At 35.4% G+C, this 72,089-nt stretch overlaps 6 protein-coding genes across 7 annotated transcripts; all 6 read left to right on the forward strand.

Annotated features, from left to right (window-relative positions):
- Positions 1-6,697: 6,697 nt before the first annotated feature.
- si:dkey-236e20.1 lies at positions 6,698-10,166 on the forward strand. The gene is given in 8 exon segments (XM_021469582.3): positions 6,698-6,935; positions 7,781-7,925; positions 7,927-8,001; positions 8,075-8,117; positions 8,120-8,167; positions 8,312-8,406; positions 8,503-8,683; positions 9,474-10,166. Coding segments are annotated over 8 exon segments (882 nt in total). The 5' UTR covers positions 6,698-6,765; the 3' UTR covers positions 9,599-10,166.
- Positions 10,167-13,479: 3,313 nt separating this feature from the next.
- sult3st3 (sulfotransferase family 3, cytosolic sulfotransferase 3) lies at positions 13,480-16,105 on the forward strand. The gene is made up of 6 exons (NM_001082876.1): positions 13,480-13,739; positions 14,270-14,472; positions 14,552-14,678; positions 14,807-14,901; positions 14,997-15,177; positions 15,907-16,105. Exons 1-6 carry the CDS (start codon positions 13,574-13,576, stop codon positions 16,032-16,034), a joined length of 900 nt encoding a protein of 299 aa, NP_001076345.1. The 5' UTR covers positions 13,480-13,573; the 3' UTR covers positions 16,035-16,105.
- A 5,649-nt stretch (positions 16,106-21,754) lies between these two features.
- Positions 21,755-25,640, forward strand: sult3st5 (sulfotransferase family 3, cytosolic sulfotransferase 5). The gene is made up of 6 exons (NM_001082875.1): positions 21,755-22,022; positions 22,569-22,771; positions 22,855-22,981; positions 23,814-23,908; positions 23,988-24,168; positions 25,197-25,640. Exons 1-6 carry the CDS (start codon positions 21,857-21,859, stop codon positions 25,322-25,324), a joined length of 900 nt encoding a protein of 299 aa, NP_001076344.1. The 5' UTR covers positions 21,755-21,856; the 3' UTR covers positions 25,325-25,640.
- Positions 25,641-29,141: 3,501 nt separating this feature from the next.
- On the forward strand, positions 29,142-34,223 carry sult3st4 (sulfotransferase family 3, cytosolic sulfotransferase 4). The gene is made up of 6 exons (NM_001308830.1): positions 29,142-29,307; positions 29,855-30,057; positions 30,141-30,267; positions 31,612-31,706; positions 31,786-31,966; positions 32,921-34,223. The coding sequence occupies exons 1-6, from the start codon at positions 29,142-29,144 to the stop codon at positions 33,046-33,048; spliced, it is 900 nt and encodes a 299-aa protein (NP_001295759.1). The 3' UTR covers positions 33,049-34,223.
- Positions 34,224-34,582: 359 nt separating this feature from the next.
- On the forward strand, positions 34,583-39,996 carry sult3st2 (sulfotransferase family 3, cytosolic sulfotransferase 2). Its single transcript, NM_001079947.1, has 6 exons — positions 34,583-34,853; positions 35,691-35,893; positions 35,968-36,094; positions 38,484-38,578; positions 38,672-38,852; positions 39,596-39,996. Exons 1-6 carry the CDS (start codon positions 34,688-34,690, stop codon positions 39,721-39,723), a joined length of 900 nt encoding a protein of 299 aa, NP_001073416.1. The 5' UTR covers positions 34,583-34,687; the 3' UTR covers positions 39,724-39,996.
- Positions 39,997-41,803: 1,807 nt separating this feature from the next.
- Positions 41,804-50,403, forward strand: rrp36 (ribosomal RNA processing 36). 2 transcript variants are annotated; one of them, NM_001079944.1, is made up of 8 exons: positions 41,804-42,024; positions 42,891-43,239; positions 43,337-43,472; positions 45,576-45,642; positions 47,836-47,940; positions 48,024-48,098; positions 49,324-49,441; positions 50,071-50,397. In NM_001079944.1, exons 2-8 carry the CDS (start codon positions 42,921-42,923, stop codon positions 50,211-50,213), a joined length of 963 nt encoding a protein of 320 aa, NP_001073413.1. In that variant the 5' UTR covers positions 41,804-42,024; positions 42,891-42,920; the 3' UTR covers positions 50,214-50,397. The 2 variants fall into 2 exon arrangements, 1 of the variants encoding a protein (NP_001073413.1); XR_012397322.1 differs by having other exon boundaries at positions 41,806-42,024; positions 45,576-45,842; positions 46,384-47,940; positions 50,071-50,403.
- The last annotated feature ends 21,686 nt before the right edge of the window (positions 50,404-72,089 follow it).

Consider the following 72,089-nt stretch of genomic DNA (forward strand, 5'->3'; position numbering starts at 1 on the left):
GTACAAATGTTTACTTTTTGAAAAGGTACGACCCCAGTGATAGCTTATACCTTTATTTTTGAGAGTGTACATACACAGTTTTCAAACAGCTTACAAAAGTTGATTTTCATTATAGGTGCCCTTTAACTTAATATTTCCAGTCCGTTTGATTGATTGAAGTTGAAATGGCTAGAATAATTCATTTGATTCAGCTAAAATATTTAAGGCAGCAAGAATTTTTTTACAATGTAGATTTTTCTCTCTTTTGCATTATACGTAGGTTAAAGGGGTGTTTATATTGCGGCCTACGTAAGGCCTATGTTCCAAAGCAGAATCAATGGTTAGATTTTGATTAAAGTTTACCAAAGCAAACAGTTTTTTTTTCAATAGATTAACATATATTGGTTTGTTTTTTCAACTTGAGACAAACAATAACGTGCACTTACTGCCAAAATATACAAAGACAATTCTGATTTCACAAGAACTTAAAAATAAATAAATAATAATAACAACAGCCTAGTTATTCTTAGTATGTATTCAGAATTTGACATTACTTAGTGATGCTACTGTAGTACTTATTAGATACATCTACTTTTTTTATTATATAGGCCTAACAGCTATCAATTCAACACTAAGCCAAATTTATTAGATACATTTTTTATTATTAGAACTAATACCAGTAATTAACTTGGCCTAACAAATCCTTTAAGTTATTATACCCTTAAGAGCTTTTGGTTACAATCATTTAAGGCTCTGATGATTTTTACATTTTAATGTATTTGTTTAAGAGGCAAAATAAAACAAAAATATATAATAAAGCCTCATAGAATAGTTATGATAGGATAACCAATGTTTTTAAGCAAAAATTACTGGTTCCTGACATATTGTAATGACTGGGGGGAGTGACACTCACAACAGAAGGTAAGATCCAACATGCAGGTTTATTCAATGTCAGGCAAGCAGTGGTCATCAGGTGCAAACGGGTATGTATAGACAGTCCAGAATCGTAGTCGATATTAACAGGCAACAGGTCAAAAGGCAGGCGGCTAAACTAGAGAACAAGGGTGACAAGGCTAAGGTCTAACACGGAGAAACCAAGACAGGGAACCGCATTGTAATGTCACAAAGATGCAAACAAGACTCGGCAAACTGGAAGGGTGAAAGAGTGGCTTATGAATGGAGTGATATCAGTCTGTGACAAGGTTCAGCTGGTGATTGCAATCAGGATAGATGAATGAAGAGGCGTGCGTGTTTGGGAGCAGTGCATGTGTGAAAATGTAGTCCTGGGAAATGCAGAAATGTAGTTTTGAGTTCGTGTGAGAACCAGCGATCTCTGGAAAGCGATCGCTGGTTGTGTGACACATATTCTGATATTTCTGTCATTCTTCAGTTCTCCAGAGTAACCAGTCATCTACTGGTTACTCTGGAGAACTAAAGGCACATACAACACATACAAGTTCAGGTCATTAACATAAATATTATGATTTCAATGTGAAGGTCAAATCCAAAATTTAACTAAACTTGTCCACGAGTTGTTTAGGACACCATTCTATTTTATTTAATTAATTAAGGTGATGTACTAGTTTGTGGATGGATCTTTTGTACTACTATGTTTGCTTCACTACTTTCTTATTCATGTTCAAAACATGACTTGTTATGATAGGGTTATCCTGGGACAAAGGCCTATAGGAAGTAAACTCTTCTGAATTGCCAAAATCTCTAGTTTTATGTTACATTGAACCGTGACGTTTTCAATATTTGGATTAAAGGGTTTGTTTACCTAAAAATGAAAATTCTGTAATAATTTACTCACCCTTCACTTGTATGTTTTTTTTTCTGTTGAACACTAAAGAAAATATTTTAAAGAAAACTGAAGATCTTTAATTATTGACTTACGGCAGTATTTGTTTTTCCTATACTGTGGAAGTCAATGGTTACAGGTTTCCAGTTTTCTTCAATATATTGTGTTTAGTGATCAACAAAAGAAAGAAACTCATAAAGGTTTGGCACTTGAGGGTGAGTAAAGGGTGAGTACATTTTATTTTTAATTGAATATCCCTTTAAATTAGGTGGAAAATCCAATTTAAAGACACACAACGTCATAAGATATATATATAAAGTTTTCCCCCACAGTCCAAAGACATGTGGTACAGGTGAATTGGGTAGGCTAAATTGTCCGTAGTGTATACGCATGTGGATGATTCCCAGAGATGGGTTGCAGCTGGAAGGGCATCCGCTGCGTAAAAATGTGTTGGATAAGTTGGTGGTTCATTCCGCTTTGGCGACCCTGGAATAATAAAGGGACTAAGCCGTCAAGAAAATGAATGAATGAATGAATGGCAACCAAAATCCAACATCTGACAGACGTCATAGTGGTAATTTCCACACAACGTCAAGCTGTAACATTGTTAGATATTTTGTTGTTTTTAGGTTGCATTAGAAAGCAACCAAATGTTGGATGTTGGATATTAATGTTGGCCTGATGTTGGGTTTTGCTGTCAACCGGATTTTCGTTACATAACAAAATGCAACATCTCCACAACGTTGGGGAACAACATTAATCTGACATCATGTTAACATACTATGCCTGCTGGGAGGACAAAGATAAATCACATGAAACATTTTCTGCTGTGTCTATATCTGCAGTTTATGACTGTCATGTTGATATTTAATTTGTCAGGGAGCCATTTCACAAGAGCCAAAGGCTTTAAATTATTTGATAAATTATTATTAGTAAAATACTAAAACGCAAATATCTTTACATATGAAAGAGAATTTAAATATTAAGGATATACATAGGATATAATAAATATAGGAAATAATAAGCATATATAAAGTATATAAATATAAAGGTCGATAAGAAGGTCGATATAAAGAAGGTCGCTGGGTTGCTGGTTCGAACCCCGGCTCAGTTGACGTTTCTGTGTGGAGTTTGCATGTTTTCCCTGCCTTCACGTGGGTTTCCTCCGGTTGCTCCGGTTTCCCCCACTGTCCAAAGACATGTGGTACAGGTGAATTAGATAGGCTAAATTGTCCCTAGTGTGTGAATGTGTGTGTGGATGTTTCCCAGAGATGGGTTGCGGCTGGAAGGGCATCCGCTGCGTAAAAACTTGCTGGATAAGTTGGTGGTTCATTCCGCTGTGGTGACCCCGGATTAATAAAGGGACTAAGCCGATAAGAAAATGAATGAATTAATAAAATATTACAAAAAAAAAATTATTTTCTAGCCTACATAAATATAAAAACTATACTTTCATGCCTTCTTCATTTCGGGAGGCTTTTTCAGTTTATTCATAACAATTTGCTTTTGTATAATATTATTATTAGCAGTATAATTTATTATATGCATATTTACATTTATTTTTGTTAAAAAACAAGCAAGATTTCCCCACCTGTCAGGTTAAGACCATGTGGGGCACAGCATGTGTATTAGGATATAATTTGATCACATTTTGTTATCATTGTATATTTATTCGTTTGCTGGAAATTAGAGCTGAATTTAGAAATAGTTTTGAAACAAATATTTGCGCTTAACAAACGAAAATAATTATTTATAGAGTAATGGATGTCTGTGGCTACAACAAGTTTTCCCAAGCACGAGAGTAAAAGCGAAACTAATGAGGTGGCTCATCTCTCATTCTCGCGCTGTAGATGTTCTGTTTAATTGTTTTCTTTGTAGTGAAACGCTCAGTTTTTCCACTTACAAAGTCATCATGTAAATAGCAAATGCGCTACTGGCACGACACAACTGACTCTTAAAGGGAATGGGAGATGAGATTCTGATTGGTTTATTCTCAAAACACACCTATAACTGTTAGACCATGCGCCACGGTGCATCTTAAATTAGCAAAAGTGGATTCTGACATGCCCTCAATGCGTTTGCACCCTGAGCTCTACAAAATAGAGCCCGAAATGTTACAAAATAAACCTTAAAGGAACGCTTAAACCAGGGGTTTTCAAACTGGGGTCCGCGGCCCCCTGGGGGGCCGCCAGATGGCGCTAGGGGGGCCGCAAAGAAATTTTAGATCAATGAGCCCACATGGATGAATTTTGTGTCCTGCATCATTCTGAAGGTTAATATATTTTTATTATAATTTGAGCTCAAAAGTACTGCAAAAATGAAGCTTTATACTTATGTAATTTAAATGCAGTTGACACTTTCGTGACACAGGAAAAGAAGCGCAGCGGCCCGCCTCCGTGGACGGGGACTTTTATTGAATAAGCGCTTCTGGCCAGGCGCTTCCTGACTGTGATTTTTGGCGCTTGTCTGCTGCACCTGACGGAGTTTACCTTTCACTTACGCTTACCTCTTTTACGCTAAACAACTAAATGAATGCTCAGGTTTGACTGACTATATTTCAGTTAAAATACATGATCAATAAGAACATTATCGGTGGCTGAAAGCACTACCCTGTTTATGGCTTGCGTTCCTAAGTAACTGATCAGCTGGGTGCTGCGGAGTACGCGCCTCTCTGCGCAAGCTTCACTCATAGGAAACAAATAGCATTTTAAAGACAGGGCACAACATTGCACCTCGTCCACAGCGCGACAGGCTTTTACACTTTGCATTGTACAAATATCAGACTTTGCAGCATGGCAAACAAACATATTAAAATTGTAAAGCAAAAAGTGCTGCAATAACAATGAATGGAGCTGTCATCACATCAGCGAGTTTCACTCCTGTTACACTAATGACAGCTGGATGAGCTCTGCAGTGGACGTCTTACACACATTGGTTCATAACTGGATGATTAAAAAAAACTAAATTGTATACACACTGAGTAAAACCACTATAGCCTTTAAAAATTATAATGTATCTGTTTGTGTTATGTTATAGGGCTAATTAATTATTAAATATTAAAATGTATTAGTGCTCTGTATTTAATGGAGCTCAACATACCTGATCAAATTTTAATACTCTGAATATAAATGCATTTTTGTTCCACTTTTTCCCATATTTGTTTGTGTAACTAATTTAAATGTACTGTTCAGTATTATTATTAATAGAACAAACTGGTATGAACATTTTAAAGTCAGCAAAGCTTCTAAAATTAAGCAAAGTAAAACTTGTGGCTCTTTGAACTTGAATACCCAATTCTAGATTGCATTTAGGAAATTATTTTTTTATCAGTGCAAGTCAGGATTGTCGACCTGAGTAAATTATGATGTGCACAAAAAAAAGGAATAAAAATAAACAAAACACACTGAACCACTACAGCCTCCATTGTAGTATTGCTAGTTACAACAGTACAGTTAACTGTTAACAGGCTGATGAATGACAAAACTCTTTAAAACTTTAAAGCTTTAAAGCTTTAGATACATTTAGACTCTCAGCTGTAAGGGTAAATACAGAAGAGTCTAGCTGTGCATAGGCTGAAAAAAAAGCATAAAAATGGCATAAAAACTGTGTAAAGTGACGACTTGTACACAAAATATGGCTTGATGGAATAATCCAGTGAGAGCAGACCACAATGAGTACTGCGCATCAAGATTTGATCAATAGATTGAAGCACTAAAACCATGTCAACTCAACTAACATCTTACAAAAATTAATCCAGATAATGAATAATATAAATTTATTGAATAATATATAATAATATAAATGTATTGAATAATAGCCTACAATTTTAAAAAAATTAAGTACAGTTGTTAATTTGAGGGGGTGGCGTCATTTTTATTTTGTTGGGGGTCCCCGAAAGAATTCGCCCTACACAAAGGGGCCCTCAGCTGAAAAAGTTTGAAAACCCCTGGCTTAAACAATGCACAGCACAAAAAAAATGTGTTTATTTGCATGGCAAATGTTTTTGGGAGAGCCTAAAAATAAAAATATTTTAAACAGTTTTCAAAATGCTTATTTTGATTACGATGCAGTTACTTTCTCTCTGTAGGCTGTAAATTGTGTCGTTAAGTGCACTCAAACAAACAAACAAAATCAATGCCAGATTACATGTACATTCATGTGCATGTTTGTTTCTTCAACTGATGGCCTGGGCCTAAGCATCATGTACGTAATTAGTAAATAAAACAAATCAAAAGGCATATCTTATTATTACAACGTGTTTTCCAATAACTAAGTAGATCATAAAAACTATCATATGACAAATCCTGATATTACTTTCTTTTTGCCAAAAGCATCTGAGTAGATCGTAAAAATGATCGTACAACTGATCTTAGTCTTGCAACGTGGTCACCAAAAACAAGTCTAAGTATATTGTAAAAACATATTGTATGACTGAGCTTAATGTTACAATGTGTTCCCCAAAAGGTTTTGATTGTTGCCATCTGTACTCAACTCTTAAAAAAGAAAATATTTCTGACACAGTGTAAGCATACCCTGAAGTTCTATTTAAATTGTGTTGCTGTGGTTTAATTTATTTAAAACTTCTAAAATTACAATACGAATTTCATGGTTAACCAACGGTGAACCATTTTTTCTCAAAGTCAAAAACATTTTCATAATCGAAAGAACCCGTTCCATGGTAAAGATCCTTTTGTTAAATGAAAAGGTTCTATAAAGGTTCTTGGAACCATTAATGCCAATGACAACCTTTATAGTATATTTAAAAGCATGTAATATTACAGAACATGTCTTCGGAACTTTACTACTCAATTTTCTTTTTAAATGTATAACTATGAATAAAGACTTAACTTGATTTTCCAAGTTCAAAGGTTGTTTATAAATAAATAACACTTTGTGACAGTGAGCTCATTTCTCAGTGAAATCTGGCCCTATATATACTCAGTGGTTTACAGTCTTGCTGATTCTGGCTCAGAAAGAAATCAAACATGGCTCAGGAGGAATGCAAAATGCTAAGTGACAAACTGTTAAATTACAAAGGAACTGTCCTGACTGTGGATATCCGCCACGACATTACTCCAGAATATATTGACAGTTTACAGGATTTTGATGCAAGAGATGATGATGTCTTTGTTGTGGCCTTCCCAAAATCTGGTAAGTGTGTAGTAACCTATACTTAAATTGTGAATCTCTGCATCTCCCATAAAGTAAAAATCTATGTTTTCAAATATATTTTATAATATATAGGCCTGTGAAGCAAATTAAAAAAATGACATTTAAAAAATCCACAAATACATTTTGGGCACTTTTAGAATATATTTTTTTAATTAAACTTCTTGCCACTCTAATCACATCTATATTAGTTTATTTTTATATGGCAAAGGATATGTTCTTCATATCTCCATCCTTTTTGGAGAGTAAATTGAATTTCAAAATAAAAAAATTCAGATTTCAAAGTCAAGAAAATCATTTTAATTTTAATTTTGTTTCATGGAGGTTGAAATGAAGTGTATTCTCAATGTCAAAATGAGCTACTGTAGCTAAATGTTGCCTTGGGACTTTAATGTTTGTTGCATGACAGCAATTCCAGTGTATACTGATGTGACGTTTGCAGTAAAATCTCAACACATCAATTCACATAGAAATTATATGTTAACATTATATTAAAACGTCTGTTTATATTAAATTATATTATGTTTATATTATGTTTTAAAAAAAAGTTATGGGATCAGAAAAAATCAAACTGTAAACATTTTTTATATTTTAAATTAGGAAAACATTTTCAACATTTTGACATTTTAGGAAAAGTTTGAGGGTTTACATTATACAACAAGGGTTTGTGACATTTTTGAGCATCTGTAAAAAAACAGCCTACAAAAAAAATTTGAAAGGGTTTTGCTATTTTGGTGAAAATTGTTTTGTTTTTTTCATGGCAAGGTTGACATTTGCATGGAATTGCTCTTAAAACTCACGTTTAGCATTTTTTCCATTTTAAAAGCTCAGTGTATTTCTACAGTATATGCCTCATCATATGCATCGGATCATGACTTTAATATAGGATTTCCCGGAGAAAGCCAAACAAATCACATATAAGCAAATGCCCTGGATTGAGTATCAGGAAAAGGGAAAAGATTACAGCACACGTCCATCTCCATTCTCCAAGACTCTTCTGTTCACATTTACTGGAGCCGCTGATGCCCAGAGCTCTCCAGAAGAAAGGAAAAGTGTGTACAAACTTTTCAGTATAGATAGTTTTGAGGGCGCAATTTGCGGGTTTTAATTTGTCTTTGCTTTCAGGTCATTTATGTCATGAGGAACCCCAAAGACGTCATGGTGTCGTATTTAGTAGGAGCTACGATGAGATGTTAAAGAAATTCATTACAGGATGCAGTAAGAGCAATATTTTGCACAACAAATAGCTAACTATATATAATAATAATAATAATAATAATAATAATAATGAATAATAAAAAAATTATATAGAAATCTAAAATGTAGTGATCTTGAAAACACTAATGCTGTATCTCTTATTAGTGATTGGTGGCTCCTGGTTTGACCATGTTAAAGGATGGGTGACTAGTAAAGACAAATACAACATTCTGATCCTGACTTATGAAGAGATGATCAAGGTAAAACCAGATTGGTTTGTGACAGATTTTTCTTTCCATCAATAGTTATTAAAATCTTCTAAGATATAATAACATGAAAAAAATATCTTCCACCAGGACCTCAGATCCGTCATTGTGAAAATCTGTAAGTTTGTTGGCAAGAATCTGTCAGACGCAGCCATCGATAAAGTGGTGGAAAGAGCAACATTCAACCAAATGAAAGTAGACCCTGTGGCCAACTATGAGTCTGTTCCTTGGAAGATCACAGATCAGCCAAAAGGAGTTTTTTTGCGCAAAGGTAAGACAAAGATGAGAAATAAAGAGCTGGTATTTAAAGCCGTGTCAGACATTACTAAATATAAATGTAACTCATCTTAATTTCCTTTGGATGATAATGCAGGTGAAGAGTGTAAACACTAACTGATAAATACTGCTATCACCATAACTAATTTAAGTTTAGTAAGATACAGTTTACATTCTTTGAGTTTCTTTCATGTGATTGGAACAAAGAAAACTAAACAGAACATTGTTGGTGTGTGTGTGGGGGTGGGGGGGTATTCCTCTATGGACATTTGTTTTTTCCCAACATTTTTTAAAATATCTATTTGTTTTTGTTAGGAAGAAAGAGAAAAGCATTAAAAATAAATAAATACATAAATATTAAATAAAGTGACTGAAAAAAAACTATTTTAACTTTTTTTTTGCTTTTGCCATTTATTTTCCTATTGATTTTTCATTTATAGCAATGTTATGTTTGCAAAAGCAAATGGAGCATGTTTGTTTAACTATTTAATAATTCAGTTAAATTATTTAATTAAATATACAGTAATCTGCATACATCACTTACATACAGTTTTAATTTAGTTTAATTTAGTTTATTTTAATTTACATGTTCATTTATTTTGATAAATTAGAGTCTCAGATTTTTACAGAGGAGACTTTTCAGAAATCTGTTGTTATGACTCAATAATTCACAACTGTGAATTGTGTTTGTAAAATAAATAGGCATGTTAAGTGTTATACAGATTTTTTTTTTTTTACTTAATTTTTATGTTTTTTTTTATTTTCATTTTAAATTTGTGTTTCAGGAACGGTTGGAGACTGGAGGAACTCTTTAACTGTGGCTCAGAGTGAATGTCTTGATCGTGCCTTTGAAGAAAGAATGAAAGAGGTGCCTAACCTAGTCTGGGACATCGCACATTTTTGTGGCTGAAAACTCAAGTTGTAATTTTTATTTTGGAACAAATGAAGATCTAAAACTATCATACTGGTACTATCATACAAAAATATATAAATGCATATCACAAACATATCATTGAGAGAAAACTGATAATTGCTCTAAATGAAATTCTCCCAATATATTATCAGTTTTCTCTCAATGATATGTTTGTGATATGCATTTATATATTTTTGTATGATAGTAATTTTGTATAAATACAGAAATGGGAAATGAGTATACGATTCTATTTTTTTTTTTTTTTTGAGCAATAAATAACTGACTACAAGGGACTTTTAGTTTGATAGGCGACTCACGCGCATGCGTAGTTCGTCCACATCCAAGTTTTTCATGCAAATATTCATACTCACTTGATGTTACACACTACGTTTTGAGGGTTTTTTCTTCTGCTTGTTGATGCAACTACATCTCTTCTATAATGAATATGGCACATTAAGATGTTTTATTTTGCAAAAAAAATTATACATTTTTAAAAATTGTAAAAATCTTAGAACTGTTTGCTGGAGCCTCACTCTGAGTCTGAATAAATAGTCGTCTACTGGAGAGTCAAATGAATCAATTATTATCACCATTATTATTATGGATCAACAATAAATTGTTTACATGACATCAGGGCTGCACAATATATCGTTTCATCATCGATATCGCAATGTGCGTGTCCGCAATAGTCACATCATAAGATATGCAATGTTGAGCTGTATAATAGATGACCAGAAACCACAGGTCAAAACACATGAGATCTGTGCTGAATTTAAGCTCAATATAGTGAAAGTTAATTATCTGCATGTGTTTTAAGATGTGACCATGTAAGCATTTAAAGAGAGTTCAAAACATTTTAATAGAGCATAAAGAAGTTTATTAAAGATTAATTTAATTAAGTTTATGCATTGTTAATTAACATTTGATTATTCAATTTCTACAGAATACTGTTAGACTCTCCCCAGAAAACTATGAATCACTGTTTATTTTACTTAAATATTTGCTCTGTTTTGTTTATGACTGTGTTTTGTTTATTATATGTACAGTTGTAGTTGTAGAGTTATTTGCCCCCTTAGAGTTTTCTTTATTTTCTCAAATACTTCCCAAATTATGTTTAACAGATCAAGGACATTTTCACAGTATGTCTGATCATTTTTTCTTCTGGAGAAAGTCTTATTTGCTTTATTTTGGCTAGAATAAGAGCAGTTTTTAATTTTTTAAAAACCATTTTAATGTCAAAATTATTAGCCCTTTTAAACTATATTTTTTCCAATAGTCTACAGAACAAACCATCGTTATACAATAACTTGCCTAATTACCCTAACCTGCCTAGTTAACCTAATTAACCTAGTTAAGTCTTTAAATGTCACTTTAAGCTGTGCAGAAGTGTCCTGAAAAATATCAGGTAAAATATTATTTACAGTCATCATGACAAAGATAAAATAAATCAGTTATTGGAAATGAGTTATTAAACCTATTATGTTTAGAAATTTGTTGAAAATAATCTTCTCCAAAAAAGATTCTATTAAATTACTAATATGTGCTTAAGTCCAGTAGTGAAGTAAAAAAAAAAAAAAAAAAAAAAAAAAAAAACCTAACTGTTCTTATTAAAATACTATTCAGCATGGGATTATAGTATGTATTCATAATTAGATGTTACTTAATGATGGTAATACTTACTCATTAGATACAGTTACTTATTTATCATATACCAATAGGGCACTTTAAGTACTTCTTTTTCCGGCAATGGGTATATTAACTCTTGTTTTGTTATAGTTAGCTATAATGGATTTTGATAATAATCCATTAAGGCCCTGATGATTGTTTTGCAATTGAATGTATTTGTAATAGCTGCAACAACAAAAAAAGAACAAAGAAAGAAATAGAATAGTAACGAATTTAATGTTTGTAATGGGTAAACCAATGTAAGTGTTTTTTTTTTGTTTATTTATTTTTAGCAAAAATTCTGGTTTCTGACCTTTCTGATATTTTTGATAGTCTTCAGTTCCCCATAATAACCAGTAGATGTCAGCAAACACATTCAAGTCCAGATCATAAATCGAAATATTAGGATTTCAAGCGTGATTGTCAATTCCAAAATTTAGTTGAACTTGTCAAGCTGTTTAAGAGACCATCCTGTTTTATTTGTTTACTTGAGGTGTATGTACTAGTTTGTGGATCAATCTCTTGTTCTACTATGATTGCTTTACTACATTCTTATCCACTTTCAAAACAGCAAACATGACTTTTATGTAGAGGTTATCCTGGCACAAAGCCTTAATCAACACTCCTGAACTGCCATTATCTCGTATTTAAGAAGAACTACGTGACATTGAACAGTGACATTTTCAATGTGGGTTAAAGGGATCATTTGGCAAAAACAATTTCTGTAATCATTGATTTACTCACCCTTGACTTGTTCTAAACCTCGTTGAGTTTCTTTCTTCTGTTGAACACAACAGGAGATATTTTAAAGAAAGCTGGATACTGTAACCATTGACCTAAATCTGTATTTGATTTTGTTTTTTTCTGCTATGAAAGTCAGTAGTTCCATGTTTCCATCTTTTCTTTTTATTATCTTAGTGATCAAAAGAAGAACGAAACTTATAAAGGTTTTAAGTCCTTGAGAGGTGAGTAAAGGGTGGGTAAATTTAAAATTTGGGTTGAAATATGCCTTTAAATAACACCAATTAAAGATAAAGAGCAAAGATAAATCACATGAAACATTTTCTGCTGAGTCTGTTTATGACGGCTATCATGGTATTTCATTTGTCAACATAACTAGAACAGAGGTTCTCATTCAAGGGCCTTAGTCAGCTTTCAGGCGTGCCACATAATGACTTTAAAGTGTTTGATACTAAAATACTAAAACTAAAACTAATCTCAAATAAAATGTTACAAAACAAACCTTAAAGTTGGATCATTAAAAAAAAATACTTAGATTTGAAATCCTTGTAAGTCTAAGTAGATTGTTAAAAATGATTACATGACGATGTTACCATTAAGATTAGGGGTGGCCTAGTCAAAGTCCTGAGCTGAATCGAATTGAGATGCTGTGGCATGATCTTAAACATTCATTCGCTAAAATCCTCCAGTGTGGCTAAATTACAAATTTTCTGCAAAGATGAACGGCCAAAATTCTCCCACAGTGCTGTAACAGTCTCATTGCAAGGTATTAAAAATGCTTGATTAAAATTGTTGCTACTAAGGATGGCCCAACCAGGTATTAGGTTTAGGGGCAAACACTTGGAGCTACAGTATGTAGTTTTGGATTTTGTCTTTCCTTAATAATAAAAAACTTCATTTAAAAACTACATGATGTGTTTACTTGTGTTAGATTAGACTAATATTTATTTATTTATTGATGATCTGAAACATAAACGTGTGACAAACATGCAAAAAAAGAAGAAGTCAGTAGGGGGCAAACACTTTTTCACACCCCAAGATAATATTATTCATATATATATGGTGCCATGAAGAACCAAAAAGGTTTTCACAGTGAAAAAAAATAACTTTTTTGTTCCCTTCTATAGTTACATAAAAAAACGATTTTATTTAATGCAGTGAAGATTTCAATAATTTAAAGAATCTTTTCCACGCTAAAGAACACTTTGTGGGATGAAAAGGTTCAACTGGTGTTAAAAGATGGTTCCGTGGAACAATCAATGTCAGGCTAATTTCTGGCTAATTCTGGTGCATTTGCAGCAATGCAAATTATGTACACTCTCCCTGCCAAATATATAAATGAGGACCTTTACAGTAATTTTCAGGAGTGTGTGACACTATAGACCATTTTTTGTGAACTTTACATGATTCCCCCAGTTTAAAGGTTGGTCATAAATAAATAACCCTTAAACTCCATGTTGTGTAACAGCAACGATAAGCTCTTTTCTCAATGAAATCTGGCTCTGAATATAACAGGCTCTACTTCATGGTTTGTCTTGCTGATTCTGCCTCAGAAAGAAACCAAACATGGCTCAAGAGGAATGCAAAATGATTAGTGACAAACTGTTAAAGTACAAAGGAACTGTGTTGACTGTGAATGACAACCAAGACATTACTCCAGAATATATTGACAGTATACAGGATTTTGAAACAAGGGATGACGATGTCTTTGTTGTGACATTTCCCAAATCTGGTAAGTGTGTAGAATATACTGTAATTGTGAAACTCAGTATATATATATATAGATTTTTTTATATATATATTTTTTTAAATATGACATATAAGTCTAATAAATGTATTCCACAAAATTAATTAACATTTACAAAATTTGCAAATGCCTCGTTGGACATGTTTTGTGTAGTTTTAAGTCAATAAACGTCTTAACTGCACTGCTACGCTAACAGACAAAATCACATCTATATTTTTTTGTTGTTTTATATATGTTAAACAATGTATTCTTTATATCTCCATGCACACTCTAATTGGGGTGTAAAATGTCAACCTCAATGAACCAAAATGTTAAGGTCAAGAAAACACATTTTGACTTACATTCTGGTTTATGGTTTGACATTTAATATATATTTTGATGTCAAATTGTAGTTAATGTCAGTATAAGTTGAACTAGCTAAACGTTGCGTTAGGACATCACTGTTTTTTATATAACAGGAATATTTATCATTTTCCATATTAAAAGCTCAGTGTATTTCTTTATGTCTCTCTCAGGTACAGTATGGACCCAGCGGATCATGACTTTAATATACGAGGAGGATTTCCCAGAGAAAGCCAAACAAATCACATATGAGCAAATGCCCTGGATTGAGTATCGGGATAAAGGGAAAGATTACAGCACACGTCCATCTCCAAGACTCTTCTGTTCGCATTTACTGGAGCCGCTGATGCCCAGAGCTCTCCAGAGGAAAGGAAAAGTGTGTACAAACTTTTCCGTCGATTTGATTGTTTTGATGTCATGCATGCAGGTTTTAATAAGCTTGTTTTTGCTGTCAGGTCATCTACGTCATGAGAAACCCCAAAGACGTCATGGTGTCGTATTTTCATTTTTCCAACAAATTGGACAACCTGGATTCTTCTGAGAGCTACGATGAGATGTTAAAGAAATTCATTACAGGATGCAGTAAGAGCACAGCAATTTTGCACAACAAACACATTTAGTAAAACTACTAATAATAATAAACAATAGTTTGTAATGCAATAAAATAATGCAATGCATAAAATATAATTAATAAGTGTGTCTTATTTTAGTGGTTGGTGGCTGCTGGTTTGACCATGTTAAAGGATGGGTGACAAGTAAAGACAAATACAACATCCTGATCCTGACTTATGAAGAGATGATCAAAGTGAGACCAGTTTGGTTTATGACCATTTAATCTTTCCATCAAGATGTTTTTTAAAACCTTCGTATATATAATAACAAGCACAAATCTTCCACCAGGACCTCAGATCTGTCATTGTGAAAATCTGTAAGTTTGTTGGCAAGAATCTGTCAGACGCAGCCATCGATAAAGTGGTGGAAAGAACAACATTCAAGCAAATGAAAGTAGACCCTGTGGCCAACTATGAGTCCCTTTCTAAGGAGATCACAGATCAGCCGAAAGGAGCTTTTTTGCGCAAAGGTCAGAGAAACGTGAGATAAAGAACTGGTATTTAAAGCTGTTGCTTCACATCCTAAAAATATATTATAACATATTTATTTAAGTTTCCATAATTGTAACCATAATAACCATACATTTTCTTATTTGTTGATTGCATTAAAAATACAGTTCACATTCTTTGAATTTCTTCCTTGTGATTGGAACAAAGAAAAATAAACTGTAGAATGTTGGGGGTAAAACAAAAACTATTTACTTCCACAGTATTTTTGTTCATATATGGCTGTATATAATGGCTGTTTTTCCCCTACATCTTTCAGAATATCTTGTTTTGCATTATTAGAAGAAAGAAATTCATAAAGGTGTAGAGAAACTTGAGTGTGAGTGTGAGTAAATATTGAAGAAATTTAGATTTTTGAATGAACTGTCCCTTTAAGCAATAAAAATAGATATAAATAAATAAAGTGAATAAATAAAAAAAGAATTACAAGCATTTTATGTAGAACAATGTTAGTTTAAATATGCATTTAGAAGATTGTTTTATTTTATAATAATTAAGGTAAGTTATTTAAATAAATATACATTAATTTGCATACATTTACATAAAACGAGGAGTCTGTTGTTATGACTCTATAATAAAAAATCAGAACAGCCCCTCTCAAAAGAAAAAGTGTATATTCAGAAATGTTTGTAGAATAAAATATAATTAGGCATGTTGTAATGTTTTGTTTTGTTTTAATTACTGTATTTCAGGAACAGTTGGAGACTGGAAGAACTCTTTAACCGTGGCTCAGAGTGAATGTGTTGATCGTGTCCTTGAAGATAGAATGAAGGACGTACCTCTTAACCTGGTCTGGGACATCACAGAACTGCATAGCTGAAAACTCAAGATGTGACTTTTTTATTATCATTATTATTAATAAAGATATAAAACTTTTTCTTCTTTAAAACTTTTTTTCATATTGATAAAGGGAACACATAATATATGAATGCATATCACAAACATATCAGGAAGAGAAAACTGATAAATTGCTCTAAATAAATGTCTCCCAATTTTAATAATGGTTTTTATGTTTATAATGGGATAACTAATGTTGTTTTTTTATATTTTTAAGCAGAAACTCTGGTTCCTGACTTTTCTGATATTTCTGACATTGTTTGTTTCTCAAGAATAACCAGTAGATGTCAGCAAACACATTCAAGTTCAGGTCATAAACAGAAATATTAGGATTTCAAGTGTGAATGTCAAATCCAAAATTTAAATGAACTTGTCCACAAGCTATTTAAGACACCATCTTGTTTTATTTGTTTACTTGAGGTGTATGTATATGTGGATTGATTTCTTGTCCCACTGTGATTGCTTCACTACATTCTTCTCCACGTTCACAACAGCAAACATGTCAAACATCTTGGGACAAAGCCCTAGTAATAAGCAAACTCTCCTGAACTGCCATTATCTCTTATTTAAGAAGAACTGTGTGACATTGAACAGTGATATTTTCAATGTGGGTTAAAGGGATCGTTCGCCCAAAAATGATAATTCTGTAATCATTTACTCACCCTTCACTTGTTTTAAACCTTGTTGAGTTTTCTATCTTCCGTTGAACACAACAGAAGATATTTTAAAGAAAGCTGGATACTGTAACTGTTGCCTTACACTGTATTTTTTCCTATTATGGAAGTCAGTAGTTCCAGGTTTCCAGCTTTCGTCAAAATATCTTCTTTTTGAAGGAAGCACTTGAGTAAAAAGTGGGTAAATTAAAATTTTTGGGTGAACTATCCCCTTAAATGACACCAATTAAAGACACAGGACAAAGATAAATCACATGAAACATTTTCTGTTGAGTCTGTTTATGACGGCTATCATGGTATTTCATATCAACATAACTAGAACAGAGGTTCTCAATCAAGGGCCTTAGTCAGCTTTCAGGAGTGCCACAAAATGACTTTATAGTATTTGGTAATCTATTATTAGTAAAATACTAAAACCAAAACTAATCTCAACTAATTTCTGAAGAAAGACAAAATTAAGATTTGGGGTGGCCTAGTCAAAGTCCTGACCTCAATTCAATTGAGATGCTGTGGCATGACCTTAAAAAGGCGGTTCATTCCAGGTTGGGATTGGTTAATCGGGAGGACCTGGAGAATTCCGTGAGGACCGGTGTCCTGAGCTGTTTGCACTGTCAGCAGTCACATTTTTTTCATCTATTTATTTATTTGACCATTGCTTCACTCTTTTATTCATTATTTTGCCGCAGCGCTGCTCTTTTTATTTATTTTCTCGCAGCCCAGTGAGCAAAATGCAGCCTGCAGGTTAACCAACGTTAATGATGATGTAACTATCATGATTCGACCCCAAACAGTGGCACCTTAGTGAAAATAAAAATTTGAATAATTAATATTAACGAATAATACACCAGCTCAATGAAAATCAGATGATTCACTACATTATCTAACATAGCTTGATCAGATATCTAAAAAGGGGAGAAAAAGATTAAGCCATCACACACGGGTCACAGGTCATTACTTATTTTTTATTCCAACAATATTAGTGCCATTGTGGACTAGTGGTAAGCACGTTGCGTTTCAACGCAGCCGGACCGTGTTCATACCTGAAAAATTATTATTATTATTATTTCCATTTTTATTAAGACATATAATACTGTTAGGGCTGTTGAACATTTGAATTTTTAAAGCAGCTGTTTTCTTAAAAAAGACGCGATAGTGTCATTAGAAACTGAATTGGAATCTGTCGTGAACTGACGTGGGCCGGTCTGGCTTGAAACTCCAGGGAAAATTAAAATGAAAATGAAAATGAGTCCCACTCCGGCGTGGTTCATTCTCTAAAACTCTCCAATGTGGCTAAATTACAACTTTTCTGCAAAGATGAACTGGCCAAAATTCTCCCACAGCGCTGTAACAGTCTCATTGCAAGTTATCAAAAATCCTCAATTATAATTGTTGCTATTAAAGATGGCCCAACGAGTTATTATGTTTAGAGGCAAACACTTGTTCACATGGTGCTATGTAGTTTTGGATTTTGTTTTTCCTTAATAAAAAAAGCCCTAATTTAAAAACTACATGACGCATTTCCTTCTGTTAGCTTGAACTAATATTTAAAAGAAAATGATGATCTGAAACATTGAAGCGTGACAAACATACATTAAACATTTTTGTTTAAATAATTGTCATAGTCAGACCAGGTTCTCCCCTCTCACAATCACCAAGATCACCCTCACCTATAATCTCTGTGGTTCCCTTTGCCTGGTAATCATCTGGGGCCTCATGTATCAACGCTGCGTACGCACAAAAAACTTTGCGTACGCCAGGTTTCACGCTCAGAATCGCTCACGTTTGGATTTACTAACAATGAACTGAACGTGGGAATGTGTGCAGCTTCACGGCAGCTTTCTGGCTGGCGTACGCACATTTTTTGTGCGTGTCTGTTTTATTTCCATTGGCGACTCCTAGAGGCAGTTGTGTTAAATTCCTCTCTACAAAGTGTCTGAGCCTTGCAATGGCAGCTGTATGAGACGGGTTCATCTAGTAGGTATGTAAGGTTTCCATACCATACAGTTGACCAGCTAAACATTAAAGCACAATTTGCAGCAGTCGCCTGTTTTCCCAATGTAATCTGAGCAATCTACCGCACGCTCATTGCTATAAAGACACTATCTGAAGATGAATTTGCATGCGTGAATCAGAAACATTTCCATTCAATAAATGTGCAAATAAAATATGATGCACAAACTTATTGATGATTCCTACTTGTCTTTCTCATGATAAATAGTGGGCAAAAACTGATATGTAGCGGGGAAAAAAAGAAGAAAGAGTTCGTCAGACGCTGGATTCGAGCCAAGTTTAAGCTCGAACGTGTCATTACATGATCACATGCGTCTTTTGAGGTGCGCCCAATGACTGTAAAAATATGGACGACGCGACAGCCCCTTTTCCTATTGAACGCCTTGAGGGCAAAACACCTGCTTGACGGGCACAAACTGTCTCAAAAGACTGCTGAAATTGGAGTCTTGACATGCGCAGAAGGACTGTCTGATGGAGCCAGAGGAGGAGCCACGAAAATGAGCGGAGTCGAGCTTCCAACCAAACGCTTTATGTAAAATCAACCACGCCCCTCGAACTTCTCAGCATGCGTTTGCTGTCATATCAACACAAATGGATGTAATAACGTTAACAAATATGAGGGTTTTTTATATTCAATCGCGCCAGCTCCGGGCTGCAGCGCATAACCTACTCGCGGCGTCGCGGGCTGATTCCAGCTCGCATGCGGCAGCGCCGGCTCGCTCGGCCGCCGCATCTGGCTCGATTGACTCGGGCTGGAATTGGGCAGTGAGTCCAGGCATCCGGAGAAGGTCCAGCTGAGGTAGTCAGTCTGAGCTCTGAGAGGTAAGTCTCCGGCAGGCGAGAATCTAGCCGAACTGGTCCGAGTGTATTTTGCCATCTGGGTGGCTAGGCGTGTATCAGCAAACTAATAAGCCCGAAAAAAGCCCTGACTTTAGCGAATAAACAGTGTTCCACCAGATCATGTATGTCAGAAACTGTAGTTTACTGCTGAACTCATTTTGTCATGGTAAAATAACACAGAAATCGAATAATAACATTTCAGTCTCCTGCCGAAGCTCAGACGCGCTGCTTTGAGAAACTGTCAATCACAGCTGTCAATCACGATGACACGCCCAGCGTTAAATTACTGCTAAAAACAAACTGTTTACAAAAATGAAGATCTGCACCTATTTCAGCACAATAACCAGTGCCTTAATCGACCAGAACCATCTTTCTGGACTTTTTATTGCAAGTGTAATAATTTTTTTTATTTGGGCTCAAGTCTCCTTCATTAACACGGAGGAGGCGGGCTTTATGACTTGTACTGCAGCCAGCCCCCAGGGGGCGATCTAACGGCCGAGACCTTCACTCAAACGCAGGCTTGCGAGACTGCTAAGGGCACTGCAACATTTTACAGATATAAACCACACAATTTCTTTTTTTAATGCACTCAGTGCGATGTTCAGACCCAACTGTGTTAACCGCATCAGCTAAACTCTCCCACTCTATTTTTTTCTTTTGTTGTTAATTCCGGAGAACAAACTTGCAAATAACACCGCTTTTCTCCGGTCTACCTCCGAAAGCAGCACCTCCAATTCACATTCTGTTCAAAGTTTCTCTTTTTGCTTGATTTTGCCATTGCTTTTTCGTTGAGTTTTGCCATTAGCATAGTCATTAGCATATTCATACGGGGGAGGAGGCAGGGAGGGGTTGTGTGCTCGTGCATGTTGCGCTCAGTTTCACGTTCATTCGGATGTACAGAAGAATATGCGTGAGATTCAGCGTACGCAGTGTTTCATACATCTGAATTTTTTTCTGCGTACGCACATTTACAGCTTTGTGCGTACGTAATGTTTTAGTAAGATTTCCACGCAAGTCTTCGTACATGTGGCCCCTGGTCTCCATGTCTGTTTTTTTCCTCTCCTGTTTCCTATCATATTCCATGTATCATCCCTTCAAATAAGCCATCTCCATTCTGCAACCTGTTCCAAGTGTCTCTGTTTAACTACCATCCTTATACAATAAACTGGTCATATACTCATTGCCCTGGTTCCCATATCTTTCTGTGACAGAAGGCTGGACCATTAAAGTCATCAGATGAGCTGTTACAATTCTTTTTAGGTGTTTGTGGACTCACTCAGGCAGGTATTGCAGACACCACCACCACCATTGAGTACTTCCGCAAACAGTTGCACTTCATTGCAGCCTTCAGAGTTCCCCAACCAACCAGAGCCATCTCCTGAGTTCCCCAACCAGCCTGAGCCATCTTCTGAGTTCCCCGAATGGTCCAAGCTGCCTCCTGAACACCTTAAAAGGCTTGTGTCACTTCTGGAGTTCCCTCGGAAGACCCCTACCAATATAACCAGGGCTTTTTGCTCTGCCTGTCTTTCTCACTCAGCCAGTCTCAGCTTGGATCCTTGCCCTGCGTGCATTATTTGGACACTGCCTTCAAGGCCAGCCAGTGCACTCCTGGCTTCCAATGCTGTTGACACCGTTCCCAGGCTGCAACCTTGCCGGTAGCCCTCAGACCTCCACCCTTACCAGCGTTCTTCAGGCCCCTAGCCTTGTCGCCTTTCCCCTGGCCGGTACCCCTTTGACTTCAAGGTTAACTGGCAATCCCCTGGCCCCTGCCAAAGCTTCACAGGCATCCAGCGTTGCCAGCGAGTCCCAGGCTTCCAGTCCAACTGCTTTTCCCAGGCTGCCAGTCCAGTCAGCACTCCCCGGGTCGCCAATCTAACCTGATCCTTCCTGAGTGATCCCAATCTCTCTCCATAGCCTGTCTTGTTGCAGCCCCTAGTCATTGGTTCACCTCCTCTGTACAAGCCGGGCCCTTCACCCCTGTGTCACCTCAAACCATGCCCTGCACACATTCCTTTCTTCCTTGGAATCGAGTCCCATGAATGAATACCCTCCTCCGATCCAAAGTCGTATAGGAGGTCAGCTTCTGACAATAATAAAGACTTAAGTTGATTCTCCCAGTTCAAAGTTTGGTCATAAATAAACAACCCTTTAACTTTACTGTATATTGTGTAACAGCAACGATAAGCTCTTTTCTCAATGAAATCTGGCCCTGAATATACAGTAACAGGATCTACTTCGTGGTTTACAGTCTTGCTGATTCTGGCTCAGAAAGAAACCAAACATGGCTCAGGAGGAATGCAAAATGATTAGTGACAAACTGTTGAAGTACAAAGGAACTGTCCTGACTCTGGAACCCAGCTACGACATTACTCCAGAATATATTGACAGTATACAGGATTTTGAAACAAGGGATGACGATGTATTTGTTGTTACCTTCCCCAAATCTGGTAAGTGTGCAGTGTATGCTGTAATTGTGAAACTCAGCTGAGTAAAGGATATATAATGTATTTTTACATATATATTTTAAATATGACATATAGATCTATGAAATGTACTCCATAAAATAAATTTACATTTTAGAAATCTACAAATGCATTTTTGAACATGTTTTGTGTAGTTTTTAATTAATAAACTTCTTAACTGTACAAATCACAAAAAAAAATCACAAAATCACATCTATATTTGTGTGTCGTTTTAATCGATGTATTCTTTAAATCTCCATCTACACTCTTTTAGGAGTGTAAAATATATTAAATGTCAACCTCAATAAACCAAAATTTAAATCAAAATGAATTTTATGGTCAAGAAAATACATTTTGATTTACATTCCGGTTTATAGAGGTTAAATTAAATATATTGTTGATGTCAAAATGTAGTTAATGTCAGTATGAGTTGAACTAGCTAAACTTTGCGTTAGGTTATGTTTGTTGTATAACAGGAATATTTATCATTTTCTGTTTTAAAAGCTCAGTGTATTTCTATATGTCTCTCAGGTACAGTATGGACCCAGCGGATCATAACTTTAATTTATGAGGAGGATTTCCCGGAGAAAGCCAAACAAATCACATTCGAGCAAATGCCCTGGATTGAGTATCGGGAAAAGGGGAAAGATTACAGCACACGTCCATCTCCAAGACTCTTCTGTTCGCATCTACTGGAGCCGTTGATGCCCAAAACTCTCAAAAGGAAAGGAAAAGTGTGTACAAACTCTCTAGTCGATTCGACTGTTTTGAGGTCAGGCAGGCGTATGGATTTTAATGAGGTTGTTTTTACTATCAGGTCATCTACGTCATGAGGAACCCCAAAGATGTCATGGTTTCATATTTTCATTTTTCCCAAAAAATGAAAGACCTGGATTCTGCCAAGAGCTACGACGAGGTCTTAGAGAATTTCTTAACAGGATGCAGTAAGAGCAACATTTTTGCACAACATTTATTCGTAAACAACAATAATTATAATGATAATTAATCAGATAAACACTAGTTTGTAATGTAATAATATAACTTTTAATTTTGTCTTGTGAGCTATAATAAACATTTAACCTATACTTTGTATCATATCTCGTCTATTTTAAATATTGCTCATATACTTCTCTATTGTAAATTAAACAGTTGTCAGTGAATTCATATTATATCAATATACAGGAGTAAAAAATATAAATATACATTTAAATTTAAAAATATATATATATTGGTGTTTTTTTTAGCATGACACAATGTTTAAAAAGAAAAAGTAAGAGATCAAAATCAATTTACTGTCGCCCTTTAACCTAAGAAATAATTTGCACTTACACATAAAGCAATTCTGACAAACTAAATATCATTTAACAACCTGATGACTGAGCAGGTGACTGATGTTTGATAGATATTACTGAGCAACTGTTATTTACAAGGATAAGGACAAGAATACGCATCTTAAAGCATAACTACAGCAATCTACATGTAAAAACATTTAGATGTTTTTCAAAGGCTCAGTTCCAATCATATACTGCCAAACTCCTTCAGAATATAATATGTAATATATTAAAATATACATTTCCTGTTTTATTATTTCATATTATTCTCAAGTTTCTTCATTAAAATAAAAGCAAGCTTAAATTTATGCATCAATGCATTGAAGATAGGCAATCATTTAAGTTGAGTTGAACATGTCATTTTCATGTCTATGATCAAAAATTGGGGAGAGTTAAGGGGTTAAAATGGTGACCTTGAATACACTAATGCTGTGTTTTACTTTAGTGGTTGGTGGCTCCTGGTTTGACCATGTTAAAGGATGGGTGACAAGTAAAGACAAATACAACATCCTGATCCTGACTTATGAAGAGATGATCAAGGTGAGACCAGTTTGGTTTATGACCATTTAATATCCTTATGTCTCCTTAGATACAATAACATGTACAAATCGTCCACCAGGACCTCAGATCCGTCATTGTGAAAATCTGTAAGTTTGTTGGCAAGAATCTGTCAGACGCAGCCATCGATAAAGTGGTGGAAAGAGCAACATTCAAGCAAATGAAAGTAGACCCTGTGGCCAACTATGAGTCCCTTCCTGTGGATATCATAGATCAGCCGAAAGGAGCTTTTATGCGCAAAGGTAAGACAAAAGTGAGACATAAAGAGCTGGTATTTGAAGCAGTTGCTTCACGTTGCTAAACATATAACATAACCATCTTAATTTCCCCTGAAAGATAATGCAGATAAACAGGGTGAAAATTTTAATAAAAATACTGTTAGCATCACAGTTTTTCTCATTTGTTGATTGAATTAAAGAGATTCACAATCTTTGAGTTTTTTTTATTTTATGTTGAGGAAAAATAAAAATAAACTGAAGAATGTTGGGGCAAAACAACCACCATTTACTTCCACAGTATATATATATATATATATATATATATATATATATATATATATATATATATATATATATATATATATATATATATATATATATATATATATATATATATTATTTACGTGTATATGGACATCAAAGGCTGCTTTTCCCCTACATTTTTCAGATTATCTTGATTTGCATTAATGGAAGAAAGAAATTCATAAAAGTTCAGAACCACTTGAGTGTGAGGAAATTTTGATTTTTGGGTGAACTGTCCCTTTAAGAACTGCAAGCAATACAAATAATAATAAATAATTAAATAAAGAGACTTGCAAGCATTTGTTGTAGAACAATCTTATGTTTCAATATGCAAATGGAGCATTCATTCATTCATTCATTCATTCATTCATTTATCTTCGGCTTATTTATCAGGAGTTGCCAAAGCAGACAAATGGAGCATATTTTATGTTTTTATTAAATAATTTAATTAAATATACACTAATTTGCATACATTTCTTACATATATATTTTTATTTGGCTTATTTAAATTAATGTTTTCATTTATTTGGACATATTAGAGTCACAGAGTATTACAGAGAAGATTTTTTTTGGGGGGGGGGGGGGGGGGGGGGGGTGGGGGGATGTGTTGTTATGACTCAATAATTCAGAACTGTGAACATCGCATCCCAACAGAAGAAGAAGAAGAAACACGTTTTTTGAGTTTGTAAAATAAGAGATATACTTAGGCATGTTATGTGTCTTTATTTGTTTTAATTACTGTATTTCAGGAACAGTTGGAGACTGGAGGAACTCTTTAACCGTGGCTCAGAGTGAATGTGTTGATCGTGCCCTTGAAGAAAGAATGAAAGACGTGCCTCTTAACCTGGTCTGGGACATCACAGAACTGCGTGGCTGAAAACTTAAGTTGTGACTTTTATTTTGAAACAAATAAAGATATAAAACTATCATACTGATAAAAGGAATGCTTATCATGAAGAGAAAGTTGATAACTTGCTCTAAATTAAATGTCTCCCAATTTTATGGTTTTTGTGTTTATAACGAGATAACCAATAATTTTTTGTATGGATTTTTTTTATTGGTTGAAATACTAGGTTCTGACTTCTCTGTAATATTTCCGACATTCTTTGGGTTTTTCAGAATAACCAGTAGATGTAAGCAAACAAATTCAAGTTCAGGTCACAAACACAAATGTTATGATTTCAAACGTGAATGTCAAACCCAAAATTTAAATTAACTTCCCCACAAGTTGTTTAAGACACCATCTTGTTTTATTTGTTTTGGGAATGTACTAGTTAGTGAATCGAAGTAAAGGGTGATAATAATAAGCAAATTGTTATATTTATTGAAAATAAATAAATATATTTAAATATGGGGTATGTTTGGGGTGGTTTCGCCCAGTGTGCCATTTAAACTAAAACGGCCACTGGGTGAATGTTAAATCCAAAATTAAAAATGAACTTGTCCAAATGTTATTTAAAACACCATGTTTTATTTGTTTACTTATGGTGTATGTATAATTTGTGGGTCGATTTCTTGTCCTACTGTGATTGCTTCACTACATTCTTTTCCACGCTCAAAACAGCAAACATGACTTTTATGAAGGGGTTATCTTGGGACAAAGCCCTAGTAAGAAGCAAACTCTCCTGAACTGCCATTATCTCTTATTTAAGAAGAACTGTGTGACATTGAACCGGTTGGCATTGAACCAAAAATGACAATTCTGTAATCATTTACTCACCCTTCACTTGTTCTAAACCTGGTGGAGTTTCTATCTTCTGTTGAACGCAACAGAATATATTTTAAAGAAAGCTGGAGACTGTAACCACTGACTTACACTGTATTTTTTTCCTATTATGGAAGTCAGTAGTTCCAGGTTTCCAGCTTTCTTCAAAATATTTTCTTTAGTGAATAACAGAAGAAAGAAACTAAAGGTTTGGAAGCACTTGAGTAAAGAGTGGGTAAATTTAAATTTTAAGGTGAAATACCCCTTTAAATAACACTAATTAAAGACACAGGACAAAGATAAATCTGAGTCTGTTTATGATGGCTATCATGGCATTTCATTTGTCAGTATATCTAGATAAGAGGTTCTCAATCGAGGGCCTTAGTCAGCTTTCAGGAGTGCCACAGAATGACTTTAAAGTGTTTGGTAAACTATTATTAGTAAAATACTAAAACCGAAACTAATCTCAAATAAAATATTACAAAACAAACCTTAAAGTTTGATCATAAAAAGACTGAATGTTAGTATCTGTTTCATAACAGCATTAGTAAGTCTAAGTTGATTGTAAAAATGATTGTACGACTGATCTTAATGTTACAATGTTCCCCAAAAGCATCGTAAGTCTTTAAGAAAAATGATCATATGACTGATCTAAATTAGATCATAATAATAATCATACAACAGACCTAAAAGATCCAAAGCACAGCAGCAAGTCCACGTCTGATTGGCTGAAGAAAGACAAGATTAAGATTCTGGGTGGCCTAGTCAAAGTCCTGATCTGAATTCAATTGAGATGCTGTGACATGACCTTATAAAGGCAGTTCATTCTCCCTCACCTCATCTGATCAGTCCCGCACCTGCACATCATCACCCCAGCATTAAATAAACACGCATCACTCCGCATTCTGGCTGTGTCTGAAACCGCATACTTCCATAATGTATAGTACGCTAAAATCAGTATGCGAGCCGAGTAGTATGTCTGAATTCATAGAATTTGAAAATCAGTATGCAAGAAGTATCCGGATGACTTACTGCTTCCGGCGAGATTCTGAAGTACGCCTCCCATGCATGCTGTGCTATCCCATGATGCCCCGCGACAAAATTCATGAATGGGAGTGAAACTACGCAACTGATGCAGGTAGGTCACGTGATGATGACAAAATGATGGATGTAGTATGTCAGAATTCCATTCATCCTTCTCACATTCATACTTTATAGAACGTACTTGTCTAACGGCCGAGTAGTACGTTTAAATTCAAATGCAGTACCTACTGAGTAGTTAGCAGTTTCAAACGCAACCTCTGTGTCCGGCCTCGGAGCATCAATGAAGTACTGCACTCTCCATACGGTCAGTGTCTAACATTTATTCAAATTTACTCACCTCTCCTTGTTCCTTGCTATCTCCTGTATTTGTGTCTCTATTGTTGATCCCTCCTGGTTCCCTGTCTGGTCTCTTGGTTGAAATCTGTTTATGGTTTCCTTTGCCTGTTAGCCATCTGGTCTCCATGTCAGGTTTCGTCCTCTCTTGTTTTTCATCATATTCCACGTATCATCCCTTCAACCAAGCCATCTTCATTCTGCAACCTGTTTCATGTGTTTCTGTTTAACTACCATCCTTATACAATAAACTGTTCGTATACTCATTGCCCTGGATCCCATATGCTTCTGTGACAGAAGGCTGGACCCTTACAGTCATCGGATGAGCTGTACAATCCTTTTCAGGTGTTTGTGGACTCACTCAAGCAGGTATTGCAGACACTACCATCAGCATTGAGTATTTCCGCAATCAGTTGCACTTCATTGCTGTCCTCATTGCTAAAGAACGTCAGGGCTTTCTCCAGAGTTCCACAACCAGCCAGAACCATCTCCTGAGCTCCCCGAATGGTCCAAGCTGCCTACTAAACACCTCAAAATGCTCATGTCACTTCTGGAGTTCCCCCTGAAGACCAGTACAGTGTCAAGTGGTACCCAAATAGCTAGTACCATTAGGATGGTTAGAACGGCCTGTGTCAAGTCCACAGCAAGATCACAACCCCCTACCAATACAACCGGGGCTTCCTGCCTGCCTGCCCTTTTGACCCTGCCAGTCTCAGCTTGGATCCTTGCCCTACGTGCAGTATTTGGACACTGCCCACCTCTAAGCCTCCAAACCAATCACAATGCTACGGCCTTCAAGGCCAGCCAGTGCACTCCTGGCCTCCATCGCTGTTGACATCGCCCCCGGCCCCTCAAGCCTCCAGCCCTACCGGCACTCCCCAGGCCTGCAACCTTGCTGGTACCCCTCAGACCTCCAGCCTTACCAGTGCTCTTCAGGCCACCAGCCTTGTCAACACTCCTCAAGTTTTCAGCTTAACCTGCATTCCCCAAGCTTATGTACCAAATGGTACCCCTTGGATCTCTAACCCTATCGCCGTTCCCCTGGCCGGTACCCCTTTGACTTCCGAGTTAACCGGCACTCCCCTGGCCCCTGCCCCTGCCAAAGCTTCGCAGACATCCAGCATTCCCAGCGAGTTCCCGGCTTCAAGTCCTACTACCGTTTCCAAGCTACCAGTCCTGTCTGCACTCCCGGGGTCGCCCATTTTATTTGCCCCTGCCCCGATCCTTCCTAAGTGGTCCCAATCTCTCTCCCTGGCCTGTCTTGTTGCAACCCCTGATCATTGGTTCACCTCCTCTGCACAAGCCGGGCCCTTCACCCCTGTGTCACCTCAAACCATGCCCTGCACACATTCCTATCTTCCTTAGAATCGGGTCCCAGGAATGAATACCCTCCTCCTATCCAAAGTCATATAGGAAGTCAGCTTCTGACAATAATAAAGACTTAAGTTGATTCTCTCAGTTCAAAGGTTAGTCAAAAATAAACAACCCTTTAACTCTATATTGTGTAACAGCAACGATAAGCTCTTTTCTTAATGAAATCTGGCCCTGGATATAACAGGCTGCACTCTGTGGTTTACAATCTTGCTGATTCTGCCTCAGAAAGAAACCAAACATGGCTCAGGAGGAATGCAAAATGATTAGTGACAAACTGTTGAAGTACAAAGAAACTGTGTTGACTCTGGAACCCAGCTACGACATTACTCCAGAATATATTGACAGTATACAGGATTTTGAAACAAGGGATGACGATGTATTTGTTGTTACCTTCCCCAAATCTGGTAAGTGTGCAGTGTATGCTGTAATTGTGAAACTCAGCTGAGTAAAGGATATATAATGTATTTTTACATATATATTTTAAATATGACATATAGATTTATGAAATGTATTCCATAAAATAAATTTACATTTTAGAAGTCTACAAATGCATTTTTGAACATGTTTTGTGTAGTTTTTAATTAATAAACTTCTTAACTTTACAAATCACAAAAAAAATCACAAAATCACATCTATATTTGTGTGTCGTTTTAATCGATGTATTCTTTATATCTCCATCCACACTCTTTTAGGAGTGTAAAATATATTAAATGTCAACCTCAATAAACCAAAATTTAAATCAAAATGAATTTTATGATCAAGAAAATACATTTTGATTTATATTCCGGTTTATGGAGGTTAAATTAAATATATTGTTGATGTCAAAATGTAGTTAAAGTCAGTATGAGTTAAACTAGCTAAACTTTGCGTTAGGTTATGTTTGTTGTATAACAGGAATATTTATAATTTTCTGTTTTAAAAGCTCACTGAATTTCTATATGTCTCTCTCAGGTACAGTATGGACCCAGCGGATCATAACTTTAATTTATGAGGAGGATTTCCCGGAGAAAGCCAAACAAATCACATTCGAGCAAATGCCCTGGATTGAGTATCGGAAAAAGGGGAAAGATTACAGCACACGTCCATCTCCAAGACTCTTCTGTTCGCATCTACTGGAGCCGTTGATGCCCAAAACTCTCAAAAGGAAAGGAAAAGTGTGTACAAACTCTTTAGTCGATTCGACTGTTTTGAGGTCAGGCAGGCGTATGGATTTTAATGAGGTTGTTTTTACTATCAGGTCATCTACGTCATGAGGAACCCCAAAGATGTCATGGTTTCATATTTTCATTTTTCTAAAAAAATGAAAAATCTGGATTCTGCCAAGAGCTACGACGAGGTCTTAGAGAATTTCTTAACAGGATGCAGTAAGAGCAACATTTTTGCACAACATTTATTTGTAAATAACAATAATTATAATGATAATTAATCAGATAAACACTAGTTTGTAATGTAATAATATAACTTTTAATTTTGTCTTGTGAGCTATAATAAACATTTAACCTATATTTTGTATCGATATTATATCAATATACAGGAGTAAAAAATATAAATATACATTTAAATTTAAAAATATATATATATTGGTGTTTTTTTAGCATGACACAATGTTTAAAATGAAAAAGTAAGAGATCAAAATCCATTTACTGTCGCCGTTTAACCTGAGAAATAATTTGCACTTACACATAAAGCAATTCTGACAAACTAAATATCATTTAACAACCTGATGACTGAGCAGGTGACTGATGTTTGATAGATATTACTGAGCAACTGTTATTTACAAGGATAAGGACAAGAATATTCTTCTTAAAGCATTACTTAGCTACAGTAATCTACATGTAAAAACATTTAGATGTTTTTCAGAGGCTCAGTTCCAGTCATATACTACCAAGCTCCCTATATTCCTTCAGAATATGATCTACTTCAAAAATATTGTCAACGTATGAAAAAAAAAGGTTCATATTGCTCAAAACAGCACCCTCACATTGTCACCAATGGACACTGAATATCAACTGGTGGTGATGAATGGTACTGCGGCCAAACAATGTTTGACTGAAAGCTAATTATTGCAAGTGGTGCTCGCTGCAGAGCCATTTGGGCAGAGCTGAGCTCCAGCGAGGGGGACCATGAGCTCTCGCTCCTCCTTTCTTGCACTTCTTCTACGAGTGATGTCACTGGGGGTAGGGTTAGGGGTGGGGTTGGTGTACGCATTAAAACAGCTTATAGGTGGATGAGCGAGAGCTCATGCTCCCCCTGGCTGGAGCTCAGCTCTGCTCAAATGGCTCTGCAGCGAGCACCGTCTCAATTATTGAGGTATGAGTTAGAGTTAAGCTTAAGGTTCAGCCTTACTCAATTATGGAATGCATTTTTTTTAGATATAGCTAATATTTTCTATCAAATTTGGGCTAAAACTGCTTTTGTAAAATACATATAATATGTAAAATATTAAAATATACATTTCCTGTTTTATTATTTTCATAAAATAAAAATTAATTAATAAATAAAACCTTTTTTTTACCTTAAGCTACAATCTGACAAGTGTCTTCATTAAAATAAAAACTAGCTCAAATCCATGCACCAATGCATTGAAGATAGGCAATCATTTAAGTTGAGTTGAACATGTCATTTTCATGTCTATGATTGAGAGTCTATTGGGAGTTAAGGGGTTAAAATGGTGACCTTGAATACACTAATGCTGTGTTTTACTTTAGTGGTTGGTGGCTCCTGGTTTGACCATGTTAAAGGATGGGTGACAAGTAAAGACAAATACAACATCCTGATCCTGACTTATGAAGAGATGATCAAGGTGAGACCAGTTTGGTTTATGACCATTTAATATCCTTATGTCTCCTTAGATAAAATAACATGTACAAATCGTCCACCAGGACCTCAGATCCGTCATTGTGAAAATCTGTGAGTTTGTTGGCAAGAATCTGTCAGACGCAGCCATCGATAAAGTGGTGGAAAGAGCAACATTCAAGCAAATGAAAGTAGACCCTGTGGCCAACTATGAGTCCCTTCCTGTGGATATCACAGATCAGCCGAAAGGAGCTTTTATGCGCAAAGGTAAGACAAAAGTGAGACATAAAGAGCTGGTATTTGAAGCAGTTGCTTCACGTTGCTAAACATATAACATAACCATTTTAATTTCCCCTGAAAGATAATGCAGATAAACAGGGTGAAAATTTTAATAAAAATACTGTTAGCATCACAGTTTTTCTCATTTGTTGATTGAATTAAAGAGATTCACAATCTTTGAGTTTCTTTATTTTATGTTAAGGACAAAGAAAAATAAACTGAAGAATGTTGGGGCAAAACAACCACCATTTACTTCCACAGTATATATATAAATATTTTGATTGCATATATATGGACATCAATGGCTTCTTTTCCCCTACATTTTTCAGATTATCTTGATTTGCATTATTGGAAGAAAGAAAATGATAAAAGTTCAGAACCACTTGAGTGTGAGGAAATGGTGAGGAAATTTAGATTTTTGGGTGAACTGTACCTTTAAGAGCTGCAAGCAATACAAATGATAATACATAAATAAATAAAGAGACTTTGAAAAAAAAAAGAATTGCAAACATTTGTTATAGAATGTTATAATGTTATATTGAACTGGAGCATTCATTCAATCATTCATTGTTCTTCGGCTCAGCCTTATTTATCAAGGGTTGCCAAAGCGGACAATTGGAGCATTTTTTATGTATTTATTTAATAATTTAATTAAATAAACGCTAATTAATTGGCATACATTTCTTACATATTTTTTATTTGGTTTATTTAAATTAATGATTTCATTTATTTGGACATATTAGAGTCACACATTATTACAGAGATTTTTTTTGGGGGGGGGGGATGGGTGGGGGGATGTGTTGTTATGACTCAATAATTCAGAACTGTGAACATCGCATCCCAACAGAAGAAGAAGAAGAAACACATTTTTTGAGTTTGTAAAATAAGAGATATACTTAGGCATGTTATGTGTCTTTATTTGTTTTAATTACTGTATTTTAGGAACGGTTGGAGACTGGAGGAACTCTTTAACCATGGCTCAGAGTGAATGTGTTGATGGTGCCCTTGAAGAAAGAATGAAAGACGTGCCTCTTAACCTGGTCTGGGACATCACAGAACTGCGTGGCTGAAAACTTAAGTTGTGACTTTTATTTTTAAACAAATAAAGATATAAAACTATCATACTGGTAAAAGGAATGCTTATCATAAAGAGAAAACTGATAATTTGCTCTAAATGAAATGTCTCCCAATTTTATGGATTTTATGTTTATAATGAGATAACCAATAATTTTTTGTATGGTTTTTTTCATTGGTTGAAATACTAGGTTCTGACTTCTCTGTAATATTTCCGACATTCTTTGGGTTTTTCAGAATAACCAGTAGATGTCAGTAAACAAATTCAAGTTCAGGTCACAGACATAAATGTTATGATTTCAAACGTGAATGTCAAACCCAAAATTTAAATTAACTTCCCCACAAGTTGTTTAAGACACCATCTTGTTTTATTTGTTTTGGTAATGTACTAGTTGGTGAATCGAAGTAAAGGGTTAGTAAATTTAAATATTTGGGTGAATGTTTCCTTTAAATTAGGCTGAAACAATCCCATTTAAAGATACAGGACATAGATGAATCATATGAAACATTTTCTACTGAGCCTGTCATGATATTTCATTTGTCAGTATATCTAGAACAGATGTTGTCAATTGAAGGACCTAGTCAGCTTCCAGGAGTGCCACAGAATGACTTTAAAGTGTTTGATAAATTACAATTTGTAAAATATTAAAAATAAAACTAGTCTCAAATAAAATGTTACAAAACAAACCTTAAAGTGTCTAAGTGATCTAAATGTTACCATGTGTTCCCCAAAAGCATTGTAAGTCTATCAGAAAAATGATCATACGACTAATAATAATAATTATATGGCAGACTTAAAAGATCCAAAGCACAGCAGCAAGTCCACTTCTGAATAGCTGAAGAAAGACAATATTATAATTTGGGATGACCTAGTCAAAGTCCTGACCTCAATTCAATTGAGATGCTGTGGCATGACCTGAAAAAGGCGGTTCATTTTCTAAAATCCTCTAACGTGGCTAAAATACAACTTTTCTGCAAAGATAAACAGGCCAAAATCTTCCCACAGCGCTGTAACAGTCTCATTGCAAGTTATCCAAAATGCTTGATTTTATTTGTTGCTATAAGAATGGCCCAACCAGGTATTAGGTTTAGGGGCAAACACTTGTTCACAATGGCGCTTTGGGATTATTATTTTTGTTTTTAACAATAAAAAACCTTCATTTAAAAATTGCATGATGTGTTTCCTTGTGTTAACTTAAACTTCACAGTGATAAAATAACTTTATGTTCTCTTATGGCTACATATATAATTTTTACTTAATGCTGTGACCATTTAATAATCTAAAGAATCTTTTCCACACTAAAGAACACTTTCTGGCATGAAAAAGTTCTACGGGTGTTAAAAGATGGTTCCGTGCATCCATTAAAGCCAATGAGATCCTTTACAGTAATTTTTACGAGTGTGTGACACTACAGACCAGGCATTCATGAACTTTACATTTCCTCTTTAAATGTATAACTTAATTTGATTCTCCCAGTTCAAAGGTTGGTCATAAATAAACAACCCTTTAACTCTATATTGTGTAACAGCAGTGATAAGCTCTTTTCTCAATGAAATCTGGCCCTGAATATACAGTAACAGGATCTACTTCGTGGTTTACAGTCTTGCTGATTCTGGCTTAGAAAGAAACCAAACATGGCTCAGGAGGAATGCAAAATGATTAGTGACAAACTGTTGAAGTACAAAGGAACTGTCTTGACTATGGAAACCAATCACGACATTACTCCAGAATATATTGACAGTTTACAGGATTTTGAAACAAGGGATGACGATGTCTTTGTTGTTACCTTCCCCAAATCTGGTAAGTGTGTAGTATATATTTTAATAGTGAAACTTGGTCGAATTGTTCCTTGAATCTCCTTACAGCATGAGATAGGTGTGTTTGGGCTGCGTTCCTGGGCTGGGAGTTCGGATGGTTCACCTGACCATGGGAACCAGTGGCGCCCCCAGAAATTTTTCATAGGGGTGGCCAGAAGAGGCCACACCAAATCTTGGGGTGGCACACAAAAATGCGGATGAGGTTGTAGGCACTGCGGAGATCAAGTTTTGTGAAGTACCTGGCTGAGCGTAATTGTTCCAGGGCGGCTGGGACCAGAGGCAATGGATAGCGGTACTTAACAGTGATCTCGTTCAAACCTCGATAATCTATGCAGGGGCGTAAACTTCCATCTTTATTCTCCACAAAGAAGAAGCCTGCAGAAGCGGTTGATGTAAATGGGCTAATGAATCCCTTTTCCAATTCCACCTTAATGTAAGCGCTCATGGTATCTGTTTCTGTTTGGGAGAGAGGAAAGATTCTCCCGCGGGGGGGCTTGGTGCCAGGCAGTAATTCAATGGTGCAATCATACTCACGGTGAGGTGGAAGTATATATTCTTCATATCTTTATTCTTTTTGGAGTGTAAAATATAATCAATTTCAACCTCAATTAACCTAAATTTTAATAAAAATTAATTTCATGGTCAAGAAAATACTTTTTGGAGGTTAAATTTAATATATTTTCAATGTCGAAATGTAGTTAATGTCATTATAAGTTAAACTAGCTGCAGCTAAACGTTGACACCAATGTTTATTATATAACAGGAATATTTTGCATTTTCCATTTTAAAAGCTCAGTGTATTTCTATATGTCTCTCTCAGGTACAGTATGGACCCAGCGGATCATGACTTTAATTTATGAGGAGGATTTCCCAGAGAAAGCCAACGAAATCACATATGAGCAAATGCCCTGGATTGAGTATCGTGAAAAAGGGAAAGATTACAACGCACGTCCATCTCCAAGACTCTTCTGTTCGCATTTACTGGAGCCGCTGATGCCCAGAGCTCTCCAGAAGAAAGGAAAAGTGTGTACAAACTTTTCAGTCAATTTGATTGTTTAGAGGTCATACAGGTTTTTAATGTTTGTTTTTGCTATCAGGTCATCTACGTCATGAGGAACCCCAAAGACGTCATGGTGTCGTATTTTCATTTTTCCAACAAAATGAAAAACCTGGATTCTTCTGAGAACTACGATGAGATATTGGAGAATTTCTTTACAGGATGCAGTAAGAACAGCATTTTTGCCCAACAAATACATTTCTTAGTAAATGATTATGATAATAATTATAATGATAATAATCAGATAAACACTAGTTTGTAATGTAATAATATAAATCTAAGATATAATATATAATTTTGTCTTGTAGACTATTTTTAATTTTTTTCCTATTTTTTGTATCATATCTCGTCTATTTTAAAAAGTGCATATACATTTGTCAGTGAATGCATGTTATTCATTATTCATTTTCTTTTGGGCTTAGTCCCTTTATTAATCCGGGGTCACCACAGCGGAATGAACTGCCAAAAAAAGTTGGGACAGGAGCAGTTTAGGGCTAGTAATTATGTAAATTGGTTAAATAATCATGTGATCTGGAGCAGATGATGTCAACAGGGGATTGTAATTATGATTTGGTACAAAAGCAGCATCCAAGAAAGGTCTTTTTCTTTAGAAACACGTAAGAAAATTATTAAAATGTTTAAAAAGAATGCTTTTCAAAGAAATATAGGAAGACATTTGGATATTTCATCATCAACAGTGATAACATCCTTTAGATGTACCATCTTCGAAACGGGCCTGGGCACGGTACGGATAGCATAGTGTGAGTAGGCCCTAAGAATCGTCATTTGTTTATAAGCGACATCACCACATGGGATAGGACTACTTTGGCAAACCTATGTCAAGTACTACAATACAGTACATAGTTAGCATCCACAAATGCCAGTTAAAACTGAACACTGTGCCAAAAGGAAGCCCTATGTTAACAGTGTCCAGAAGCAACGTCGACTTCTCTGGGCTCAGAGGCATTCGGGATGGCCCTTCACACAGCAGAAACATGTACTGTGGTCAGATGAATCATTATTTCAGGTATTTTTTTGGGAGAAATAGATGATGTGTGCTCCAGACCAAACAAAAAAAGATAATTCAGACTGATACCAGCAACAAGTCCAAAATTAAGGGTCTGTCATGGTGTGGGGTTGTGTCAGTGCCCTTGGCAAAGGTAACTTGCTCTTCTGTGATGGTACCATTAATGCTGAATAGTACATAGAGATTTTGGACCACAATATGCTGCCTTCTTTTTTTCAGGGACACCCATGCTTATTTTAACGAGACAATGTTAAACCACATCAAAAACGCAACTGGTAAAACCACTGCACAGATTTTAAAGTTCTGGCTGTGAAGTGGATACAAGCACTTGACTGACTTTCCTGCAGCCCTGACCTGTCTCCAATAAAAGTTGTGTGGCACATTTTGAAGCGCAAAATGCAACAACAAAGACCCCGCATTGTTGCCCACCTCAAGACTTTTTTGCAAGAATGATGGGACAAAATTACACCTGAATTGTTTCATCACTTGGTGTCTTTAGTCTCTAAACGTCTTTTAAGTGTTGTGAAAAGGAATGGCAAGATTACAAAGATTACAAAGTAGTAAATGCTTTACTGTTCCAACTTTTTCAAAATGTGATGCAAGAACTCAATACTTTTTTATTTGCATTTTCTTTTTATATATTAACTAATAAAATGTATATATTAATCATTTAACCGTCATCATCCTGGTAGCAGAAAGCTTAAAATTTACTGTATTTCAATGAAATGTTAATCTAATTAAACTATTTATCTTTGGAAAGGTCTAAGTGTTCGAAATATTTCCGACGTTCTTCAGTTTAAAATAATTTTACCACAGTTTTTTGTTTTGTGTCATGTAGAAAAAGCAAGAGATCAAAATCAATTTACTGTCCTTTAACTGTGCAATTATTTGCACTTAAAGCAATCTTGACAAACTATATATCATTTAAAAACTTGATGATGAGCAGGTGACTGATTTTTTTACAGATATTACTGAACAACTGTAATTAATTTGCAACAAGAATATGCATCATTACTTAGCTACAGCAATCCATCTGTAAAATAAGTCTTTTACAAATTATTTCTGAGGCTCAAATAAAATCAAATACCTCCAAACTGCCCATACTACTTTAGAATTGAATGCGTAATTTACAAATATTGCCAAATGTATGAAAAAATATACAGAAACAGGGGCGCCCTCAAATGATCACCAATAGAAACTGGATGTCAACTGGTGGTGATGTCTGGTAATGCAGCCAAACAAAATTGTACTGAAAGCTTATTTTTGAGGTATGAGTTAGAGTTAGGGTTAACCGTAACTCAATTATGGAATGCATTTTTTTTTTTTTTTTTTTACAGATATTTAGCTTAGATTTTTTTTACCATATTTACAAACCTTTTGTCAAATATATATTATATGTAACATTAAAATATACATTTCCTGTTTTATTATATCCATAAAATTAAAGGCACATAACTTTTTGTTTTATTTCACTATTTTTACTTTTTTTTTTCAAACCTTAAAAACACTAATGCTGTGTGTTATTTTAGTGATTGGTGGCTCCTGGTTTGACCATGTTAAAGGATGGGTGACAAGTAAAGACAAATACAACATCCTGATCCTGACTTATGAAGAGATGATCAAGGTGAGACCAGTTTGGTTTATGACCATTTAATCTTTCCATTAAGAGTTATCAAAGTATTCTTAGGTATAATAACATGCACAAATCTTCCATCAGGACCTCAGATCTGTCATTGTGAAAATCTGTAAGTTTGTTGGCAAGAATCTGTCAGACGCAGCCATCAATAAAGTGGTGGAAAGAACAACATTCAATCAAATGAAAGTAGACCCTGTGGCCAACTATGAGTCCCTTCCTCAGGAGGTCACAGATCAGCCAAAAGGAGTTTTTATGCGCAAAGGTAAAAGAAAAGTGAGACATAAAGATCTGGTATTTAAAGCTGTTTTAACCAAAACTCATTTAACCATATCTTAATTCCCCTGGATGATGATGCAGATTGAATTGGGTAAAATTAACCAAAAATACTGTTATTATCATAACTGATTGCATTACTTTCTTATGCTAGGAACAAAGAAAGATAAATTGAAGTATGTTGGTAGAACCATTTATTTTCACAGTATTTTTGTTCTTATATAGACATTAATGGCTGCTTTTTCAGAAATTCATAAAAGTTTAGGACCAATTCAGTGTGACTAAATGTTGTGGAAATGTTGATTTTTGGGTGAACTGTCCCTTTCAGAATTGCAAGCAATATAAATAAATAAATAAATAAATAAATAAACAAATAAATAAATAAATGAAGCGGCTTTGAAAAAAAGACATTTTTTGCATGACAATGTTATGTTTAAACGTGCAAATGGAGCATGTTTAATTGTTAAATAATAAAAGTTAATTATTGAAATTAAATATACAATCATTTGAATACATTTCTTATAGAATTTATTTATTTATTCATTTATTTGGACATATTACAGTCATAGATTTTTAGAGTCTATTTTTGGGGAGTCTGTTGTTATTAATTAATTATTCAGAACTGTGAACATCCCATTGCAAAAGAAAAAAAGTCACTATGTTTGCAGAATAAATTATATAATCTGGAATGTTAAGTGTTGTATATTTTATTTTCAAATTACTGTATTTCAGGAACAGTTGGAGACTGGAAGAACTCTTTAACCGTGGCTCAGAGTGAATGTGTTGATCGTGTCTTTGAAGAAAGAATGAAACACGTGCCTCTTAACCTGGTCTGGGACATCGCAGAACTGCGTGGCTGAAAACTTAAGTTGTGACTTTTATTTTGAACCCAATAAAGACATAAAACTACCATACTGATAAAAGGAATGCATAATATAAATGCATATCACAAACATGTCATTGAGAGAAAACTGATAACTTGCAGATTGTAGGGCGTGTACATTATCAATAATATGTAAAATATTGAGAGCTGATCTATTTTACTAAATTGATATTTGATTAGTATAATATTGTAAAAATACAGTTATGTTAAATGACCAAGTGAATGTAAATCTCTAAATTAAATGTCTTACAAAAAACTTGTATATCTGTATTTCTTTTCTCTGAATTTTTAATATTCAAATTTATTTGATAATGGGAACATATATGAGCTATATGCACAGCTAGTGTTTTTCAGCCAGTGATGAACTTCCGGTGAAAGCTTTATGTGACTATTTTCAATGTCAGAATGTTTATTTTGCAGCATCGTTGTTGTTGTAATGTAAAGAAGATTTTATTCTCTCAGTGTGGAGTATTTTCTAAGTGTAAAGCAGTCAATTTTCTCTTCTCAAAAAGTATGAAGTGTTTGCAGCAAACATGCCAGCATGTGTTAAAAAAAAACTGTGTAAGAGTATGCCTGCACAGGACCAACACTAGGAAAAGGCTATGCTGAAGAATGACTGATTGTGTAGAATAACTGAATATGTAAAGCACTGATTATATATGTTAAATACTTATATGAAGCTGTATGTGTCAGAAGCTAAAGTGAGTAACATTATCAGGTTATTATCCTATCATGACAATGTATGTAAACACTTAGTCCTTTTGCATAAGTTGCATCTATGGAGTGAGAACTTTGGTGTCAAAACAGTTGCTGACATGACCTGTGACATCTCTACTGACTGTAGCAAGCTGGCAGAGCTAAAAACCTATCCTAAAATGGTCAAAAGTTAAAATGAGACACCTAGGGCTGTGTCAAATAACCTTTATATAGATTGTGGAAAACACAGAGACTTGAGAAAAGAGGAGAGAAAGAAAGGAAATGAATTGTCCAGGAGAGACTTCAGAATGCTCTGGGGTCTGCTCTGCTCTTTCCTGGCTTTATCATGGAGAATAAAGTCTATTTTCTGATATTCAAAACCTCCGGTCTGATCATTTCTAATTGATAAGAAGTCAGCAATACTGACAAATGACACCCAAGATGGAACAGAATACGTCAAATGTATTTCAAATATATCCAGTGAAGCATCCATTTGGTTGTTTAAGCGTAAAAAGAGATGAAAGACGTTTAAACACAGGCGCCATCATTAGCGGCAGGCCAGCGCAAAAAAAATCTATTGAAAATACTGGGGTAAAATTATTTTCCATATTTCAAAGACATGGCGTGGAAAAAATTGAATAAGGCAGTGTTTTTTGTTTGATCTGATAGCCACTTTATATTGAATCTCAGCCAGGCAGTGATGATTAAGAAATCAGATTTAAGAAATCAGATCTTAAATGCACCGATTTTGTCTGGGATGACAGTTAACCGGAGGCCCTGGGGTTGGCTGAGTGAAATTAAAAAGTCTGTGTGCATATATACCCCATTATAAAATAAATGCTGCCATGTTATGCATTTCACTGAAGTTAGTCGTGGACTATTCCTAGTCCTCAGCAGTTAGTTCAGTCATAATTTAAATAATTAAAACATAAAAACAACAACACCTAGAATTCATTAATAGTTATGAACATCTTGCCAGAGCCATAAAAAAAAGAAAATAACAACCACTTGAGCAAGATCACATCAATGAGGACATAAATAAGTTCATTTAAGAAAAACATTTTAAATATTTTAATCTTTAAATACGAATTTTAAATCCTTATATTAATATTTTAATTAAAAAGTATATGCAAAATAATCTAGACATATATATATATATATATATATATATATATATATATATATATATATATATATATATATATATATATATATATATATATATATATACATAAATATGAAACTATTATACAGATATATATTTTTCTGAGCAATAAATAACGGAATGAATGCGTTTTATTTTGACATGAGATTATGTTATAAACATGGGACTTTTAATTTGATAGGATTTACGCGCATGCGCAGTTCATTGTCTTCCACGTGTGGATAGAAGGAGGCTTTCTCGCAAATATTCGTTTTTATTGGTTATATTACACACTATGTTTTGACAGTTTTTTCCTGCTTGTTACCTGGAACAACACTGCATCTATAATGAATATGTCACGTTAATATTCATCTGCTTTTATCGTAATATTAGGCTGCTGTATTCTGATGTAACTTTACAAATGAAAACAACAACACGGTAATTTTATTCTACGATGAGCATTCTTCTAAACCTCGCATGTTTATGTCCGGTTATTTCATGTTAAAGGCGATGAAAGTAATCTATTTTTTGACATAAAAGTGAAATTACTAAATCAAGACCTAGCCTGAGGAAAATGCTAATATTAGAAAACTCAAATGGCACTTAACAGTTAGAGGTTTTTGCATCTGAACTCTTCAGGTATAACTATAAGTGTATATAGTCATGTGGAAATCCATATTTTGAATAAAAATTTCCATTGGTTGTAACATTGTTATGTTATCTTTAATATTAAGGTTAAATGATATCCTTGCAAAATGGTATTAACCACCATCATTTCTCCGTTGATTTACGTGAAGAATAACAAACATTGTTTTTCTAATAGTTTATGCTTATTGTACTAATAATACAATTTTTCATACAAACCATGTTTATACAAAAATTAGCGTAGCGTTACATTGCTAAAAATCGGAATACTGTTTGAAGTCATCTTCAAAATGCTTGTTTTACTTTGACAGCTTTGAGTCAAAGGTTCTTACAGAGAAGATTGTAGGAATCTCTTACAGTCTAATTCATTAAATACTGCAAACAAAAATAATTAAAAATATATTTTACTATCAAATGAATTGTAAGGGCGTCCGCTGTGTAAAACATATGCTGGATAAGTTGGTGGTTCATTCCGTTGTGGAATAAAGGGACTAAGCCGAAGGAAAATTAATGAATGAAATGCGTAATCTCCCTCAGTAAAAACCTTCAGAATACAGATTTAAATACAAGAAAGTGTCACAAAAAGTCTATTTTAGCAAACTAAAAAACTATTTATGAAAAGCCAAACACTATTAAAATCTCAATGTATTTTTCTACAGCTCATAAACAAGCCGGATTTAATTACAAAAATGGACAAAAAACTGAACAAAATGCCTAAATCAACAAAGAGAGCCGCCAAACTGGAGCCTCAGAGTTCTGATGATGAAGAGGACGAGTTAGAGATGGAAAGAAATTTTGCTCTACTCAGTAAAAAAAGAATGAATCAAGCTCCAGCAGAGGATGAGGAGGATATGAGAGATGAAGGTGAATCTGCAGAGGAAGAAGATGAGGCTCCTGAAGAGGTTGAGGAAGATGATGCAGCGAGTGATGAAGACGAGTCTGATAGTGAACATGAAGATGAAGGAAACAGCAAGACACAGTCACACATGGAGGGAAACATTAAAAAAGGTCATTGTTTTTTCTTATCACTTCTTAATTATTTTCTTAAAAATATTTTTTATGTTTACACTTTTGTAATTATGTTTTTACATACAATTACATACAGAATTATCAACCATGTCGTTTGAGGAGATCATGGCGCTTCAGAATAAAGTCGGGACCAAAGTGTACAATAAAATTGCTTATGGAGACACAAAGCAGAAGAAGAAAAATGAGCCCATGAAACGACTAAATAAACACAGGTATTAGCGTTGTTATTTTAATATGTACCATAAAGCTTCTCCAGCTCACCAAAGCTGCATTTATTTAATTAAAAATACAGTAAAAATAGTAAAATGTTATTGCACTATAAAGTAACTGTTCAGAAGTAGTTTATAATGTAATTAAGCATTTATTCCAGTGATTATAAAGATTAATTTTTAGCTTCATTATTCTAGTCTTCAGAGTCACACAATCCTTAAGAAATCACTCTAATGTTAATTATTATTATAATTAATATTAATATTATTAATGCTAATAGTAATAAAAGCAAGACTGGAGTAATAACGTAATTTGAAACCACATCCAATAAGAAAGCAGTTATTTAAAATTGTAATAAATATTTAACAATTAAATATAATTTTTTTACATTAAATATATGCCGCCTTGATGGACAGAATAATGTTATTTAAAAAAAAAAAACATGAAAAAAATTAAAAAGCTGACCTCAAACTTTTGACTGGTAGTGCATATATATATGAGGGTTGGGTCGATGGAAGATGCCATCGTCCATCGCCGATATCACAATGCTGAGCCGGCATCTCGATCCTCTGCCCCGCCCTTGTTGCAGCAGTAATCCGCTTGCGAAAAATACACACTTAGTTAACACTAATACGTCTTAGTTTTAAATGGCATTTTAGAACGAAAACGATCCACAACCACACTGGCTTTCATTTAGCATTACTAAAAAGCCCTCCGTCCACACTATACCGCTAAAAACACACATAACGTGACCACACACACTCTGTCATGCGCTGCAGCATATGTGCACGTCTGATTTCCAGGCAGTCAACGGGTACTTCGAGCACATATCCCCAGAGAGCAGTGCATGTCGGACAGTTTATCAAGGATGCACCGCTGGATCGTGTCTCACTATAGTTGTTAAATGTGATATTTAATTAATCTTGTCCCTATCTAACGACTCTTTGGTCTTTTAAGTCTATTAGGTAACGTCACAGCGTCAGTACACTGCTTCAATCTTTCGCTTTCATGCAAGTAATCAAGTCATTTTAGCGAAAAGCTAAGATTCTGTTGGTTAATTCCTGTTGGTTGTGCACCTTTTTTACCATCCAAGTTTGTCAACGCCATTATAGTGACACAGATCACTCTGACTATTAATACCTGAGTCCTGCGGGAAAAAAGTAATTGACAGGTGGTAAGTTTGTGTGTAACTTATCTTTATTTATTTATGATTTGGTTATGGGTCAAACAAAGACCGTGCGCGTCAGGTAGTTAAAACGGTAGGATACAAAAAATCTATTTATTATAAATTAATTATTTAATAATTCTTAAATAATTCATTTCCCGCCGCATACAACGACGATGCTATCATTTATCGTGATGTTTTACATTAGACATCGTACAATGCCAAATTGGTCAACATCTCCCAACCCTAATATATATATATATATATATATATATATATATATATATATATATATATATATATATATAATATCTATAACTGTTCCGATTTAGCATTAGTTATTTGATCTACTTTGGTTTGTGTAGCTAATGTTTTCTAAATTAACTTTTGTTATTATTGCTATTTCTTATTTTGATTAAAATAAAAGGACATTTTACGTGATTGTTTTCTAATTTTTAAGACAAGTGTTTGTTTTTAGCTTCAATTATTTTATTTAATAATTTTTATATTTTTGGTACTATTACAGTGTTTTTACTAAATTTTTAATTTAAAGTTTGGGTCCTTTTTAATATAATTTTTAACAAAATGTCTTTGTTGTCATTGTTTTAATATTTCTTTTAAACATATTTTAATCCTTTAATCCATTTATTTTTTGTAATTTTTCTGCTTCTTCTTAAACTTATTTTATCTCAATTAATTATCAGAGCCAAAACAACATGCAAAATATTTGTCTTTTCAAGTCATTATATTATGTCAGTTTTATTTCATATAACAAAAACAATGTTGATTATTTAAAAGTTTTAAAATTGACCAGATCAACTTCCTTTATTTTGCTTTAAAATACAATTGTAACCACCTTTTAATTATTTTATGTCCTTATTTTTAAAAATGTTATTTTGTTTAGCAGTACATTTTGTCTTGACTGTGCGTTTTGTCTTAGACCTCAAGAGATTTCTTCAAAGCAACGCGTGCCTTTTCTACGAAAAGTGGTTCCTGTAAAGAAAATGGTACGTTACATATTTTCATTTAATTGAAACGACATTTCAAAAATGGACATTTATTCATCATTTACTCACCTTTAATAAGATTATAGTTTGCAGGAATGTTGGAAACCGGTAGGCATTTTTTTTCCTACTACAGAAGTCAATAGCCACGTTTTCCCTTTCACGCCTAAAGAAAGCGAGCCACGGCCAGTCGCGTTTCCATAGTCACTTCCGAGGCCTGATCAGGCCAAAGCAGGGCTTTTTCGGGGCCAGCGGTCAGCCTTTTTTGTCAGACGAATACCTTGGGCCAAAGTGAGCCAGCTGGGGTTTTGGGGCGGAGTGAAAGCAGAGGCGGAGTTTGCAAGATGGTGTGTTGCTGTCATTACACTAGTTTTCCCATCACACACGAGTACATGCTCCAATAAATAAACAAATAAGGGAAAGAAGAAACATAGCTACTGGTCAGTTAAAGATATTCCATAAAACACCTTATAGACTAGGGGTCTTTTGCTGAAGCTCGCCCATTTATTTCCCTTTTAAATTTAAGGCTGTTGCATATAATAATGAAAGTAGTTTTAATTTAATTAGTGATTTTTTTAGTTTTTCTCTGATGTTTCATAATAATAATCCTTACACCATATTAAAGACATTAAATTTCAGTTGTCGAGAGTTTTTCTCATCTTTAAAAAGTGCGCATGAAATATGCATGTTAAGTTGCATGTGTGTGGGAGAGAGAAACCGTCGAAAAGGGCGCTGGATTCACAGCTCTGTCATTGACGCAAGCGGCTTCTTTCTTTCATTATTTATTTTGGAGAATACAAAATATGAATACAACAGAAAGACTTTTGTCTGAAATCATTTAAAGAATTACAAATACTGGATTTACAATTTAGGTATATTACAATTTAGGTATATACAATACAAAAAAAAATTAACCGTTTCAAGCAGTTTTAAACTTTTATTTTACAAATCTGAAAAAAAGATTTTAGATATTTTCTAAAAAACAAACCACAGAGGAGTTTTGAATTATTATTTATAAATTATTTGGATACAATGATATTAATTAAATCATGCTAAATTTTAGGTGAAAAAAACCATCAGAAACTACCTTTCAAGTCTTTTCTGTCATTCAGTCCTGCACTGCTTTATAAACGGAATGGGAAAAACTGCACAAAAAAAATGTGTTCTAGGTCCTCAAACAAGTGTTTATGTTTAATATGACGTAGTAAAATAAAAAAACTAAATTTAAAATGGTGAGCTTCATCAGAAGAATATATTTTATATTTTAAATCTTAATTTTGCCTTGGGGATAATCAGTCTAGATATGCCGTTCTGAAATATTTAACACAATCTTATCAAATGTATTACACATTTCTCTTCTTAAAACTGATGCGGATTTTGGAAAGCTGCTGTACTCGAGCGCAACGATATAGGCTAGCCTATATTTTATTGGTTGCTCTTATGTCCTGGGATGCTTATGGTTTTCTATACTTAAGATAACCTAATAATATGCAACATCCTTAAATTATTCTCTTAAAAAACGCTGAATTATATATTTATGTCATATAGCCTTAATTAATTAATGATGTTATAAAAAACGCTGTATACAGAGTTATTATTGAATAATTTCTGTGGTTTTATATTATGGTTGGTGCGCTGGGTCATCCCTGCGTTAGTGGCGAAACCACTCAATGCACAATGCCAACAGTCGGTCAAGATCGGTGAGTAAACAATTATAATGAATGAAAATACATAGAGCTGTGGGTATAGACATGTAATGCTGTACATTAGCTTGTCTTTTGCTTGTTTCTGTTTTCTTCATTTTAATCGTTTCGTAATGATGCGATGGTGTGCTTTGCCCGCCTGATTCCGCTGAACCAGGTGGTTTGACGATTGATTCGTGGGGTGTTCTTGGGGTGGATTTTGCATGGAAACACAACATGATTTCGGCCTCACTGCTTAACCTCCAGGGCAATTGGCCCGGCCAGGCCTGATAAAAGCTCTGTCTCGCACTGGTCTGTGGAAATGCGACAGGTTTCTGAAATGCTTCCAAAGATCTCTCTTTGAGAGATTTTGTGTTCAGCAGGAAGCTAAAAGAAACTCCTGTTAGTAAACACTAAATGATGAGTAAATGTTAATTTTTGGTGAACTGTCCCTTTAACATTTGCTCGAACAATGAAGACCTGATTTGTCACCATGCAATCATGACCTTTTCAGATTTCAAGAGACCCTCGCTTTGATGACCTCTCAGGAGAATACAAACCTGAAATCTTTAATCAGACATATAAATTTATCAAGAACATCCAAGAAAAGGAAGCGCAGGTTTGTAAAAATCAGAACCGCCTCATTGATTAATGTTTGTTTTCATAATGAATTATTTGTATGCTCACTGCTATTTGTTTCAGGAGGTGAGAAAGCAACTCAAGAAAACCAAATCAAAAGCTAAACAAGAAGAACTGAAAGCATTGCTCAGGAGAATGGTATGTTTGACGTATTATGACACCTTTAGTTTTAATTAAACTGCATATTTTTCTCAAAGTTATTTTTTTACCCTTTGGTAATGAGCTATAAATCTACCAAGCTTTGTATGGGATTTAGTTTCATTTCATCCAACATTTTTTTCTGGTTGTGATACATACTGTATATAAGGTATAATTCGCCCAAGAATGTCATTTGTGTCATAATGTTGAATATAATGCAAGAGTTGACTCTGATAATGATGAATGTCTCCTTTTTATCAGTAAAATATGGTCTAATAATGTTGTCAAAGACAAAAGACAAGTATCTCAAATATAATAATTCAACTTGCATTCTGATGTCATCACTTGTGAATTAACAACCAGGACAAATTTAAAGTCTGTTCAAGTCCACCATTCTAAGTCTATACAAAATTTAGCATTTTAACCAACAGTAGACTACGCATAGGCCTAATAATATTGTTGTTGTTTTACCATATGCTTGAAAATAACACTAGTAATAATAGCCTACTCATATTAACCTTTATTCCACATCTACAGAATTTTGTGAGAAACCTGATCTTGATTTTAAGCAAAAAAAAAAAAACAACAAAAAAAAATCATGTATATACACACACACACACACACACACACACACACACACACACAAATACATTTTGAGCTTGGCTTTAGCCAGTCTTTAGATTTCTGTGCTAGAAATGTATGCATTGCATTAGTTTTAAAAATAGTACCTCATTTGCATATACTGTGTAAATAAAATTTTACAAAACTTAATGTAAAACGAATTTTTGAACAAAACAAACAATCCAAGAAAATGTATAAACAGTCAAGCCTGAAATTATTTATAGCCCTGGCAAATTCTGACTTACAGTTTTTGTTTAAATGTAAAAAAGCTGAGAAATTTTTTTTTTCACAATGATGCCATCATCTTTTGGGAGAATCCTGTGTCATATCCTGCTGGTTGAATTTAAAATAACTTTGTTTGCCAGCAGTATGAATCATTTCAGGTTTAACTGTAACTTAAAACTCAAGAGGGGCCACTTGAGTTGTCAAATAAATCAAGAAATTGACCTCAAGTAGCCCAATTTTTTTTTTACTCTATTCCCCTTCAGTATCTTGCCTTAAAGTTAAATCTTTATCAGATAATCATGTAACACATCATTATAGTTGTGGTAACCTTTAATACTGCAGTTTATTTAATCACTGTGCATATGTGTGTGTAATACAGGACAACCAGCAGAGGGCCCGACAGAGACAAGAACAGGAGAGAGAAAAGGAGCTGGAATTCAAGCGTAAACAGAGAGAGCTGGTCGGCCAAGGACACAAACCTTTCTACCTGAAGAAATGTAAATATGTCTTTCATTTCAACTTCTTCCTTGACCATTTGCCTTTTCCAGTGTATTTGTTTGTAGCACATGTGGAAGTAACAGATTGTTTTGGACAAGACATTGGGAAAATTCACCATATACAATACCTAGGTTTCCACTCGATGCGAATTAGATTTGCGGAAAACTGGAATATTGCATAAAACATTTGCGAATAAAGCACCATTTCTATTAAATCAAAGACAAAGAGTCAAAGACAACAAAATTGTCACTTCCTGATTAACTGGCACGTAATTTCGAAACAAAAAAAAGTCTTATTTGCTGTGTCTTATTTATAGATTACTCTGGACCTTGTTTCTTGTATAATAAGTTACTACCATCAGAGTTTATGCACATTTTTTGTTATCGCCTAAAAAACATGTATCCTACTTTTTATCATTTATTATGTGCTATTTCAAAATGTATGCGCATCTTGGCATTTCCTTTAAACTTTTTTTTATGTGATATACTAAAATGTGCATGAAAATATGTGGATGGAAACATACCTACTCAATATATTCACAATTGTACATCATATATCAAAGAAACATCCAATTACCTTTGTGATACACTATTTATAATTGTATAAAATCGATATAATCTCTTTACAGCTGACAAGAAGAAGCTGGAGTTGGCGGAGAAGTACAGTGAGCTTAAAAAGAGTGGAAAACTGGAGAACTTCTTGAGTAAGAAGAGGAAACGCAACGCCACAAAGGATCGCAGAAAGTTGCCCAGTAAGCACAAGACGCGTTAAACACGGACCAATCATGGCTTACCTGTTGCACCTATATTTGTCTAAATGTTATATGATGTGGAAAGATGTTTGCTGAAAAGTTGATTCTGCCGGACTGGACAGTGTGGTTTGAGGCTTATATTACATCCTACAGTTGTACAAAACTGGGTAAAGATGTTATTTGTTAATAAACTTGTCATATTGTATGGTTTTTTTTTGTAAATATCAGTTAACTATTTTTGTTAAATTATGATGTTTTGAGCACTTTTTAAAATAATTTACTTAGCCTTAAGTGGTTACCAAACCTTATGGGTTGCTTTTTTGTTGAAATATTTTTGAAGAAGAGGAAAAATTACGTGGAAATCATTGTCTTGTGGTTTTCAGAGTTCTTTCATTCAACAGATAAAAGATATTAAAGAGGTTTGTAATGAGTTAAGAGTGAGGAAATCATAATAGAATAGATTTTTTTAGTTGAATTATCAGTTTGGCGATCCTTACATTTACTTTTAGACAACTATCTTATTCAACCACATGGTGGAGCTATTGACTCTTTGAACAATTTTTGCATAATCCTTTTTTTTTTTGTCTCAGCAAGCCTCAATTTCAAACAGCAGAAGTTAATATGCAGAAAAATCTACTGCCTCTGAATGACGGTAATCCAATTTTTTGACCTCAAGGGCACTAGACATAAACCCGTTTCATACAGACATCTGTCAACAGGATGAGTCAGCTCAAAATCAAATCTACCCTTTCAAAAAGCCAAAAATATTTCACTTTCGTCTAGATCATGACCTATTTAAGCGCAGTCTGTTTAGGCCGAGGTTGTTTGTGCCGAATCCACAGGGTGCATCTTTAAATTGCTGGCGTTTAGACACAGGCATTGAAGTACCTTCTCGAGAGATCACAGATTTCAACAAAGTCTTAGGATTTGAGCTGCTTTGCTTTATTTGTAGCAAGGGTTTTCTAAACCTTGCAGACCTGGCACAAACAACATTTGTTAATTCAAGCCACACAAGGGGTAAGGCCTCAATTAATCATCTAATTTCCATTCCTGAGTAAAGGATGGGACTAGTGTGGCTATACATCTTCCTAACCTGTGCAACTAGAGGTTCGTCACGTCCCCTAAAGGGGGTGGAATTAATGCGGTTTGCAAATTTAAAGAAGGGCTTGATTTTAAACCAGGACACTCCAGCTAAGACCTGTGTGTTGAAAACTCTCTGTGCTTGAATACAGAGCGTAGGATTAGCTGCCTTCCGTAACCTTCGGTTTTATGTCAGAATCATTCCTCAGCGTTTAATGCCTTTCTTTAGGTCACCCGGGGCTTTGAAAAAACCTTGTCTCCGCAATCTAAAGCACACAATCCCTTCCCTTTCATCCTGAATCTGTCTGGTGAAAAATGCAGTTGTATTTTCCATTATTAATGAGAAAGAATCCGGTGCTCGGGCTAAACCGAAGATTGTAGCATTTGTCATTCGCTCAGTGGCCACTGGGCCACCCAAAGGAGTGATTGCTGGCGCGCAAGCGGGAATCGGGGAATGCTAAACTAAGAGCCATCATTCTTAATCTGCAAGTTTGGATATTGATGCGCCTTCATACACAGGAAAAGTAACCCAAGGCAACCCGAGAGTCCTTTCAGACATTCTCAATAGGCACCGAGGACAGATTTGCATTTTATTACCAGCTTGTCAGTTCATTGATGTCTTCATATTTATGGATATAACAGTGGAAGGGAATGGGATTAGGAAATAGCATGCTTGATTTGAACGAATGAGGTGCTTCAGTCAATTTTGCTCCAAGACATGCACCTAAATCAACTATTGTTGATCATGGAAGATCATTCCTATAAAAGAAGTATAGTCCTACACCTATCCCAGTCATTAACTGTGAGTTACAGGTTAATAACCTGGTGTACATACCTAACCCAAATCTTCTTGGCTATTTCTAATATCTGTATCCACATTTCTATCCTGCCAAACAGTTCTAGTAAGTTACGGTTAATTGTATTTTCAAGCCTAGTACAATAGGCCACAATTAAAAAGGAAACATTCTCTGCCTGGAATTCCAGATGGTAGATTGTGTGTGTGTGTGTGTGTGTGCGTCTGTGTTAATTTCATCAATGAAAATAAAGGCGAAAATGTTCATTAGCTAACGCTTGACAGGAGCTCTGCACTAGTAACGTGTAAAAACTGCACACGTTCTGATCTGCTGATCTAATGAATCAACAGCACATTATTGTTGATATAAAGTTATAAGTTGAGACTTATAGTTATATAAGTTGAAAGTTATAAGTTGAAATGCAGTCAAAAAGATGATAACTAAACATTATTTTTTGTTATAGCCTGCTGCATTGTGCTGTTAATTTTTTAAATAAGCAGATCGGAGTGCACATAGCCAGATTACTGCATGGCGCAGAAGATCTGTCAGGTTTTTCTTTGTGTCTAGCCATTTTCTTTAAAGAAATGGGCACTGGTGCATGTGATGTGGCCACTCTGTTGCCTGGCTGCCAGTTTCTCTATAGCTGGCTAAGCAGAAGAACATCAGAAAAAATTAGTTCCAAAAACAAAATGACTTGATCATCATCTTTATCACGGTTTACATTACACTTGCATTACAAAGGCAACAACTGGCGCATTTGTATTACACTCCAGAGTTCCGTTATAAGCTCCAAGGTAGAAAGAAAATAAAACCGTATCCATATTGACTGATACTGATCGGCTCGGAATGGAACAATTAAGCAAAGAGAACGATTCAGCTTGGCCTCAGAACTACGAGAGTATTCTACTTAAGAAAACTACGGTAAATCCTTAGTGTTCCAGTCATCCTATGGAAGTTTCTGTTTATGGGTAGATCAAAAACAACAGAACTGTACACACCTGGTATGATCATGAACGATCGGAAATGTGATTTGGTCATGAGTTGCATTTTCTAAAAGCTTCCTTAGCTAGAGAGTTGATATTTCCCTTACAGCCTTGTATAACCAAAACCAAAGTGTCTTGTTTAATTGCGTTTAGAACGTATAAAACTTCCCACTGCCAGTTGCGACTTTTATTGATGCAAGCTCAACTCGCAAGTAGGATAATTCTGACACGACTTCAAACTACTCCATCAACCAGACGAACAACGCAAGATCTTAATAATCAAAAGAGTGCGTCTTCTCATTTTTTAAGCTCTCCCTTGAAAGATTTTGTAAGATAGAGTGGTTTGCCTTGCCAAGAGCCAACAATCCATTTCAGGGGCGGCCTGCTGGGAAATCTAGCGCTAAATGAGGAGGGAGCTGTGTGCCTTACAGACGCTGACTCCGCGACACCTCTGCCTCGTCCCCTGACACATTACGACAGTCCTGTCCGTAATGACATTAGCCGACTGAGTGCTGAGAAGCAAACTGCCGTCTGGATTGAATTACCGAACCCGCGCCGTTTCTCTCACCCGTCAGATTATCCGTCTGACGACCGTTGGCGAGAAAGTGGATTTTTGAGATGCTGCTCATATAGTTTCATGTGTCTGCTCTCCAAGGCTACAGATTTGTTTATGCGCATGGATATTTGGAATTTACAAATCAGGTGGTGAAAGGAAACCAAGGACACATTTAGGCGTGCAACATTGCGTGGAAATGGGATTAATGTTGTGTCAGGTTAATGTTAAAGGATTAGTTCACTTCCAGAATAAAAAACACCTCAAAATGTCCTCACCTCCTTGCCATAGGTAATGTTCTGGAAAAGAACATAAGATTTTTAAGGACAACATTTTAGGATATTTCACCTTATTCAAGTACATTTTAAACCACAAATGCTTGTCTTTAGTTAAAAAGGATCTTTTTTTAATTAAATTACTGATTGTTTGACTGGAAATAGGCTAATTTTACAACTCCCTACAGTTAAACAGCTGAGTTTTATAATTTTTGAATCCATTTGGCTTATCTCCAGGTGTGGTGGAAGCACTTTTTGCTTCGCTTAGATCAGGGGTGTCCAAACTCGGTCCTGTAGGGTCAGTGTCCTGCAGATTTTAGCTTCAACTTGCCTCAACACACCTGCAAGGATGTTTTTAGAAAGCCTAGTAAAAGGTTGATTAGCTAGCCCAGGTGTCTGATTGTGCTTGGAACTAATCTTTGCTGGACACTGACCCTCTAGGACCAAGTTTGTGCACCCCTGGCTTAGATCATTGAATTAGATATGATTAGGAACTATACTCTCATTCTGGCCTAATAATCAAGGAACATTGCTGCTGTACCATGTCTTCACCTTTTTTGAAGTTTTGAGTAAGATGCTAATGGTCTAATCTGTTTCAATGATTTATGCTAAGCTAAGGTAAAGTTCTCCCACCAGACCCAGAGATCTGCTGAATGGTTTAAAAAAGGATTCGTTTAACTTGGGGAGTTTAAAATTAGCCTATTTTTTTAAAAAGTGGAGCGTTCTTTAAAACAAGGCATGTCCTAACTCAGACCTGGAGGGCTGGTGTCCAGCAAAGTCCTGCAACTTGCTTCAACATACCTGCCTGGAAGTTTCTAGTATATCTAGTAGAAGCTTGATTAGCATGTTCAGGTATGATTAAGGTTGGACCTAGGGTCAGTTCTTCGTACGTGGATTACTCAGTTAGCTGGATTTGGATATTGACGATTTGACACGATTCAGGATCGTTTCGTTCTTCAAAGCTGATCCGAGAGTTGTTGTCATGGCAACAGTTCTGCTAGGTCAAACCTGATCGGGAGCAGGTTCAATTTATATAAACAGGATTAGATCGGCTCAGTTCAAGCAAAGATAATACAGAAAGTATGTACGAATTCTGATATTTTCTTACAGTAGTAGTTATATACACTTGGGAAATTGGTACATATTTTTTAACTATATATATATAAAGTTATAGTTATTAATAAAATAAATATAGTTATACATATTAATAAAACTTATGCAATCTGCACCCTCGAAATGAAAGTACAAAGACTGACCTGGTGGTGCAAAGAGAAAACTTATTTATATGAACTTTTTAGATCGCTTTAGTACAAATTGTGTATAATAGAAATGCACAATATGTCACTTTTTTTTTAAAGCAATAATACATTTATGCAGTCATAAACATGTTTTGATAGTTAATATGCCAGTGTTTTGATGCTTCACAAAAGTTTCAGATGCCTTTACCAATATCAAAATGCTTTTGTAAACATCCAGTTATTCTTTACACCGATTAAAAAAACGGCTACTATAATAAAGAAAATATTTTCTAAATGTAGAACTAAATACACTGATTTGCATTGAAATACATGATGAATACTCTTGACACATGAAAGTGTGAAGCCTGCAGCTCACAACAAATGTGGAAGGTTATTGCGTGTCATATTTAACGCACCGTTTATTGCTAATTTGATGTAATTTTGCTCACATGGATAATTGATTATTAATCAGATGATGTCATTACGCTGCTGTGCCGTCAGCCAATCGCTGCATTGCTGATCAGGATTTCGAGGATTGATAGATCTGTCCTTCACAACCCACACAGCAATCTCAGATCAGTTTATCCAGACATTCTAATCTGATTCGCGAACTTGTTTGAAGAACCAAATTAGCGAGAGATCAGTAATCAAGATTAAAAGATCCAGGATCTGCCAAATCATCTTAGATCATTTAAGCGAGGTACGAAGAACGGACCCCTAGACTCTTCAAAACATCGGCCTCCCAGGATCGACTTTGGGCACCTCTGCTTTAAACCATTAAGCACTATAGATGTCCACTATTTGGAGAAAAAATCCCAAAATTCTTTGCTCCAAAACTTTTCATTTCTTTTTGACTGAGGAAGGAAAGACACGGACACCTTGGATGACAAGGAATACATTTAAGGACATTTTCATTCTGGAAGTGAACCAATTCTTTAACTGCATTGGTAATCTGGGATTTGAGCTTGGATGTAAGACAAGTTAAAGAAAAACTGGTAAAACTGTCCCAAGCACGGCCATATTGCCTGAATATAAAATGCTTATTTCAGGGGAAACACTTGAAGGTTAAATTGCATTTGGTTTAATCATCCCAATGCCATTTGCAGAATAGTCACAAAGGTCTGTATTTGCATAGCGTCTATGCCTTAGTATCTGAAAACGCAAGAAAATAGGAATGAAATATTAAAGCTTTGCATTCAGTATGGGCACAGAAAAGCGCATAAATACATCAGATATAATCTAAAATCTTTCCTTATGCAGACCTATTGTAGATTCATGAAATAGACTTTCCTGACATTTCTTCACCGAGTTTAGATTTCCAAGAGGCTAATTTATTTAAAGGTGAAGGTGTGTGCAATTTCTGCATCACTGACGGCATGAAACAGACTTGGCAAAAACTAGACTTGGAGAAAATGTGTACGGTGCTCGCCTATGAAAACCTCACAAGTTTGATACTTATGAAGTTTTAAATGGTTGCTATGTGGTTGCTAAGGTGTTCTAAATAGTTTTTATGTTTGCTCAGATTCAGGGCAAGGATGTTTTGGGTGGTTGCTATGAGTAGTTTCTAGTAGGTTCTGATGGTTGCTAGGTGTACTTTCTATAATGTTCTAGGTCAGTGGTTCTCAAAGTGGGGGTCGGGACCCCCCGAGGGGTCGCGGGGCAATGAAGGGGGGTCGCCTGGTGATTTCCAAAAATCTATTTATTTTTATTAAACCATTAGAATTAACATATTTTATCCATAACTATACTTAAAATAAAAATAGTCGTTTATAGTTACTATATACTATATAGTTAATATAGTAGCTTATAGTTACTAGTTCTATTGGATTGCGACCCCTGGGGTAATTACATTATATTAAAGGCAGCAATAGCGTCAGTACATTTTGATTTTATAACATCAGGTTATACTTTCTGGCACATTTAAAGCACTGACACAAATTTAATTGGTGTGTCTGCGTCATTGCATGCAAGGTTTCTGTATTTATAACCACCTCAGAGGATATTGGGGGTCGCGAGTCACTGACATTGTTATTTTGGGGGGTCGCGGGCTGAAAAGTTTGGGAACCCCTGTTCTAGGTGGTTATTAATAACTAGGGGTTGCTAGGTTGTTCTGGGTTGTTATTTGTGAAATTTTAAGGTAGTTTGTACAGTTTCTTTGAGGTTTCAAGTGTTGAATTCAGTGCTTTGGTGTTTTGGGTGGTGACAAGGAATGGTTTCTAGGATGTAATGATAGTTGCTAGGGTATTTGTGCAGTTTCTAGGATGTCAGTCTTTAGGTGATTGATGTCATGCAAGACTTGGATGATTTGGGTGCTGCTGACTGGGAGTGGTTTTGAGGGTGTTGTAATGGTTGCTAGGGTATTTTATGCAGGTTTGTAGGATGTTCTAGGTGGTTTTAGCCCTCTTTAGAGCTTGGATGTAGTTGCTAGAGATTCTAGGGTGTCAGTTTCTATGTGATTGTTGCCATGCAAGACTTGGGTGATTTGCATGGTGACTGGGAATCGTTTCTAGGGTGTTTTGACGGTTGCTATATTATTTTATGCATTGCTGGCTTGTCAAATTATGTAGTTTCTTGAAGGTTTTCTATACGTTTCTAACAGGTTCTGACTGATTTCCAGGCAGATGTTGATTTGCAAGACTATGTTTTTTGGGGTGGTTGCTCGGTATTGTTTCAGGATGTTTTATTACATGTTCTGGGTGGTCTCTAATTCAGTATTTTGAATAATTACTGGGATGTTAAGAGACAATCTTACATGCAGACACAATGACATATGTTTGTGGCATATCTGACTTAAATCCTATTAGTTGTTTGCATTCAAAACTGAAAAAAAAAAAAACATTTATTTTTGCTATGAAAATCAAAAGCATGTTTTTATTGGACATTTACAAACTGTAACTTCAAAGGTATTTCTATTTTTTCCTTCTCTAAGCTAAGAACAAAATCCACAAGGAATATGTTCCTGGCTGCAGTTCACTTAACGCTAATAACAATGCTTTCTGATGCTGACATAAAGCCTACATAATAGGGTTAAGTATCAAGAACCGGTTCCATTTTAAAACCGGTTCCAAATTTTTAAGATCCGTAGATCCGATTAGGCACACGCATTTCGGTTCTATTTATCGATTCCTGTACACACACATTATTTTCATGTCTGTGAGAGGCTGACCTGGCGATCTGCCATGCAGGAGCCTCCATGATAATCCAATAGAGCGACAGAGAAAGGGATGTATTTCATTTAAATAAAGTCTCTTGAACCTGCATACCGATGTACATTTTAAGGTGATCATTTCTCATAGTCGCACAGCCTGTTACTCTGCCTGGCAAAAACCATTTGCGCAAGCGCTGCATAATCTGCGTGAGCAAGCGGAGTAGCCTGATGCAGATCAATGCTGTGCTGTGCTTTTTGCAGTTAGACCTGCTTTGTCATAGGAAGCTTACTTCAATATACATAATTCTTAAAGGAACACTACACTTTTTAACAAAACAGACTCATTTTACAAGTCCCCCAGAGTTATTCAGTTGAGTTTTACATTATTAATCCATCTACCTGATCTTTGGATCTGGCAGGAGCACTTTTAGCTAAGCTTAGCATAGACCATTGAATTAGATTAGACCATTAGCTTCTCGGTTAAAATTTGAAAAAGAGATTTGATTGATAATTTTCATATTTAACGCTTCACATTTCTGAAATTCATCCTGTACTAATACAGACAGAAAAATGAATAGTTGTTATTTTCTAAGCCGATATGCCTAGAACTATACTCTCATTCTGACGTAATAATCAATGGAGCTTTGCTGCTGTACGATGGCTGCAGCAGGCGCAATGATATTACACAGATTCAGAATCTCTAACTAGTGGTGCAAGGGCTGGGTGCTGGGGACTATTTTCAGGCACTAATATAATTGTGTCAGTTGAACTCATGGTACGGTAGCAATGTTCCTTAATATGCCAGAATGAGAGTGTATTTATATAGGCCTAGAAAATAATACACAAATTTGTACACAGTGCAAGTACAGATGTTTTTAAAAATATTGAAATTCTTTTGCCATATTCTTAGGGAGATGCTAATGGTCTAATCCAATTCCATGATATATGCTAAGCTAAGCTAAAAGTGCTCCCGTCAGAACCAGAGATGAGCTGAATGGATTCAAAAATGGTACAACTCAACAGTTTAACTCTAGGGGAGTTGTAAAATGAGAGTATTTCCAAAAAATGTGGAGTGCTCCTTTAACATTCCACACTTTGCACAAAACTTTTTACATTTGTTTGCAGCCAATTGATTGAATGATTGAATTATTAGCAGGGAATCGATAAGAATTGGAATCGACAACATCTGAAATTATACCTAAATAAAAGGAAAACAATGATAATAATAACTGTGGGATTGTATCTATGACTGTCTCTGCACATTAATCTTGGAAATAATTATAGATGAACTTACCAACTGTCTTTTATTACCAATTGTCAGGATTTCACAATGAAGTAAGAAACGTGTTTGATTACCTCAATCAGAGCTGTGAAATTGAATTTTATAGCTACAACGTTTAAACAAAGACATATTGCCTTGTGTTCTTTGGCACATGACGTAGATTAATTACCTCCATCAATCAAACTGCGGGGAAAGTATTGGCAATGTCACCATATTACGTGAATATTGAGATACGTAATTACGCTTGGCGTCGATCCGTGATTCGTTTTCTGTCTGTCTGCACTTGAACCCTGTCAGGTTTGATTCTTCTTTTATTTGGGAAAAAAGACAGCTACTCTTCTACTTCAAACACACACAAATACACCGCAGAGCAGAATCAGTCACCTCAGCCGTCCTTGGCCAACAAGAAAAATCCATAAAAACTAAACAAAGTTTCTTTGGTACCACCGGTGCATTTTAAGTGCACCTTGCATTTGCCTCCAAATCTATCTATCTATAAAATCTAAACATCTTACAGATTCTGTGAGGCGCATATAAATTCAAAAACTGCATTTAATGGCGTAGCATCGCTTGCTTACATAAAACAAAGATGTCCCACGATGCTGCAGCCCCTTTTGTCTTCCCCCAGTTACTTTTCAAGGCTTAATATGACAGATATGTGTACAAAACGTCTTATGCGCAAAGACATGGGAGTTTAAAAGACTCCTCAAGAAAACAATTTTTGACAATATAAACAAATCTGCAGCAGATTTTCTTCCCCCCACAGCGGCTCTAGCTTTCTCTCATCTCCTCTTAGGCACAAACAAGAACGACCGATTCATCTTTCACTCAATGGCCGCCGAACAAATCAGTCTTAACTGCAGCTATCACTGTCATTCGTTTAGCCTTTCGGAGGAAAGTTATTATTTCTTTGGCTTTTTAATACACACTATCAAAAAGTGTGAAATTAATTTTTATTTTGGTGTTTAACATTCAAAGGCTGACTGCTTTGAGTCTTGACACTGATATATTCGTTTCATCCATCCGCAAGAAACACACCCCATATGGAGTTGTTAACAATGGGATGAATGTGTGTGGAATGTTAAGGCGCTTAATTATATTCCAAATGTCTTTTAAAAAACGAACGAACAAAGCCGGAGACTGATTAACCGAACATATGCTTTCAAGTGTCTCCATTGCAGTTTAATCAAATATTAACTGATAATGGCGCAATAAATTGGCTTTCTACTCGGAAACAATGCCGTCACTGACGGCTGTGATAACATTGCAGAAAATGATTAAATACAATTGCAAATGGTATTATAAGAGACCCCCCAAAAATAAAAAAGTTCTGCGTTTACAGCCTGCATAGTGATACTATCATTCAACAAATGGTCTGTTATCACATTACCTGCCATGTTCGCAAACGTACCCCAGCAGCTTTGAATATGACAATGCCCTCATAGAGAATGATTCATTGTTGACTCTGCTTAAAGACCTCAGGTTTCTTTTTTGAGAACAGCAACGGTTTCACCTGAGGCTCACGTTGCCATAGGAACCCCTCAGGTGTGAGGCAACAATGACAACGGCACCTCAGTGTTGCGATGGTGATGCTTCCCTTACATCCAATGTCTACGAAAAGAACCTTTCGGCTCACAATCTAAGACACCATTTACTTCATTTTAATTCACTTTATTTATATGTTAATTAAGATGGCTATATGTCATTTCAGAGGTGAATGTGGGAATAGAACCCAATACTAATTAAATCTGGATAAACAGCTAAATCCAAACTGCTTAACTACTACACTTGTATAACATAGCTGTGATATTGACCTTATTCTAAAATGCGGAAGTGCGCCTGTTTTCGCGATTGTCTTAGAACTTCCGTTTCAGTCGCTTATGGGAGAAATGACAAGGAATAATAAATGGCAAAAAACGGTCAAACTACTTGCTCTACAAACAAATGTTTGCATGACTATACAGACCAAGTAGAATAATATAACAAGGAAATATCGGTTTGCAACATCAAACAGCGAAACGAGCAGTTTTTAATGTCTAAAAATGAATGGAAGTGAATGAGACCGGAAGTCTCGTGCCAAAAAAATTTAAATGGCAGCACCCACTCGTCTGCGGAGAATAAGGTCAATAGTGAAGATCCAAATTAGAGAACATTCTACGTCTATTTCCAAATTATGGAGGTCAAACTTAACCAGTTTTTAAGCCTATTTAATGAGTTACATCAACTACCATAAAATACACAAGACATGCCACTTGAATAGTTTTGAATGGGAAAAAGTGTAACGTCAATAACGTAAATGAAGCCCCGCCTACTAGTACAAAAGAGCCAATCATCGATCGCTATAGACTGATGAAAAAGTTCGTACCAGACGTCTGCTTTTACAAAACTTTGGTGTTCAACAAACACACTGAATTTTAGTGAAAACTTGCTTAAAAGACGTAAGAAATAAATCTAGATAAAGCTTGAAATCTCTACTTTTAAATGAACCAGGCACTTGAAAACAAATGTTTTTTTGGTTTTGTAATTTGTATGAAACAAACGCGAGGTATAGTCGATCCTGACGAATACACGTCAAGTGATAGCAACTACTCAAACACCTACAAACTTGTAAACAAAGAGTTGCTGTCATTTCTGGAGGAGATTCGCCATCAAGACCAACTTGTGTATTAGTTCAGAAGAGCAGCGCGGTTCAGTCAGACATAACTGTGAATAAGTTATATCTGTGAATAACCCCCCCCCCCCCCACCCCCCAATGTGTAAAGCACTTTTTGAGTCGAATAAAGCGCTATATAAACATACCTGCCAACACTCCCGTTTTTCCCAGGAGTTTCCGTATTTCAGAGCCATCTCCCGCCCATCTCCCGTATTGTTCTGTCTTCCAGAAAACTCCAGTAATTCCACCCCCAACCCCCCAGCTCTACGGTTTTTTTTTAGTCTGGCTCGCTTTTTGGTTCAGCCCCCATGCGCACCGAACCCAACGCGCAACTATCTTCATACCTGCTTCCCGCTCTTCAGTTTGCGCACCATCATGAATCATTTTCGCCTGTGTTTTGCCTATACTGGCTCTTTGAAACATAATAGTGCCAATAGTTTTAGTCTTAGACTTCGTTTACTAAAACATCATCGGTCTAAAAAGCATGATTTAAATAGAATCAGTCCAAGCGGTACTCGAATCAAAAACCTTGGACTCGTTGACATATTATGAAGTTTATTATTGTTCTAGAACATATAAAATGACATTATGTGAGTTCTTTGACTAAACTGCTAATTTGTTCAAAAGAACTAAATTAAGCAAATGACTCATTTCCCCTCCCTAATTCTGACATCGAGAGCACAGTATAACAATAGAGCTATACACGCACAAACATGTAAATATGCACTCGAGAAAAAGGTTATTGCTGCTTGTTCAAATTCATTCATTCATTTTTCTCCGGCTTACTCCCTTATTTATCACGGGTCGCCAGAGCGGAATGAACAGACAACTGTTTCCACATATGTTTTAGGTAGGGGATGCCCTTCCAGCTGCAACCCAGTACTGGGAAACACCCATACGCTCTCACATTCATACATGCATTCATACACTAAGGCCAATTTTGTTTACTCAAAACCGGCTCAGTTGGGACTCAAACCAGCGACCTTCTTGCTGGGAGATGACGGTGCTAACCACTGAGCCACCAAGTCACCCATGCTTGTTCAAATGACTTATTTCAAATGAGCTTTAATAACAATTCTTGAGATCTTTTTGGCACAACCTAATTGTTTTATATTCAATCCACTTAATCATTATTAGTTAACTTAATGGAATTGTGTGGAACCCTGCATTATTTACAGAGTATGCGTTTAATGGTTAATTATGCAAAACACACTCTAAAATTGCTTAAATGTTTATTTCACTTCTGTATCAGCTCATTTGGTGCATTTTTCTAAGCTCATTTTCCAAGGAGGTAAACAATCTCAGATAACAAGAGCTAATGAGAAGCTTTAATAAAGAATAGAGTGTTAGTTCTTTAATTACCAAATTGCCATGGTAAATTAAACAGAGTAACAGATTGATGGCATCCTCGAGTAAACAAGTGTCTGCGTGACACATTGTGTTTTGGTCTTCTGTGGCGGCCTGGGCACCGGGGTGGAAAAGCGGCCAACTGAATGAATTGTTAGTCTAATTGAAGTGGAAAGAAGAGGACTGAGACCCCCCGTAGGTTTTGTGGCAAGAACAAAAATACACAATCATGTAATTCAAGAATCCAAATGCAGGGCCGACAGATAATGATGTGTCCAATTAAATGCTGCTGAAGCTGTTCCAGTATATGACTGTAGCCGCAATGTGTTGAAATGCCATGTTCTTCCAAATGCAGCTTAATTGCCACCCACTGGTTCTGTCAACAGGTGCCAACGGCTCTGAATCATGGTGGGGGAAGTGTGTTAAAGCTTTTCTGTATCCATCTCGGATTATGAGTGAATTATCATCAGCAGTCTACTAGGGCTGAAAGATTAGTTGCATTTGCAATCATATTGTAATGTTTTAAAAATGCATTTTTTTAAACATCGAATGCTGCCTGGTCATGTGACACGCAAGAGTGAAACAGTCTGCGGAGAAAGCATCAGGGCTGAATTGAGCCTTGACACGATGTTACGAAACATTTTGAAAAGCAAGCAGCCAGTTCTGATGATGCAAGCCCTGGGACTATGGCAGCTGACAAGACCATTCTTTATGTTATTTTTGAAGAATTTTCTGGGCCTGATGAAATCTTTATTAATATGTTTAATACTGCAAAATATGTTCAATGTTACAGTGACTGTCCCTGCCATACAGATTAAAAAGATCATGCCAATCAAGTGAAGGGAAATTCAAGGTAATTATTGCGATCAAACATTTCATGATGAAAAGATAAACATTTCAGGTGAAGAAAAGTCCTTTGAGACTGTGTTATAATTTTTATGACTACTATTTATGTTGTAGTATTAGGCTTATCATTATTACTGGTTATTGTTGTGGTGCATTGGCATTCTAATATTTACCAAGATTTCATCAGAGAAGTTTAGAAAAGTTTATGAAAGTATTACACCATAATAAAATATTTTAAAAATCTAATATATATATATATATATATATATATATATATATATATATATATATATATATATATATATATATATATATACACAGTTAGGTTCATAAATATTTGGACATTGAAACAATTCTAGCATTTTTGGCTCTAAACACCAGCACAATGGGCTATATGCACACAGACTGTTCATTTTCAGCTAGGCAGTTCAAGGATTTCCCGTCAATTGTCACGATTAAGATCTGATTTCTTAAAAAATCAAAAATCTACACTGCCTGTTAAATGTATGATATGAAGTGAGTCTCAGATCGGACAAGAAGCACTGCATTGAATTCCATTTCCCCCCGCCATGTCTTTAATATATGACAGTTTATTTTACCTCAGTGTTTTCAATGGAATTTCTGCGCTAGCCTGTTGCTACTGATGTCTTTCATCTCATTATATGCTTGAACAACTAAATAAATGCTTAAGTTTATTTAGCTGAATGTATTGTAATTACATTACAACATCGATGCTGTAAAAACAACCTTGAGAAATTGAAAATAGTCACATTAACCTTTCAACGGAAGTTTATCATTGGCTTTTAAACTATAGCTGTGCATTGAGCCCATAGATTAGAAATCCAACGAATAGGATGTGCTTTAACTGCACACTGTCAGACTGTCCAAATGCGTTTGGACCCTTAACAAGTGGGAGGCACATATGCAAACTTTTGTAATTGTTGCACTGTTCATCTCAATTGGATGTAAATCCCCTTAAATAAAGCTGCAGTTCAAGCACATCTTGTTCATTTGTTCAAATCCCTTGTGTTTGTGTATAGAGCCAAAGATGTTTGAATTGTGTCGATGTCCAAATATTTATGTATATATATGACCTCAAGACACTGTAATTACTACATGATATCTAGACAGATTAAAGACTGAAAAAAGTTCTAGATCTACACTTGTGCTTCTTCTAATTGGGTAATTTTGCCTTTATTTCAATAAATGTGCAAACAATAAAACAGCTCTTGTAGTTATTGTGAAAACTGTTTATTTTTTCGTGTTTTATATACGTAGCTGCCGACTGGGGGGAAATTTTTGACACCCACAAAATGAGAAAATATCTCAAAATCATAATTAAATTAAATCATAATTAAATAAACAATATTGTGCACTGAAATGCCAACACTATCTCACAACAATTCATAACCTTTTGATTTAATGGCTGATCATATGAATTTCTATACGATCTTATTCGTACAATTTAGTATTTTTTTGCCCAGCCTCCTTTAAAATCGTACAATTTTGAACTCCTACAACTGAATTTCGCCTTATTCACACTAACAGTGACTTTGTAGCTGCCTGTCGCTCTGGGTGGCGACTAGCTGCAAACATAGGTCTGTGTAGATCTATTCAGCACGTATAAAACCGGCCTCTGAGCGAGCTGAGAGAGAATCATGCGAGCTCAACTAAAGCTCCTATTGGCTGTCACTCAAGAAAGTTGCATTTAATTTGCATATAGTTGAAGGATCAATTTTGTCACATGGCTCAACACGCCCACCTGGTCACCGATGCTCATGTAGATGGAGGTTGCTAGAAGTCATTCACTCTCGGTTGAAACAAACGATCACTTGTCGCTTTGTTGCTGCGAGTCGCTTGTAGTGTGAATGAGGCTTTAACCACAAAACTGTGCAGTTTGATCTTAAATATGTCCTAGGTTACGGAATTACATATTATCGGACACATGACATGTGCATATATTGTATAATTGTGTGCAGTACAATAATGCACTAATCAGGGAGCTGCTATGTAGTTTTTTTAAATTGCCTTTGAATTCAAGTTAACTTTTTTACTTTCACTTTCGCTTTGAAAAGCCTGAGTTAATTGCATCTTCTAGTGGAAATATACAATGGAACTTACAATATTTCTTTGTTTTTACACACACTTATTATTGCTGATATAATGAAGTGATGCCATTTGTAATTAATAGCATAAAAAAAGATTTGCAGCAACTGTAAACCTGACTGATTTACAATTACTTGGTGTTGGTGTTATTTATAAAATGATTTATTGTTTTCCTTTGTTGAACAATAAAGATTAAACACTTTGTGTGGAAAAAAATCACATATGTGACCCTGGATCAGTCTTATGTTGCAGAAATACATGTCTAGCTAAATGAAATTAAAATAAATAAATAAATAAATAAATAAATAAATAAAATTGCCAAAATTTATTAAGCATAAATCAGGCTCCATTAGGATACTTAGTAAATGTCCTACTGTAAATATATTAAAACTCAGTTTCTCTAGGTATTTCATTTAGACAACTTTAAAGACTTACGTAAATGAGAATCAGCACGTCCAAGGCCATGGTGCTCCACTGGAAAAAGGTGGTTTGCCATCTCCAGGTTGAAAGAAAGTCCTTACCGCAGGTGAAGGAGTTCAATATCTTGGGGTTTTGTTCAAGAGTAATTAAAGGGTGGAACGTGAAATTGACTGGCGGATTGGTGCGGCGGCAGCAGTAATGTGGTCGATGTACCGGTCTGTTGTGGTAAAGAAGCCAAAAAGCAAAGCTCTCGATTTACTGGTCAATCTACATTCCTACTTTCACCCGTGGTCATAAGCTTTGGGTCATGACTGAAAGGACAAGATCTCAAATAAAAGCGGCCGAAATTAGTGTTTTTCACAGGGTGAGCAGCTCTGTCACCATGAGGAACTTGGAGTAGAGCCTCTGCTCCGCCACATTGAGAAAAGTCAGCTGAGGTGGCTTGTGTCTCTGTTTCGGATGCCTTCTGGACACCTATAGAAGGGTGTTTCAAGAATATTGCACCAGTAGGAGGCCTTGGGGAAGACATGGACATGCTGTAGGGACTGTCTCTCAGTTGATCTGGGCACATCTCTGGATCCCCCCGGAGGAGCTGGCGGTAGTGTCTAGGGAAAGGAAAGTGTTCTGGATTTCTTTCCGTGACCCAGCCCTGGAAAAACGGATGAAAATGAATAAACTTTTAAGACAACTTTTTTTTTTCCTCAGTATTTTTTAAATCATCTATTTTGTACCCTCATAATACAGATTTTCAGATAGTGGTATCTCCGCCAAATATCCTGTGACAACAAACCATACATCAATGGAAAGCTCATTTGTTTAGCTTTCATGTAAAGGTAAAATATCAATGCAAAGGCAATTTTGACTATTTTTTTGTCTCCAGGGTCTCATATTAAATCGAAATTGCAATATTGGTCAAAAGCAATTAGATTATTGTTTAAAAAAAAACATTCAGCCATGCTGTGTACGCAAGTAGGTTTCAATTAAATTTAATCAAAAGGGTATTAATCGAATTTGATTGATGAGAAACTTGATTGGGCTAAAAAGAAACATCTTGTGGTGATATTAAACAAGTTACTGACAATCTACTCACATTTACTTCCCTAAAAATCCTGAACTCCACTGCCTTCCTTCAGACTTTCTCATATCCACACAGAATCATATTAATACAGTATGCGCATTTCCAGAATACCCGAAGAGAGTATTTTTTATGTTGTCCTCTATTTCTGATTTGACTTTCATGGCTCCCTCCGGATGCATTTATCAGAGGCGGGTTAGTAGTTAGCTGCGCTAGAACGCCGTCGGCAGCTGCCCCGTGTCTTTACAGTCCATTTTTTCATTTTTACCCACATTAGGACTGACTGACACATAATCCCTCGGCGCGGCAGTGGCCTCCATTTTCTTGGCAAATAGCAGCGAGTTTAATACCGCTCTCTGTCCGAAATAACAACTCAGACGATTTTGCTTCTGTAATTGGACTATTATCATCGTGGCGTGAGGGCTGTGTTCTCAAACACAGTCCTTAGGGGAGACCAAGTGAGCTGTTACTAGAGGTCAGCTATCATTTTGGCCAGGGATAGATTGATATTGGAATACAATGGTAATTTAGACGTAACTGGCGAAGTGTTTTTGTTGTCAAGGCTTTAACTCAGTGGGGCTTTTTCCATTAGGGGGATTTTAAATTACTCAATTTAATTTGTGATGAAGCACAACAATCATTAAAGCAAGATTTCTGATAACACACATAGGGTACATCGCAGATGCAGAGATGTCTATTTAATGAACATTTTTACAGATGGAAGACTTACTTTTTGAGTATTTGTTCTTCTATAATAGCCTATGTTGCCTGTCAGATGCCAAATAGACGTGTTTAATATGTTTGTGATTAAAAAATGTGTATAAAAAATTACTTTTGCTGCTTGTTCAAACTACTTATTTAAATGAGTTCTTAAGGTTTTATGGGGTACAACCTAATTGTTTTACGTTCAATTCTCTTAAATTTGTAAAAAGATTAAGTTCATTTAGTCGATTTGTGTTGGGACATTTATATCTTCGAGGATAAAGAAATTAATTTAACCAATAATTGTTTTAAATTTTACTTAAAAAATTTTACTTAAAAAAAGAAGTACATCAAGTTAAAATACATTTTTAAGTTGTAACAATTTTAACTCTGTGTTTTAAGTCAGTTTGACTAATGTCGTTTGAAATTACTTGAAAGGTTAATTGGTAACACAGTACAGTAAGGCTTTGTTAGTTAGTTATTGTATTTACTAAGGTTGGGTTGATAGACGATGTCACGATGCTGAGGTGGCATCTTGATCCTCCACCCTACCCCTGTCACAGCAGCAACCCGCTCGCAAAAAACAGTCGTTTAGGCCCCATTTACACTAATATATCTTAGCTTTAAAATGCCATTTTAGAACGAAAAACAATTCACGTCCACACTGGCATTTCATCTAGCATTTTTTGAAAGGCCCACCTTCCACATTATACCGCTGAAAACGCACATCACGTAATCTCACACACACACACACACACACACACACACTCTGGCATGTACAGCAGCAAATTCACATGTCTGAGCTCCAGGCAGTGAGCACAGTTTTGAGCACAAAGCCCCAGACAGCAGTGCACGTTGGACAGTTTAACAAGGATGTACCGCTGGATTGCATCTTACTATAATTGTTAAACATGATAATTAATCTTGTCCCTATCTAACGACTCTTTGGTCTTTTGAATCTATCAGGTAACGTGTCACAGCGTCAGTAGACTGCTTCAATCTTTCGCTTTCGCGCTTGTACTTAGTAATTTTAGCGAAAACCTCAGATACTGTCTGTTGGTTCCTGTTGGATGTGCACCTTTTTTACCATCCAAGTTTGTCGCCATTATAGCGACACAGATCACTCTGCCTATTCATACTAGAATACCACGGAAAAAAAGTGATTGACAGACGGTAATTTGTGTGTATCTTATCTTTATTTATTCATGATTTTGTTATTTTGTTTTCCTATAGTTGAAACGGTAGGCCACAAAAAAATTATTCATTATGAATTAATTATTCATAAAAAATTAATTCACCGCCTATGATGACGATGCCATCGTCCATCGCAATGTTTCACATTAGACATCGTACGGGTGTCAAATTGGTCTACATCGCCCGACTTTAGTATTTACTAACATGAAAAAACAATGAAAAACACATGTACTGAAGTATTTATTTATTTTTGTTAATGTTAGTTAATTCGTTGGATTTAACTTAATAATTTGAGGCGGCAACATTGTTTTTTTACAATGCAGGCAGGCTAATACTGAAATCCTTATTTTTAGGCTTGTTCACGCCAAGTATGTTTGTATTCACACCAGTAAATGATAATGATCTGTTTATTCTAAGGCAGCGCGCTGCAGTTTGAAAGTAAATGAAAATAGATGTGTATGATCTGCTGCTGCTTTACGTTTCACCAAGACACCAAGGGGAAAACAGACGCTTTTGAGTAGATGAGATCCATTATCTTTGAAGATGTTTTGGGTTAGTATAAAATATTCAGTGTTTTCAGACTTTCAAATATTGTGGGGGAAATCTTACATGCATGTTTATGTGGACAATGCAGGGTTCCATGCAATTTATTCATGTTGTCCCAACACAAATCCATTAAGTTACCTTAACAAATTTAAGTGGATTGAACACAAAAAAATTAAGTTGTCCTGAAAAATCTTAATAATTGTAATGCTGCAGGTCAGTTTAAATAAGTATATTTAAAAAAAAAACAGCAAAATCATTTTCTTGAGTGTAGCCTATTTGTTTTAGGTAAAATATAATCTGATAATCTTCAACATTTCTAGTAATACTGTTTTTCATTTAGAGCATTAATTTGCAGAAAATGTCAACAGGCCAGTAAAAAAATGTATGTTTTCAGACGCTAATGAGATACAGTAGTTCACCTAAAAAGAACATTTCTTCACCATTTAATCACACTCACGTGGTTCCATACTTTTATGAATTTCTTACTTCTATTGAACACAAATCAAATTATTCTGAAAATCTTTTGTAAATTGACTTCCACAATACTTTTTCTTCCAACAATGGAAGTCAATGGCTGCTGCTTTCCATCAGTCTTTCAGTCTTTTCCATCAGTCTTCAGGATAATTCTAACTCTGGATAACTTCTACATAACCAATATCATAACTTTAAACACATTATGTTAAACAAAATAAAGAAACTCAAACAGGTTTGGATCAAGTGAAAAGTTTTTGGCGGATGATTCCTTTAAATATTGGGTGGGCAAGGTAAATCAATAAATACATACATAAATACATGTTTGTGTGTGCATGTGTAAAATATGTATGCATGTACACACTCAAAACAATGATGTTTGCTGTTTGTTCAAACTAATTTAAAGTGAACTGAAAAAAACTTAATTGTTTAATGTTTAATCTACTTAAATTTATAAAAACTAAGTTTAATTAATTTCTTAATGTTGTCAATTGTGTGAAACACAGCATTCTTTACAGTGTATTTCCCCACCCTAGACTTGATTTGGGAGATGTTAATAGTTGTGAAATCTCTAAAATGAACCAATCTGGCAATGTTAACAAAATAAAACAATTCATGTGACTTCAGCAGTTCAACTGTAATCATATGAAGCTCCAAGAACCATATTGTGCACCAAAAAGCAGTAAATACGAAATGGTTCACCTATATGTTCTGTCACTCGTTAGTTAGTCAGGGTGATCGTGAAAAATGATAGACACCAGCTCAACAGGAAACAATTACCCCTTTCACACAGTGATACCAATAAATATCCGGAACATTTCCGGAAAGATTTTACCAGTAAATTCAAAAAAACGCTGTTCACACAGGCACAGACATTACGGAATTTAATTTCTCGAACAGACCATTCACACATCCATTCCAAAATACCGGTAAATTTTGACATCATTAACCAGAAATGAGCTCTAAATGGCAGCGCTTGTATTCGCAAACATACATTACAATCTCTGTTGATGGATCAGTATTGTGAACAACTTTGATGAAAACAAATGGAGGAACACTTTCACATGTCAAGATGTACATAATATGTGTGTGCTGGCGCTCACTGGCTGCTTCACGAGCACAAGAGCTTGAAGGTAAACAACGGCTTATCATAAGCATCTCATCGATATTTTTTACACAGTTG

This window comes from Danio rerio, chromosome 22 (assembly GCF_049306965.1).
Source record: "Danio rerio strain Tuebingen ecotype United States chromosome 22, GRCz12tu, whole genome shotgun sequence".
NCBI classification, from domain to species: domain Eukaryota; kingdom Metazoa; phylum Chordata; class Actinopteri; order Cypriniformes; family Danionidae; genus Danio; species Danio rerio.

Bases quoted from the DNA above. Each gene is read 5' to 3' on its own strand.
- sult3st2 (NM_001079947.1), top strand. From the start codon at position 34,688: ATGGCTCAGGAGGAATGCAAAATGATTAGTGACAAACTGTTGAAGTAC. The intron at 34,854-35,690 runs GTAAGTGTGTAG...TGTCTCTCTCAG, and splicing joins TGTTACCTTCCCCAAATCTG to GTACAGTATGGACCCAGCGG. The intron at 36,095-38,483 runs GTAAGAACAGCA...GTGTTATTTTAG, and splicing joins GAATTTCTTTACAGGATGCA to TGATTGGTGGCTCCTGGTTT.
- sult3st3 (NM_001082876.1), top strand. From the start codon at position 13,574: ATGGCTCAAGAGGAATGCAAAATGATTAGTGACAAACTGTTAAAGTAC. The intron at 13,740-14,269 runs GTAAGTGTGTAG...TGTCTCTCTCAG, and splicing joins TGTGACATTTCCCAAATCTG to GTACAGTATGGACCCAGCGG. The intron at 14,679-14,806 runs GTAAGAGCACAG...GTCTTATTTTAG, and splicing joins GAAATTCATTACAGGATGCA to TGGTTGGTGGCTGCTGGTTT.
- sult3st5 (NM_001082875.1), top strand. From the start codon at position 21,857: ATGGCTCAGGAGGAATGCAAAATGATTAGTGACAAACTGTTGAAGTAC. The intron at 22,772-22,854 runs GTGTGTACAAAC...TTTTACTATCAG, and splicing joins CTCTCAAAAGGAAAGGAAAA to GTCATCTACGTCATGAGGAA. The intron at 24,169-25,196 runs GTAAGACAAAAG...ACTGTATTTCAG, and splicing joins AGGAGCTTTTATGCGCAAAG to GAACAGTTGGAGACTGGAGG.
- sult3st4 (NM_001308830.1), top strand. From the start codon at position 29,142: ATGGCTCAGGAGGAATGCAAAATGATTAGTGACAAACTGTTGAAGTAC. The intron at 29,308-29,854 runs GTAAGTGTGCAG...TGTCTCTCTCAG, and splicing joins TGTTACCTTCCCCAAATCTG to GTACAGTATGGACCCAGCGG. The intron at 31,707-31,785 runs GTGAGACCAGTT...ATCGTCCACCAG, and splicing joins CTTATGAAGAGATGATCAAG to GACCTCAGATCCGTCATTGT.
- rrp36 (NM_001079944.1), top strand. From the start codon at position 42,921: ATGGACAAAAAACTGAACAAAATGCCTAAATCAACAAAGAGAGCCGCC. The intron at 45,643-47,835 runs GTACGTTACATA...TGACCTTTTCAG, and splicing joins TGGTTCCTGTAAAGAAAATG to ATTTCAAGAGACCCTCGCTT. The intron at 47,941-48,023 runs GTTTGTAAAAAT...TATTTGTTTCAG, and splicing joins TCCAAGAAAAGGAAGCGCAG to GAGGTGAGAAAGCAACTCAA.